Source organism: Rhipicephalus microplus, chromosome 7, assembly GCF_043290135.1.
Source record: "Rhipicephalus microplus isolate Deutch F79 chromosome 7, USDA_Rmic, whole genome shotgun sequence".
Lineage (NCBI taxonomy): Eukaryota > Metazoa > Arthropoda > Arachnida > Ixodida > Ixodidae > Rhipicephalus > Rhipicephalus microplus.
Genome location: NC_134706.1, coordinates 166511738 through 166583826, shown reverse-complemented (window position 1 = coordinate 166583826; position 72089 = coordinate 166511738). Strand labels below are relative to the sequence as shown.

Sequence of the window (72089 nt, the reverse complement as noted above, 5' to 3'; positions counted from 1 at the left end):
ACAAATGATCGTGCTGGGGCATCCAAAACAAAACACTTCAAAGAAACATCAATTAGGTGCCCATGAAAAATCATTCCTTGGGAAAGAAGCTGTTGCAGGTCACTGACAAGTTTGTTGAGAAACTCATTGGCTGAAGCAGGCTTTCCTGGGCCTGCGAAAATTCCAACTACAAAGGGTGGTATTCTTCGATCTTCACGGATCATGCACTGTATGGGCCACAACTGCATGGTGGAGCGTTTGGAAATTGGCAGCCCGTCAATGTTAAAGGCAAGAGAAACATGACTGCCTTCATAACGTGCTTTTGACAAAGCATTCTCGAGGCTTTTCTGTAGCTCAAAGTGGCAGTAATGTCCCGGTACCATTGAACTGACAACAGGTGCACGCTGTGTATCTCTAGGCATGGCGAGAAGAGTATGAGCGTCGCTAGGCAGAGATGAAGAATCGAAAGTACTGACCTTGAGAATTTTTGGAAGAGCGGACAAAGCTGTATGAGTAACATTTTCTTTGATGACCCAACTGCGCTGTGACACAACAAAATCTTTGTGCTTTGACAATGCATCAGTGGAAGATGAACAAACAGGTACCTCCGGGACTCCGCTTACAGGAGAAGGCACATCGCTGAGTTGCATTGGCGAGCCTTCGGGTTCAGTGTGCGATGCTCCGGTGGACGAACAGGGTGAACATTTTGTAGGCGATGTGTCCGTTGAGTCACTTTCGGTGACGCAAGGCGAACTGCCCTCAGGGGGCGCCGAGCTGCAGCAATCCGCCTGAGTAGCTGCTGATGTAGCCGCAGTGTTTTCGTCAGCCCCAGGCACGCAAATGCTCGCACACTCACTGGCACAGCATGTGTTACTGCATGCGCGTAGTGTACCACACGCAATACTGCATTGTTCGAAGTTCCCGATTCCTTCAGACGTTGACGGCTGGCTGCCGGCTTGAAATCCGAAATATTGCCTTTGTTTGCATTGACGCTTTCTTGCGCTTGTAAGACTTTTCCTTCGCTTTAGGCATGCTGGCACCTGCGACGGAAACACATTGTAGTACTCATACGAAGTTCTGAAGTCTTTGACTGTAATCTTAATAAATAAATAAATGTAGCTGTCTTACCTCCGTAGCTGGGGAAGAAAATACAATCGTATCTGCACTGGCCACGGAGGAAGGAAAAGGTAAGGAGAGGCCCTGACGTCACTCGTGAAGCCGCGATGAAGCCGGAAGTCGGCCATATTGAGTAGGCAAGTACTCCTCTCTTGTTTACATATGAATGCGAAGCAGAAGGCGCGACTCCCTCTCCGGCTCGGAAAGCACGTGGGCTGCGCAGCGCGTGTGTCGTGACGATCCGAAACTAATGGAACTGGGCTCATCACTCAGAGCCAGCGGGACACCTTTAGCGAAATCGCTTCGTCCGAGTAATAACAAAGAGTAACAGCTCGCTGACAACGAAGAAACTGCGAAAGAACGCGCGCTAGATGCACTGACAACGGCGAGTGCTTTCTCGTCATTAATTCAGCAACTGTACAGACAACACGATCGGTCGTGCGCCTTCTACGGTTGCATTCCGCCACGCGACTGACGCAGCGTCCTGCCACTGTGTCCGTGTTCCGCGTGAAACTCACCTGCGTCAGCATTCTGCGACCGTGGTGACTTTGAGCACGGTGCTAGTGACAGTTGAACGTGGTTGCTGTTACGTTGAGATTACATGCAATGCTGGTGGAGAGTGTACCAAGCGGAACAGAAAATGTGTTTTAATACGCACATGCAAGTTGTTACTGTACACACACAACACGAAACTTCGTATGTGCACATGGTCCTCACGGCGTCTTGCTGGGCTCAACAGCGTCGTCCGTTGTCACAAGCAGGAGCACTGCTCAACCGCCACTGACCTGCAAGGCGTTCGTCGTCATTCAGCTTCGTCATGGTGCCCAACGCCATTTCGCTGAACACTAACTGCTTCATCCGCGTCATCCGCCGCATGACACATGGATATGCACTTGTTCTACGCACTGTTGAAACCCCGTGATGGACAAAGAGATTTGTAAACGTTGCTAAGAGTAATGTAACAGCCAGACGAACACTGCGTAACCAATAACACGGCGCAGAGCACAGATATTGTCCGTCACGGCTTAGGGAGGCACACATTCCGCCGCCAGCCGCGGCCGCTCACTGCTAGACCAGCTTCTCTGCGCAACACGTAACCATAACAACGCCGCCATTGTGCCTATTGAATATGGCCGCCATGATGTCATTTCCGCCACATTTTTTACGCCCTGCGCCGGCTGGGCATGCCCTCTCCTTACCTTTTTCCTTCCTCCGTGGCACTGGCACTACAAGCACGCCGCCATTATTTACAGGACTAACAGAACAAATCCAGTGGCTTGGCTTGACTGGGCGATGGCTCGCCAAACGAAACTTTTTTTTTCTCCGCTGTTTGGATAGATCACCGTCAATATAAACAACGTCGTTAAAGTAGCTTTATAATATTTAACAATTAGGCGGTGTATTACAACCGTTTTTGATGATAATTATTATCAAATAACCTAAATTGGAAACGCCATTTTTGTGACATGTTTCAGTTTTCGAGAGAGACATTTGCGACGCAGCAGCAGTGTCATCGCTAGCACCGTGTGTATCACCTTCCTCCGTGGTGTACCGCATGTAACTATTACATTTGTCGGGTTGCGCTCGCTCCATGGCATTTATTTACCTAAAGTATTCTTACACGTGATTTGTAATAAACGTTCAGCAGTGAAAAGTTAGTCTATTCAGTGATAGATTGAGTGTATGGTTTCATTGTATATCTTTTGCTATAGTGGTCAACGGGATAAAAAAATTTAATTGATTTCATGGAACAATTATTTTTAAAACTGTTGGTCACTTTCGACTGACAAAAACTAGTAAGATAAGTGCACGATATACTACAAGTAATGCACAGTATACAACATAAATTATACGAGCACATATATTTTTAACCCTGACAAAAAGTGCACATGCCTTAAAAAACCCTGAACTAGATGCTATATTTTTTTACGTTTCAAAATAGGATTGATATGTGGGGTTAACGTCCCAAAACCACCATATGATTATGAGAGACGCCTACGTAGTGGTGGGTTCCGGAAATTTCTACCACCTGGGGTTCTTTAACGTGACTCAAATCTGACCACACGGGCCGACATTTCTGCCTCCATCGGAAATGCAGTCGCCGCCGCCGGGATTTGATCCCGCGACCTTTACGTTTCAACTAACCGTCGCATTCAGTTCAGAATGCCGTGAAAATTAAAAAAACAATACCTCATCCTTGAAGGGCTTTCTGGTTTCCCCAGCGTGTGTGTTGGCCTGGGAATCGGCATGCTAGTCAGCTCACGCCATCCACGGAAACTGTCTGCTCACAGATACACACATTCGCCACTACTCCGGCCGCTATACAAAGAGATATGAGCTCTAGATCTGAAAGCAGATCGCTTGTGGATCACCATACGCAATTAAGGCCCCACTATTATCACAAGATTTAGAAAATTTCTGATGACTGCGAGCATAGGATATGCTCATGCACTGCAGTACTCCAAAACTAATTTCAATTCTCATGTGTTCTTTGGGGCCCTTTGATGGATAGCCAGTGGACATTCGCAACTGGCTGTCCGACTGAAATCCTGTTCGGATATCCACCAGAAAGCCACCTAGTACATCCCGTCAATGGACCTTCCTTGTACGTGCAGCGAATGTCCGTGCTGTGTCCGCTCTGGATATCCGAATTTTTCGACCTTTGGATTCATAGCGGACAGCCGACGGATATCCGTGGTTACTTGGGCTGCTGACCAAGGGCACTGTTGTAGTTTCCAGCGTGGACACACAACCTATCTCTGTAGTTGCTTCGGATACCAGTCTGGTGGAATCACGTTCGATACCAATAGATGCTCCACCCATGACGGCTCTCGTCAATACCATCAGCACGGATCTCACTCCCCCGCAAGCAGACGAACTACTGGCGTGTTGTCTAAGCATAAATTTTCTTTCGACGTACATTCCACTGCTCTAAGTCAGACTTCTGCGGTGGCTCATCGCATACACACCGACGGAACTTCTATTGTCCGTCGTCGACCATAGTGTTTCTTCCAGCGAACGCGAGATCATCGACAAGCACGTCGCTGATATGCTCAGGCAAAAGATCATCCGCCCCTCCTCAAGCCCTTGGTTGTCACCTGTCGTTCTCGTAAGAAAAAAAGACGGTTCAGTGCAATTCTGCGTTGACTACCACGCTATAAACAAAGTAACCAGAAAAGACGTATATCCCTTGCATCGCATTGATGATGCCTTAGATTCCTTACAAGGAGCGGAATATTTTTCGAGCCTTGACCTGCGCTCCGGTTATTGGCAAATTGTAATGCACGAGGATGACAAGGAAAAAACTGCCTTTGCCACACCCGATGGGCTTTACGAATTTAACGTCATGCCTTTCGGTCTCTGCAATGCGCCGGCAACAATTGAACGACTCATAGACACTGTATTGCGGGGCCTTAAGTGGAAAACATGCTTATGCTACCTTGACGACATCGTCATATTTTCTTCAATATTCGAACAGCACTTGCAGCACCTGGATGAAGTTATGACGTGTCTCGCAGCTGCTGGCCTTCAGCTCAACACCAAGAAGTGCCACTTTGCTAGCAAAAGTATTAAAGTACTCGGACATCTCGTCAGCAAAGATGGAAACCGGCCTGATCCCGACAAGATTACCGCCGTTCTTCACTTCCCGGTGCCTCAACGCGTCAAAGAGCTCCGAAGCTTTTTTGGCCTTGCGTCGTACTTCTGGCGCTTTCTACGAGACTTCGCCACCATTGCTGGGCCACTTCACCAACTCCTTTCTTCGGGAGCGTCATACGTACGGTCGGACGAATGCCAAATGGCTTTTGACACCTTGAAACGTGCCCTCACGTCTGAGCCAGTGCTTTGTCATTTCGATAACGCCGCACCCACTCTCCTCCGTACTGATGCCAGCGGACACGGACTCGGCGCTGTACTTCTGCAACGAACAGAGCGTTATGACGAATGTGTGATCGCATACGCAAGTCGCACCCTCACAGCAGCAGAGAAAAACTACACCATCACCGAGCAGGAGTGTCTCACTGTTGTCTGGGCCATCCAGAAGTCTCGACCATATTTTCACGGTCGCCACTTTACCGTCGTCACTGACAACCACGCTTTGTGCTGGCTGTCGTCGTTGAAGAATTTGTCTGGACGTCTCGATTGCTGGATACTTCGTCTCCAAGAATACGAGTTTGACGTTATCTACAAATAAGGCAAGAAACACAACGATGCCGATGCCCTTAGCCGATGTCCTTTACAATCTTCATCAGGCACTCCTGGCCTGTCGCCAACTGTGAGTGAACCCATCAAAGTGTCTCCGTCAGTTCATTCACTCGCCGCTGTCGATTATCTTTCTACCTTCAACAACGACACGTTTGCATCCCACTAACGCAGCAACACTTACTGTCGCTCTATAATGCAGCGCCTTCAAGGCTCCTCTCGTCCTCCCAACGCTCGCGCCCATCGACAGCTGCGGAACTTCAAGACTGAAAACTCAATCCTTTACCACTTTGTCTTCCACCCCGAAGGACAGCACTGGGTTCCTGTTGCTCTTCGTTCTCTAAGGGCGCAGATTTTGGAGGCGTTTCAGGATGACCCTAAGGCTGGTCATCTCGGTTTTCAAAAAACCTATGAACGCATCTGCAGTCGTTTTGCCTGGCCTGGCCTTTCCAACTGCGTAGCGCGATATGTTGCGTCATGCTCGCTATGCCAACGCCGCAAGCGACCCACTTCCTCCCCGGCCAGTCTTCTACAACCTCTTCCGTGCCCTGACGCTCCCTTCGATGTCATTGGTATTGGCCTCTACGGACCGCTACCAATATCAGCTAGCGGCAAGCGCTGGATTGTCACAGCAGTTGACCACTTAACAAGGTACGCCGAAACAGCTGCACTTCCTTCAGGATCAGCAGAGGACATTGCCACATTTTTCTGGAGGCAATCCTCTTAAGACATGGTGCACCACGCATCTTATTGAGCGATCACGGCAAGGCGTTTCTCTCGAAACTACTCGAACAAGTCCTCCACGCACGTAATACGATTCATGAGACGACATCCAGGTACCATCCCCAGACTAACGGCTTCATAGAGCGCTTCCATCGAACTTCGACCGACATGATATCTATGTATATCAACGCCGACCACACCAACTGGGATGCCATTCGTGACTTTTGCGTACAATACCGCTACGCAGCGCACCACGGGCTTTTCCTCATTCTTTCTCGTCTATGGCCGTCAACCAACATCTCCGTTCGACATCTCCTTTTTTGACGTCCCTGTGAACTCGTCATCGTCATCGAGGGAGCACTTAATCTCTCGCCTGTCCGATTGTCGCCAACGCGCCCACCTCAATACACAGGCAAGCCAACAAGAGCGGAAGACTCGCTACGATGGCGTCCCCCGCGTAGTTCACTTCAATACTGGAGACGAAGTACTGCTGTGGACCCCAACGCGGGTTCCCGGCCTGTGTGATAAGTTTCACTCACGTTTCATCGGCCCCTACGCTATAGTCAAGCAGACGTCCCCTGTTAACTATCGAGTAACCCCTGTTTTCATGCCTTGCGACAGCCGTTTTCGTGGTACGGAGGTTGTTCACATGTCACGCTTAAAACCATTCGTGCGCCGTACACCACCGTCATAAACAGCGGCCTAATAGGCCGCTTCCGCGCGAGGGGGAAATAAATTAGTGTAAGCGCAATGTTGACAACGTTTGACCTTCATCTTCTTCATCTGTATATAATCATCATCACGAAAAACGTCGTCTTCGTTCGAAGGGTTGATCGGGCGATTCGGCCTAATAAACGCCGCCGAGACTCCAACGCTGCTACTGTCTTACAATATATGTATACATATAAAAGCAAACTGAGAACGTAAAGAAGACCAACCCGCGTAATAACAGATTTTTTAGTTGCTTGAAAAGGACCTCGTTGGTGTCACTGCCGCTGAGCGTGTGCTGATCCTTCGTCGGTACAGCAGTCTTTTATATCTTCTTGTCTGTGGCGTAGAAACCGTGCCGGCTTGATGGCCAGTGATTATCCACCTTTGCGCTGAGCCGTAATGGTGGCAGTTTGCAGTGTTGACGAAAGGTTCCAAGGTTTCCAAGTTTCCTGCGTAATAACAGATTTCTTAGTTGCTTGTAAAAGACCCCGTTGTTGCCACTGCCACAGAGCGTGTGCTCAGCAGCAGTGGCACCAATCGTATAGTTGAGTGTGCCGAGCCGTCGAACTACCCTGTACGGTCCGAAGTAACGTCGCAGCAAGTCTTTCACTCAGTCCTCGTCGGCGTATCGGCGTCCATACCCAAACGCGGTCGCCGGGCTGGTGCTCTACGTAGCTTCGTCGAAGATTGTAACGGCGCCTTTCCGACGTCTGCTGATTTTTTATTCGCAGGTGGGTGATTTGTCGAGCTTCTGCGGCGCGCTGGAGTAAGGCAATCAGGTGGTGGTGAAAACATTTAATAACCATTAAATGGTTACAGAGAGGTGATTAGGCTGGGGCCTTATTGGCCTCCTACTCTCACAGCACTAGGTGGAAACCCTATTCCGGGGCTCCATTGGCAAGCAGCGCCGCCCGCGCCCGTTGAACCAGACCCTCTTGCGCCTTCAGGTCTTGACAGCCGAGCAGGACCGCCTCCCAGTCCTCTCTCGTGGGATTGGGGTTGGGGGGGATAGATTGATTAGACTGGCACGCCCAGACGATGTGAAAGGTGTCAGCCACCTCACCACAGAACTGGCACGTGCCATCAAAGGATGAATTGAAATGTTTTAGCACCGCCGGGCACAGTACAGTATTGGTAAACAGTTTTAAAAGGAGGCGCTCGTCAGCGCGATGCAGTCCCTTACAAGGGTATGGATAGCTCTGGTGCTCATCCTTGTAGTAATTGGTAATATATTTGAATGAAAGGGCCAAATTGTCTGATTGCGAGTAGGCTTCCAAAGACAGGGAGATAGCCCGGGAAGAGAGTGCGCGGGCGACCTTATCGGTCTGTTCGTTACCCCTGAGTCCTTGGTGACCGGGTGCCCAAACCAGATTTCGCGGAGTTGGATTAACGTATCGGCAGCTAGGTTCCAGTGTGCGCTGAGCAAGCGGTGAAGCCCACCCTAGCAGATAGTTCCGACAGGCCCCTCGTGAATCGGTGATGATATGTTTAGAAGAGGGATAGGTGAGAGCCAGAGAGATGGCAATCTCCTCCGCGTGTGTTGTGCTGTGGGCTTTGAAAGTGAGCCCGTTTACGGTGTTTGCGTTGTGTATGACTGCGGCAGTATACCACCCCCCATGGTGCGGGCTGGCAACGTCCACGTAGCACACGTGTTTCTCTTGACCAAAGTGTCGCTGCAACGCTTCCGCGCGTGCCTGGCGGCGACCACAGTGGTTTTCTTTGGACACGTTGCGGGGAAGGGGTCGGACCCGGAGGGCGCGTCTCCAAGGTTCTGGCACTCTCACCCTTTCCTCAATATAGTAATCGTGTTTGATGTGTATTCGGTCTAAGAGGCGGCGACCGGAATGGGTCTGTGCAAGGCGCGTGTATTGGTTAACGAGGTGGGCTTCTCGAAGTTCCCGGTAGGTATTCACCACGCCTAGGGCCAGAAGTCTCTGGTTGGACGTGGTGATAGGGAAGTCGGGAGCCCGCTTGATAACTTTACGGTGGATGACCTCGAGTTGATCAGCCTCGTGTTTGCGTAGGTGCAAGTAGGGAGTCGAGTACAGTATTCTAATCGTTACGAAAGCATGGGCAAGCCGCATTGCATCCCTGCTTCGTAATCCGCCCCGCTTGTTGGAGACCCGGCGGACCATACGGCCCACCTGGTCTCCCACCGTGCGAAGCTTGGCTATTGTGGTGTCGGCCTTGTGTTGGTGGTGTATGAAGAGGCCAATGACGCGGATCTCCTTGGCCTCACGGATCGGTCCCGAAGGAAGACTGATATGGAGCTGAGTTGTGTCCTGAGAGGAGGGACGTACGTGCACAAATTCTGACTTAGCCGGGGCACACTGAGTCCGAAGTAGGTTGCGTAGTCGTCGACTACAGTCGCTGCTGCTTGCAGGCATGACTCCATGTGACCCAGGTTACCTTGCGTGGCCCAGATCGTGATATCATCCGCGTAAAGAGCGTGTTGTATCCCTGGTAGAAAAGCCAATTTGGGGGGAAGATGAAGCATGGCTATATTAAATAAGAGGGGAGAGAGGACCGCGCCTTGAGGAGTTCCCCTCGAGCCGATGACGTAAGGCCCATGTTCCTCATCTTGTATGCGTATGTAGGCTTGACGGTCTGTAAGAAACTGTCTAACATAATTGAATGTTTTATAACCACAGTTGGTCTGACTGAGGTGGTCAAGGATTACCTCATGCTTCACGTTGTCGAATGCCCCTTTAAGATCCAAGGCCAGGACTACCTTGTCATTGTGGGGGCATTCAATAGGATCTAATATGTCATGGTGGAGCTGTAGAAGTATATCCTGGGCTGACTTCTGAGGGCGGAATCCAAACATGGTGTCCGCAAAAGTGTGCTGTGTTTCTAGAAACTCGGAGAGTCTGTCGCGCACCATCGTTTCCATCAACTTGCCGACACAAGACGTGAGGGAGATGGGGCGAAGGTTCTCCACGTTAATAGGTTTACCTGCCTTCGGGATGAAGGTCACGAGAGCTGATTTCCATTCAAGAGGGAGAGGAGTTTCTCCGTCTTAAATGCTATTGATGTATTTGAGGAGCGTGGCGTAGGCTGCGTCGGGAAGATTGGCCAACAGTTTGACCGTAACCTGGTCACGCCCTGGTGCAGTGCCACGCTTCATCTTGCGTAAGGCCGCCTGGAGGCCATGGAGCTGGAACGGGGTGTCCAACTGCGTGCTCTTTTTTGCCTGCGTAGGAGTATGCGGCCGTCCGGGGGTCCTTGGTGGTGCACAGGTATCGGTCCCTGAGCCTGTTTGCCAGCTGTGTTGTCGTTCCTGTAAAGTTGTGCATGACCTTATGCAAGTGACGTTGAGTTTCCGTGCGTGTTTGTGTTGGATCGATGAGAGCGCGAAACAGGCGCCACGTGTGGCGACCAGACATCTGGCGTGCAGCCGTGTTGCACCTGTCCACCCAGTTAGTATCGGCTAGCTGAGCAGCATATTCCGCAGCTTGCTCCGTGAGTTCTAGGATGCGTTTCTTGAGGCGTCTGTTATGTTTCTGTTTTTCCATCGTTTGGTGAGGCTGCGGCGGGCCTGCCAAAGATGGAGGAGGTGGTTGTCCACGTCCGTTTGAGTTTCCGTGAGCTGTATCAGCCGTTCGTGTTGTTTCAGTGTAAACGTCAGTGATTTAGACCAGGTGTCGTATCCCGACTGGAGAAGGTCTACAATAGGTAGAGTGGTGCGGGAAGTTGTCCAGTCTGGGATATGAGCTTGTGTAAGTGGGCGCTTTAAGGAACGCATGTACACGGTTGTGTTTAATACACAATGATCACTACCGAGAGTGTCCTGTGTGTTCAGCCAGTCGGCATGGCGTATGTTGCGTGTAGTTGTGAGGTCCGGGCAAGTATCTCGTTGAACAGAGTTGCCTACACGTGTTGGGCTGGCGGGATCAGTGTGGAGGGTGAGTCCAAGTGTAGAAAGAAGTTCCGCAAGCTTCCTTCCACGCGTGTCCTCTCGTGGGTAACCCCATAACCTGCTTGGGGCATTGAAGTCGCCGACGATCAGGAGGGGGTCACTTCCTGCCACCTGCATAGCTTGTGTGAAAGTTGCGCTGAACGTGACGTTCTTAAGCTTTGGGGGGCAGTAAATGTTTAAAATATGAACAGGGGGGTCGGATCGCCTTATAGGCAGCAGCGACACCATCGTGTATGGGAAAGGCGGTGTTGTGGGGAGTGTGACTTCCTGGGCGGTAAATTGCTTGTGAACAAGTATACATATCTCCAGGTTGTGTTGAAATGTAGTGTAATTTGTGAGTTTGACGTCCGTGCCGGGTTCCTGGAGGGCAACCACGGCAAAGAGGAACTCAAAGGTCTCAAGATAGAGGCGGAAATGAGCCCGCTTCTTGTGGTTCTTGAGATCTCTGCAGTTCCACTGTGTTAGTAACAACGGCTGAGTTGCTCTGGCTCGCGACCTTGGGTTGGAGGCCATGTTCCGAGATGGAGGGTGGGCTTGTGTTGTTAAGATTACTCAGTTCACTAGCACCCTGTGCTGACGTGCTGGAGTCTTTAGAAAAGTCAGACTCATCTGGAGTCACTCTGTTAAATTTTGAGGGGCGATTAACGTCCCTAATGGGCCCTACGCGCTTAAGGACGCGTGGATTGTCTTGTATCCACTTTTGGATAATGTGAGTTACTGTTTGTGTCACCTGTACGATGACAGTCTCCATATGACGCGCGATGGTGTCGTGGATAATTTCGGGGAGGTCGGCCAATTGTGTTTCTATTGCATTCACCTGGGTCTCCAGGGCCGCGACGCGACTCTCTACAGTAGTAGGAATCTCCCTGTCTGTTATATTTTCCTCTTCGTCGCTCAACGAGGGTTGAGTAGTGAGATTGGTTTTGAGCGAGTCAAGTTCGCTGGCCAGTTTTTCATTCTGAGATCGCAAAAGGGCGAGCTCATGCCTGAGTTTTTGTGTTTTGGTAGTGCTTGTGGCAGAAGAACGTGGAGAGGAGAGAGAGTAGGGAGAGGAGGCGACCTCCACCCAACTGCCTACCTTGGTTTGGTTGCGGGCAGCGTTGCCAGATGGAGCGCTGAAAGCTGGAGATTCCGCCGCGCCAGGTGGTAGCGTTGCCGTTGCTGCTTTGCCAGGAATCGGCGCTTTGCCAGTTGACCGGCCCTTTGGTTTTGTTGGGGTCCCCGATGTCCTGGACCATGGTTGCTGAAGCTTGATGAATTTTTCAGTGCATTCGCGGGAGCTGGTGAGGTGCGGACCCCTGCAAACTATGCACGTTGGGTTGCATTCGTGGGGGGCCATCCCCTCAGGACCAGCGCCCACGTTTTGGCCACAAAGGCTGCATCTTTCGATGACCGGGTTGGGACGGATATCCGCCCGGTGCCCCAGTGCACCACAGCGGTAGCACGCTGGCACTGTCTTCTTGTACTCCCTGACGGGAGTCAGTTCTGCGTTATAGTGGACGAAACGCGGAACGTTCCTTCCTGCGAAAGTCAACACAGCTATGTTGGAGTTCCCCAGCTTGCGCGCATAGACTAGTTCACCGCCACGCCACTGCACACTATGTTTCAGGGACGCACTGGTTTCGAGGTTATGCACAGAAATCACGCCGCGACACACATCACCGGTGAGCTTGAGGTGACCGCGAAGCGGCAGCGGTCCATTGCTGGTGTTGATTTGAAAGTCCGACAGCAGTTTCTGAACCACCTCGTTATTCTGCGTGCCACATATGATGATGTTTTGCTCCCAATTGGGAGAAATGGTGATGTCATTCATTTGCTGCCTGCCGATGAGTTGGGAAATGGGAGCGCCGAGCTCACCTTGTTGAAACGCTGCCTTAAGGGCTACTGTGATGCGTGGCTCGAGCACGATCACGTAGTCGCCAGGATTCATCCTTACCGTTGGTTTCGGCGTCCACTTGGAGACTGGTGAAGTCTTTTGTGGAGCTTTAGGAGATGGAGCGCGAGAGTCTCCAGTGGCTGGATTGTTGAGAGGAGTTTCCAGTGCAGACGCTCCTTCCGCGTTTCTTCGGCGGCGACGTCGACCCTCGACGAGTTGAAAAATGTCAGCTTTCTCCGCCGAAATGGTGGATGGGCCGTCGTCTGATGGATTTGTCAGGATATACGGCCACGACAGAGTCGTAGGGTCGTAGCCACGTTGTTCAGGCAGCGCCATGTTGAGGAGTTGACCGAGCGGCGTCTCCGCATCCAGCAGCGGCGGAGCCGCAGCCGTGAGGCTTAGCTCGTTCGCTACGTTGTGATGCAAAGTTGCTCGAAGTGGCCGAAAATTGGACGTACCTGGGTAATATCGGTGTCTCGCAGGCGACATCGCAGGCGCCAAGCAAAGACCAAAGGGCATGACCTTGAACTCAAAGAGGCCGCCTGGTGTTATGAACGCAGCATTTTTTCCGTCTCTCATCTACTTCGATCTGCCAATAGCTTGTCTTGAGGCCCATTGACGAAAAGTACTTCGTGTTGTGGAGTCGGTACAAAGTGGCGTCTATCCGCGAGAAAGGATAAATATCTTTTTTTGTTATTTTGTTGAGGCGGCGATAATCAACACAGAAACGTAGGCTTCCATTCTTCTTTACCAACACCATGGGTGACGCCCACGAACTCTTAGACGGTTGTCAGATGTCGTCGCATAGCAATTCATCGACTTGTCATTTTTACGGCCTCACGTTCCCTCGTTGAAACTCTGTAGGGGCTGTGCCGTAGCGGTCTAGCCTTTTCCTCTGTTAATATTTGATCTTTCGCGACTGGGGTCTGGCGAATTTTCGGCGATGACGAAGAGCAGTCTTTGTATTGCAGGAACAGGGCCGTTAGCTGTTCTTGCGTATGCATCAAAAGGCTTAGATTGATATCGAAAGCTGGCCGGTGAAGAGGTCTGTTCCCCGGAGTAGGTTCTGCTGAATCAGCGAGGGCGAAAGCATTGGTGGCTTTCATCATTTCGTCGATGTAGGCAACCGTTGTACCTTTGTTCACGTATTTGTACTCATTGCTGAAATTAGTGAGCATAGCTGTTGCTTTTCCTTCGCGCAGCTGAGTGATTCCTCTTGCAACACAAATATCGCGGTTGACCAATAGGTGTTGATTGCGCTCAACGATGCCTTCGAACTGTTCTGGTTTTGGAGTGCCGACGGAAATAAATGACGACACTTGAGCGTGGAGGGATAGTGACTTTTTCTTCCAGCACATTCAGGGCACGGTGTCTCAATAGCGTGCGTGGTGATAATGCTTTTTCTATGGATAGTGTTATTGACTGTTGATGACCGCACCATGGAGACTCAAGAAGTTCATTCCAAGAATGACATATTTCGAGCAATTCTGTAGTATGACGAAAGTTGCGGGATACATATGGCTGTTAAATGGTCACTCTGGCTACGCAGATTCCCGCTGGTGTCACTAAGGGATCTCCAGCTGTACGTAGTTCCGGGCCTTCACAAGCAGTTCTAACTTTCTTCATGCTTGCGGCGAATGTCCCGCTGATGACGGAATAGTCGGCTCTGGTGTTGACGACAGCTGTGACGCTGTGGCCGTCAATGGAAATGTCGAGGTTGCTAGTTCGTTGACTGTCGTTGCGGTTGGGTCGCCGCATCGGACTCGGCTATGACGATTTGCACCACTGTATCGACGTTGCGTACTCAGGTCTTCTGGCCGCAAAGTTTCGACACCAGGACTATGTTCAGGTTGCGGCGATTTCTTGAGACGTAGTGACATCGTCTTTGTCAGCGGCTGCGGAGAATATTCGGGAGTTCGTCGCACAGCAACCGCACCTCCATTGGTTGCGTATCGGTCAGGTGACCGTGAACGGTAAGGGCATCGGTGGGGCCGCTAGGATCATACGACGTAAGTCAGCGACGTCGTGTGGTTGTTCACCTTGTTGTAAACACGTCGCATTCACGTCAAAACCTCGTAGACCCATCTGTCAATACTGGCAACGGCGGTAGGTGTGGCTGGCTTCCCCGCAGTGATAGCAGAGCGGGCGGTCGTCAGGGGCACGCCAAACGTCGGTTTTGGCACGTAGCCGTGGCTTACGAGATGCCGATAGGACGTCGATGATGGCGGTGGCGGCGGCGTCTGACGGCGGAATTGCGGTGGGGCAGCGTACTCACGTAGGCGGGGAGGAGCGTTGCGGCGCACTTCAGCGGCGTAGCTCATAGCTTCCGGCTCAGGCAGTGGTGCTTGGGGAGCTCGAAGCGATTGCCGAACTTCTTCTCGCAAAATGTCGGCGATCGAATCCACTTGAGGCTGCGCCAAAGGTAACAGCTTGCGTAGATCTTCCCACACGATCGCTCAGACGGGGTCGCGGAGGTCGTCGGAAAAGAGGGGCTCAACTTCGGCATACTCTGGCGTCGAGCGGTGATTGAATTTTCAGGTGCGCATCTACACCATCTTATCAATCATCGTCCCTTTGGAGATGAACTTATGGACGGTGCTTGGTGAGTTCCGCGTCAGACCCACGAACTGCTCCGGGTTTACTTCTCGCATGAGGAAACGAACTTTTTTTTTATCTTCAGGTATTTCGGGGTCGATGTGGCGGAATAGTACAGTCATCTCTTCCGCGAAAAGCGTGACGTTCTCGTTTGAAAGCTGTGAATGGGTTTCGAGCAGCGCTTCGGCTCTCCCTTTTCGATTGACGCTCGTGAATGTAGCCAGGAACCTGGTGCGGAATGTTTCCTAGGTTGCCAGCGTTCGCTTCTGGTTGTCGAACCATGTATGAACGGCATCACGTGAAGCGAAATAAACAAGTTCAAGCTTGTCGTCACTGGACCAGGTGTTGAAAGCAGCGACTATATCGAATGCTTCTAGCCAGCTTTCTGGGTCCTCTATAGGCGATCCGTGAAAGGTTGGTGCCTCCTTGGGCTGTCGAAGAACGATTGGTGTAGGCTGCGCGGCGTTTGTCATTGTGGATGGATGGATGCTATGAGCGTCCTCTTTATAACGGGGTGGTGACAAGTATGCCACCAGGCTCGACAAAAAAAAAAAACTTTTTTCTTTTTTTTATGTTGGCCTAATGCCTCTACTTCGATAAATTCTATCCTAATGGAAAAAAAGGTAAATTTTCAGCTTAAGGTCTCTGCCATTTACGGCACACTGTCCATATTTTATTTTTCCAATATTTATTTTTGTCCTTTCTCTCTAACTTTCTGCCACCAATACTCTAACCGTCTCTTACTTATTTCAATCGCGGGTGTGTTCAGCTTTCCATTGTTGTCCCTAAAACCCAAGGCTTCCTGTAGGCTCGTGCCCAAACGTACACCTGGGTGGATATCTCCACATTCAATCAGAACATGCTCCGCCGTTTCCTTATCTTTCCCGCAGCATGTGCATTGTTCTTCTTCTTTACTGAATCTTGCTTTATAACTACGCGTTCTAAGGCAGCCCGATCTCGCTTCAAACAGTAAAGCGCTTCCCCTTGAATTATCGTAAAATGCCTCCCTCCTTATTTCATTTTTGCCCTTTCGGTAGTTACTCAAAGCCGGTTTTTTCTCCATAGCTGCCATCCAGTAAATCCTCTCCGCCTCCCTGACTTTTCCCTTAACGCTCTTTGTTGACATATGGCTCACAATACCAGCCGTATATTTACTAGTGAGTCTTCTAGTTCTTTTTCTCCACTGTGTGTCCACGCTCTTCCTATACAAATAACGGAACACCTTCTCTGCCCATCTACTCTCCTTCATATTTCTTAGCCTTTCTTCGAACCTTATTTTGCTCTGCGCTTCCCTCGCCTCAAAACCTGCCCACCCCATATCGCCCTTTACAGCCTCGTTTGTCGTCTTCCCGTGAGCACCCAACGCGAGGCGTCCCACAGTCCTTTGATTTACATCCATTCCCGATTGCACCTCTGCCCTCATGCACACCACTGAGTTCCCAAAAGTAAGCCCTGGAACCATTACACCCTTCCACAGACCTCGAAGCACCTCATACCTATTGTATCCCCACAACGCTCTGTGCTTCATTATTGCCGCATTCCTCTTTCCTTTTGCTGCCGAGGCTTTTTCCTGTACCTCCATGTATCTATCACTCTCATTTACCCATACTCCAAGGTACTTGTATTCACTTACCCTCGGTATTTCTTGGCCTTGTATGGACACCGTCTGATCACAGGGATCATTGAATACCATCAATCCACACTTCGTTACACTGAATCCTAGTCCAAGAGCTTCACCTTCCCTTCCGCATATATTCGCCAGCTGCTGTATATCATCTCGACTGTCCGCAAATAAGACGATATCGTCCGCATAAAATAAACCTGGAAGCTTCTGCTCAATCATCATGCCGCCCTGTTTGTGTGACAGATTAAAACCAATGTTGCTACCTTCTAGCGCTTTTTCCATACTCACCATGTACAGCATGAATAACAGCGGGGACAAAGGACATCCCTGTCTCAGACCCCTGCTAACCTCAATGTTCTCTTTGCTACGCATTCCTTCCCACTCTATGCAAACTGTATTTTCTCGGTATATCTCCCTCACAAGCTGTATACAGTCGTCGCCCATGCCCATTCCTTTCAATATATCCCACAAAATTTCCTGATTAACGTTGTCGTATGCCCCAGTGATGTCTAGAAAAGCCACGTACAAGGGCCTATTCTCTATTTTAGATATTTCTATACACTGAGTGAGAACAAACAGGTTATCGTCTAACCGCCTGTCGACTCGAAATCCGTTCTGAAGTTCTCCCAAAATATCGTTATGTTCGGCCCATGTTTCTATTTTCATTTTTACTGCTTGCATCGCCAACCTGTATAGTACCGATGTAATGGTTAGTGGTCTATACGAGCGAATCTTGTCCTTTTCTCCCTTGCCTTTATAGATTAAGTTCATTCTACTTTGTCGCCAACTGTCCGGTATTTGTCCGTCTTTTAAGCTTTTTTCTACTGCTTTTAACAATGCTTCTTTAGTGTTATGTCCTAGTTCGTTAATGAGGCTAACGGGAATCCCATCTAAACCCGCGGCAGTGCGCTTTGGAATTTTTCCTTCGGCCTTTTTCCAGTTGAAATTATCAAGTACTAGCTCTTCCTCTGTTGCTTTCTCCGCCACACTTTTACTCACCGGGGAGATCCCCTGGACGCTCTTTTGAAACGAATCGGCTGTTACCTTTTGGATGTAACCTAGCGCTTCGTACCCTTCCAAATACGAGCTGCCAGACTTTGATTCCATGCTCATATTTTCAGTTTCGTATCCCATTTGTAATGTTATTCGTTTATGATCACTACCCAAGCTGTTAATGCCTTCCTCGTCTATCCTCATTTCTGTCAGTTTGTGGTAAATTCCTTCAGTCATGAGACAATAATCAATACTTGATTGCTTGTTTCCGACTTCCCATGTGATCTGGCCGTCACATTTAGGCCCCGTGTTAACTATCTCCAGACTATGTTGCTCGCAAAGATCTAGTAATAACTTCCCATTGGTGTCTGAATATCCGTCAAGGTCATGTATGTGGGCATTCATGTCCCCTAGAAGGATGATTTCGGCCCCATTACCAAATTCCTTAATATCCGCACTCATGCAATCCACTATCTCCTGATTCTTTTCTCTGCAGTTATTCCCCGTCCACAAGTAGGCTACCCCTAGCCACGTTTCCTTTCCACCTACTGTGCCCAGAACCCAGAGGTGCTCTGAACACGTCTGTTTCACTCTAACCCATTTGGCTCCGTGGTGAATTAGCATTCCTACACCCCCACCTTTCCTTTCCGATATGGTCCTGTTACACCCTTCCCAAACATAATTTTTAATATGTGGTGGCTCTTCCAAGTCTCTAAGGTGTGTTTCTGTAACCGCATACACGCCTATCTGTTCTTTGTTTAACTGCTCCTCAATCTCTAACCATTTTGCCTTCTTTCTGCCACCCTGCATGTTTATGTAACTAATTGCAACACGCGCCTTTTTCCTTTTTCTTTTACCTTTTTTCTGATTTTTCGCAATTCTACCTGTCAAAGCGTCCTCCTGGTTGTTTTCCCTGTTACGAGCTACCTCGGACTCCGAAGGGCCCGTGAGCCCCCCAAAAAAGCTACTGCGCGTCCTGCCAGTCGCCAGCCCACCTCGTGTCCAAGCCTCTTATCGAAATGAATCTTGTCTCTTTGGAAGCCACCCCACCTGTGCACTTCCCTGTTTAAATCCACTACCTCGAAACCCTTCTCTCGACTAATTCGCCATATCTCTTTGTTTGCGTCGACAACCGCTCTTTGCAGGTTGACGTTGCGTACTGGTACTTCCGGTACTGTGCATACTACAATTTGCACCTGGGGGGACACGGTGCGCATGTCATCCACCCCTTTCGCCAAGGTCGTCGCTAGTCCTGACGATTCTTTTTTCAGGACGTCATTTAACCCTCCCGCAATTACAACGAGGTTACGATTGTTAGCTTTAGCTGCGAGTTGTTCACCCGCTTGACTCATTACTGTCCCCAGCGTTTGTCCTGGGAACGTCCCTATCGCAACTCTCTTGTCGCCTTTCACCCTTTCTTTGATTGCCGCTGCGCATCGGACTAAATTTGAGTCACCGGCGATGATGACCTGTTCAGACATTCCTTCTGAAACCTGCACCTGGCTGCTGACTAGGTGACTAGCGTGAGTCACGGCTGCTGGTTTGCTCCCTCCCTCCCTCAAAACTACTTCCCGGTAGCTGGGCCCTGTGGCCAATGTATCTGCCTTTGTCATGCCTGTTTCCCTCATCTCTCCCGCACGGGGGGTCGTCGCCATAATGCTTCCGCCGTCACCTGCGTCTTCGTTCCCTTTCGCGACCTTCGATAGGCCCTTCTCGGCTGCCCGGAGCCTTTCCTCCATGGCTGACGTTTTCTCTCGCTCCTTCGCCAATGCATTCTCCAGCTCTGCGATTTTCTCCATGAGCCCACTCTGGACCGCCATCATATTTTTCATTTTCTCCTCGAACTCGCACTGTCTACACTTGGCGTCATCTTCTGCTTTCCCTTCCGCACTAATTTCTACCTTCCACCCTACCCCGCACTCCGAACACTTTACGGTCTTTTTGACCATGGCTAGCTCAGTTTGCCGATGCCCACGTGTTAGAAAACTGTACTAAAATACAGTGGTCTAAGCCAAAAAGAACCACAATAATAAATAAATACGCTACACTTCACAGCACCTGCGCATGCACGTGGTCGGTCTACGCGCAGGCCTCAGCCACGTGGTGGCTGGAGAAAAAAGACACAGTACAAAATACTAAAAAAAAACGTACACCGTACTAGACCTAATCAAGCTTTACGCTAGCGCCTTACGTTCTCATAACGCTACATACAGAGGCAAGCTGGAAACATGCAAAAACACTTATCTGTAGCTGTCATTCCGGAGCTCTCCAAAAACACGTCCGACCTCTACCACCACTTCCGCGCGTAGCGCGGAAGTGGTGGTAGAGGTCGGACGTGTAGAGGTCGGAAGTGGTGGTAGAGGTCGGACGTGTTGCTACTATCGTAGGCGCCATCTGGAGCCACCTGGTGTTTCATGAAAGGGGCCCGTACTCTGGCTGCAGTCCGCTCTGCGTGGGAGTCAGTCACTGTTTGGTGCCAGCGTTTTCTTTGCCGCTTGGGCTGGGTTCACGGCTTGATGGGGGCGTCCGGTATGCGACATTACATTCCAGCAGCGTTCCAGACAGTAAAGTCCTCAATAAATTCAAAAGTATCGAAAAGCTATCATGAAGCCGACGGCGCTCGCGATAGGCTGATCTGTGACACGTGACCTTGCTACGCCATGAAGGTTCCCGCGGTCCGGGAGGAGAGCGCTCGCTTCGTCTGTTCTGCTATGCACGTTGTGCGGTGATTTCGTTCTGGAAGGTCCGATATGCCGTGTTGCTGTGCGTTTGGGTGCCGAAACCAGACGGAAGACGGCAAGAAGTTATTTTGCATCCCGCGGGGCAAGCAGAACCTAACCAGAAGAAAAGTGTGGTTGCACAGAATTGGACGGAAAGACTTCGAACCGTCGGCCACTGCACGACTATGCGAGGTAAGTAACGCGACACAAAGGCGCAAGAAAAAGCATACGCGTGCATGTGCCGAGCTGCAATAGCATTTCATTCGTGCGCGCTGGTTTTGATGGCCCACATTTGTCGAGATTATTCATTTTAGTGCTTTATGAACCCGCTGACGTAGGTCATGTACTACGAGCCTAGCATGCAAGTAAATAAAGTGAGCGAAGCGCATTAACTCGCTGACAGATATTCGCATTGTGTTGCACGCGACCTAAATTTGTCCGCCGTCGTGGTATGGCAGTCACTGCGGTTACGGTGCTTTGCTGCTGACCGGAAAGACGCGCTTCAATCCCGTCCTCGGCGGTCGCATTTTCGATGGAGGTGAAATGCTAGAGGCTCGTGTACGGCGCGTATTTAGTGCACGTAATAGAATCCCAAGTACAACACTGTCGAAATTTGGGCTTGTTGGTGCATTGTGACGACTGAAAATAGCGCTAAGAAACGGGGACACAAGAAGAGGACACATGGCACAGGCGCTAACTTCCAACATAATGTTTATTACCACAGCACGCTCGCCTATATCACCAAAAAAATATATCACATGACATGAATGATGCGCACATAAAATTAAAGTCTTAGAAAATACAATTCTTTATCACTAAGCGTAAGAGAGGTAGTGCTGACACACTTAGACCCCAGTGAAGCGATAGCCTCAGCCTCAATAATCTCTCTAGTAAGCTTATCAAACATTCTCTTGATAACTGTGCATGCATTGAATATCGGCGCGCAGCCGCAGGATTTACAATGTATGGCCAACCAACTCCCCTGGCCGTTTTGCACATTATCACAATGTTCTCTTAATCGATCATTAAGGCAACGGCCCGTCTGTCCAATATACTCTTTACCACAAGAAAGCGGGATACGATAAACAACGCATATGATGCAGGGAACATAAACAGTTCGATGCTTCTTACTACACTCTTTGGGTTTTCTGTCACGGTCATGAAGGCCACAAAGGCTGACCAACTTCTTGGGAGCCGAAAAGACAACCCTAACTTCAGAGCGCTTAGCTAATTTCTTTAGGTTGTGCGATATATGGTATGACGACTTGGTGCTTCGGTTTCTCGGCATCACGACTCGCTGTACATCCTGGGTTGCGAAGCGTACGAAGCAAGCCTTCTGCAACTGAAGTTTGGACATGCATGGGATAACCTGCTTTCAACAACCGGTCTGACTGATTATGAAAACTATTGGCGATTTCGTGCTCACAAGATTTGCTTAAAGCATGACAAAAACAATGACTGATGATGCCTCTTTTCACTAGTTTAGAGTGAGCTGATTGGTACGGAAGGACCGGTTTGTTCGTACGTGGTTGGTACGCCCAACATATGCGGTTAGGATGAAAGGTGAAAAGGACATCGAGGAATTTTATGGCATTGCTCTCAGGCAGTTCGTGTGTGAGAGTCAAGGGTTTAAAACACTCAGAAAAATGTGAAATTATTTTTGCCAAACCTGCCTCGTCCGCTACCGTGTCGTTAGTTAATAAAACAAGATAGTCATCGACATACCGGAACACTTTTTTTATCTTCAAATTATCAAGATGTAGGTAAATCGATCTGTCAATTCTACTTAAAAATATGTCGCTTAAAATGGGCGCAATGCAAGACCCGATACAGATTCCGTCATTTTGAATAAAAAGTTTGTCATCCCATGAAATGTAGGTCGTCTTGAGGTGAAATGATAAAAGTTCTAAAAACCAACTTACAGGAACACCACACTCGGTTTGAAATCTAACAGAGCCAAACACATCTATGCACTCTTCAACCGCAGGAAGCAACTGATCATGGGGAATAGAATAATACAAATCAGTCACGTACACTGAAAAACCATAAACATGCTCATCAACACAAGTTTCCACATAATCTATGACTTGATCAGAACTTTTTACAATGAAAGGATCATCAACGTCAAGCCGGTTCAACTGTTCTTGCAAAAAAGTAGCAATCGATTTTTGCCAAGTATCACATTCTGAAACAATTACCTTAAAAGGCATATTGCTCTTGTGAGTCTTTGCATTAAAAAACACTTTTAAAAAGTCACGCTTACTATTTGTGATGCCACCGACAATACGAGAGAGGTGAAGGTCTTTGCATAGCTTTTTTGCTTCCGATTTAACTTTTTCAATGCGGACGTCCTCGCGAGAGGAGAAAACAGAGCTTACTGCAGTGTGAGCCTTAGAACCAAACAGTACCAGAGTCAGTATGGCGAAGCCTCCTTCCTTATCAGCGGGAAGGACGGTAAGAGAATGCTCCTTGAGAAAAGCCTCAACTCTCCTGAGAGGAATTTTGGATCCAGCTGGTCTGTAGCGCGAAACGGTGTCGACGCCTTCTGAGACGGAGTGTGGTTGCTCTTGTTCGGGCACATGGCGCGAAACTTGTCGTACCATGGCTAGAAGTTCCGGTGGAGAGGTCTTAGGTTCCACCGCAAACTTGGGCCCGAGGCTTAAAGTCCGGAGGATGTCGGGAGGCACGGTGATCTGTTCAGGCACGTGAACTGTCGGCTTTTGGTCGGTTACTTTTTTGGCGACGCCTGTGCGTAGCACCGGCAATTGTCGAGCCCAGAGGAATTCGGTGCTTTGGTCGGCGAGGCGCTGAAATTGTCGAAGCTGCTGCATGGCCACAGTATCTTTACAAACAGTATGTTTTCGTCATGCAGTAACAGTAACAGTTTCTCCCGTCTGTGAGCTCCTACCTTTCCATCAGCTGGTAAATTGCGTGCTTATGCTCTTCATCCGTTCACATACTGACGATATATGCCGTGCAGACAGCACAGAGATATTCTATATTTTGTAATTTACAATCTTTTTTTATGTTGCAAAATATGGTTCAAACTTACCTTCACGTCTAATAAAGCTGTGTCTACAGCTGATCCAAGCAAACAGGCAGATTTGTGTGGCCCAAAGCATGTGTATTCTCCATGTGAGATACCAATGCCTCTCTACATTGCTGGTTGTCAACTTGTTTTGTGCTCTTCGCAGATGTTCCTGATATGCAACTAGACCTAGAGATCCCTGCTCCATTCCAGCCAGAAAGTACTCAGGCTGGTGAGTTAAACAGTTTTGTTCGAATTTTTTTGTGTGCCATCATTCAATGCCTCTTTTGCGCATAGCGACATACTTACGGAAGCTGGCACAACCTTTCTTTCAATGCAAGTCTCCATAGGAGGTCGAGGCCCTTTGTTTCGTAAATAGCAATACATTATACCCGTAACAGTACCGATTTGTGTGCAACTCATGCAGAGTGAAAGAAAATGAACTGCATGAAGGGAAGGTCGCGGGTTCATATCCCGGCTGCGGCGGCTGCATTTCCGATGGAGGCGGAAATGTTGTAGGCCCGTGTACTCAGATTTGGGTGCACGTTAAAGAACCCCAGGTGGTCGAAATTTCCGGAGCCCTCCACTACGGCGTCTCTCATAATCATATGGTGGTTTTGGGACGTTAAACCCCACATATCAGCATGAAGGGAACAAGGGAAAAGAAACATGCGGGAATGTTAGATATTCCTGCGCTTATCTGATGTTTTCGTGTTGCGCTTCCCTGCTCTCATGCAGGTCATTTGCTGTCAGCAACGCATTCTTAACAATGCTATTTAAAACTAGGGGAGATATCGCACTGATTAAGAATACACATACACAGAACAGCAAACAGGCTGTTCCGTGCATGCGCTTTCCGTATCAGCGTGACATCTTCAATATGAAGCACCACCTAGCCCCCGCTGTTGCCTGTTTAGCATTTACAACTGCTTTAGACCTAATTTCAGTGCACTATTTCAGGCCACTTGATACAAGCATCTCTACAGAAGAGGGTGGCCCAGCTTGAAACTGAACTTCAGGCGACGCGACAGAAGCTTCAACTTGCTCACAGGCAGCGTTTCCAGGCACTAACTGCAAATAAGCGCCTTGTCGCAGGACTAAACAAATACTTGAATGAAGACCAAGTTAAATGTCTAAAGATGGCAACAATGCAGGGGACTCGATGGACTTAGAAGACTGTTATAAAGACATTGAAAATGAGACTTTCCTGTGGAGCACGTGGCTATGACTCGGTCAGGGAGCTTGGACAACCTCTGCCAACAGAACGCACCCTACATCGTCACTTGGAAGGGTACAAGTTCACACCAGGTTTGCTGGAGGACATCATGGCGTCTCTCGCACTGAAGGTAAGTGCACAGACAGGTGCCCATGACCCTTGACCTGTCTTGTTACCATAGCACCGCTGTTTGCATGGCCTAACTAAATATTTTCACTTCATAGGTTAGCCTCATGTCACCAGAGGAGCGGCACGCCACTTTAATGCTCGATGAGATGCAGCTTGCACCAGTCTTAGTGTACAACCCAACCTCGGGAACAGTGCTTGGAGCCCCAACCATACCTCTTGGAGATGGAACACTGCCACCCGACTGTTTGGCCACTCATGGGCTGGTATTTATGCTCGGTGGGATAACAACCCGCTGGAAGCAAACAGTCGCTTACCATTTGACTGGAAATTCATTCAATGCCAAAACAGTTAAGGATATAATCATTGTAATCATAAAAGCATGTGAGGCAATTTCCCTGAAAGTAGATGTTGTGGTGACAGACATGAGAGGGGGGAACTAAGCCGTCTGGAAACTGTTCGGTATAATTGTAGGCAAGCACAGCAAGCCTAAAACCTCGTGTCCCCACCCATGTGATGCATCTAGGTAACTCTTTTTCATGGCTGACGTTCCTCATCTCCTTAAGAACTTGAGGAGCCACTTAACTAAGGGCCAGAAGATATACTTGCCGGAAGAAGTAGTGAAAAAAAAAACAATCTGCCAGGAAATGAAATATCCATCGAGCCTGTAAAGAAGCTTGTCGAGATAGACAGCAATGCAGAGCTAAAGCTAGCTCCGCACCTGAAGCCTTCTTGAGTTGACCCCAGCCATTATGATAAAATGAAGGTGGGGCCAGCATTCAGCCTTATCAACAGCGACACTGCTGCTGCAATACGCTTGCTTGTAGATAATGGAACATTAGATAAACCAGCCTTGGCAACTGCATGGTTTCTTGAGATGATGTTTCGATGGTTCAGACTCATGACTTCCAGAACAACAAAACTGGTTTTGAGCCATTTTGATGATGTTGAGTATGAAAAGGCCAATCAGTATCTTGAAGAAACAATTGTGCTTTTTGAAAAAAATATGTATTGGGGATGAAAAAAAAGCCACCTAGAAACCAGTACAGACTGGCGTTATCCTGGCGACAACATCAGTGTTGCTACTGCAGGCTCTGTTTCTTGAAAAGTACAACTTTAAGTTTCTGCTCCTCAGCAGGTTCGGCAAAGATGCCCTAGAGAATCTTTTCCCTACACTAAGGTGTAAGAACCCGGTGCCTCGTGTACTTGAATTCAAGTTTTCGCTTCGAGCTGCTACGATGGCCCAGTTTCTGAGGCCAAGTAAGGACGGCAGCTACACTGAAGAAGACTGCTTTCTTTTGACTGGCATGGCCGATGACAACAAACCAAATGAAAGCAAAATGTATGTTGCTCGTCCGTCTGACCTCCTTGATATTCAAGACTTAGAAGATGAATCCTTGGAGTACCTTGCTGGTTATGTCGTTGCACAAGTCAAGAAAACAAACTCCTGTCAAGCCTGTGTTGAAGAGATCACAATCTCAGCCGAGGGAAACAAGCTCACAACGCTGAAGTACTAAAAATAAGAGAAGCCGGCATTGACAGTCCCATCACCAGCTGTCTTGCAGTTAATAGAGGCTGCTGAAAATTATGTGCGCCTAAATGAAGATGCATTGATTGCAAACAGAGTTTCTGCATCTAAACTTCAGAGTACCATTCAAAGTTCCCTGTACTTGGGCAATTGCTTCCCTACATGCCACTGCATATCGGACAAACTCCTTGCCATGTTTTCAAGAACTAGAATCTCAATTCTCGTGAAAAAGAAAAACCATCTTCTTATGACAAAATTCAACGCTCACAGAAGTGTGGTAGCCGAAGCATTGGAATGCATGTTGCTGCAGGTAGCATTAGGTAGTACTGGTAGAAAAGTTTGTGTAAAATGTATGATGTCTGTTCTACTACTTTAAGCGTGGCTGTTCATTGTTTTTGCATTTTAATAGTTATTTAAGCTACCCTTACTGTTCAGTGCCAGCTTCATGTCATGTCCTTTTGTTCACTTGGAAGCACATCCTAAGCGTATTTCGTACATTGATTGTGTAATTAAATATACTAGTAAGTACCTGCGTTACTCTGTACTTTGCTTTGTGGGTGGCATGTGCCGCAGCTTTTGTCTGCAAGCATAACCTTACGTAGTTGTACAACTTAGTGTCATTATATTTTTGTGCTGCATGTGTATGTAGATGGATGGATGAAAAACTTCGTTCAGCTCCTGCAAGGCGGGAGGCGTATATGTCAAGCCGTTATGGTAAATAAGTGGTAGTTGCTGTTACTGTACTGCTCGTGTAGTGATAATTGTGTGGTATTATGAAACTTTGGGTTTGTGTATCATTCATGCTTTCGTTTTAAACAAATAATACTCTTGTTCCTACAATATGATCTGTTCCATATTTCCTATTGTTCTGTACTCATTGTCTATTTCTTGTATAGTGTTGTTTCCATTGTATTGCTGATCCTGCCTAAAGTATGGCACTCGGACTGGCTGTATGTTCTAAAATAAATAAAGAAAGACCACATAGCCATTGTTACTGGCCATCACTGTATTTCCTGAATTGTGTTGTTCCCACTGTATCGCTGACCCTTGCCTAAAGTATGGCATTCGGACTAGCTGTATGTTCTTAAATAAATAAATCAATACCATATAGCCACTGGCCATCACTGTATATTTACTATATGTATCGCTCACCGCTTCCTAAAGTATGGCATTCTGACACGCATTATCTTCTTAAATAAATAAATAAATAAATACCCCATATCCACAGCTACTGGCCACCAAATAATAAAACTATATCAAAGTACATTATTGTCTACTCTGTTACTCTAAGGTTACCCTCACATTCGGATACTAAACGAAATGTCTCGGTAACTAAAACAAGGTTCCTTTTGGCGCTGCATAAGTGATTGCCAGACTGGAAGGGTGGTTGTTGCCAGATTGCCGCTAAATTTGGCTGAAAAATTTTCTTCTGTAGTTGTGGCTTCTCCGTAAGAATTTGGTGCTATCCGCGGTGCATTTCGTGGCTGAAAATTTTTCTCTTGTAGTTGTGGCTTCTTCGTACGACTTGTGCTATCCGCGGTGCATTTCACGAGTGCATGAGCGACGCTGGCCGTCTTAATTAACGGAATGAACTGAGCCTAGCGGAAGTCGCGCGTGGTGCTGCCGTGCAATTAAGAGGCCGTTTTAATTTCGTTCTAATTAATGGAATGAACCGCGCATTACAGAATTCGTTTTATTTACGGAATGAAGCACGCCTAGCAGAAGTCGTGCGCGGCGCTGCTGCGCAATTAAGAGGCCGTTTTAATTAACAGAATGAACCGCGCCTAACAGAAGTCGAGCGCGGCGCTGCTGCGCAATTAGGAGGCCAATTCAAATAATGGAATGAACCGCGCCTAGCAGAAGTCGAGCGCGGCGCTGCTGCGCAATTAAGAGGCCGTTTTAATTAACGGAATGAACCGCACCTAGCAGAAGTCGAACGCGGCGCTGCTGCGCAATTAAGAGTCCGTTTTAGTTAATGAAATGAACCGCGCATTACGGAATTAGTTTTAATTAACGGAATGAAACGAGCCTAGCAGAAGTCTAGGCGCGTTCTCTTGCTTTGTGCGCAGCTGTGCGATTAAGATATCGCGTCTCAGTATTAGGGATGACGGGGAAAACTGAATAGAGTCGCAGGAGGTGATGCGTTACCCCCCTCCCACCTTACATTTCTTTTTTTTCTCTCTCACCTGATCGTGTCGCGTCGACCGCCCGCTACGACAGGGGACGCTACGCTTCCCCTAGCTGTGTCAGCACAAGACATATCGTTCGGACTCGTATATACATGTGATGAATAAGCGTTCCAAGGCTGGTTAATCGAGGTACATCGGATATGCTACAGCTATGTACGCCTTGAAGGCTGCTTTATCGAAGCAGATGGAGCGAATTAAACGCGACTTGCGCGTACCTGTAAATGGGACCCGGCCGACGAGCCGCCGTCGCTTACAGGGCCCCACCCACAATAAGCACAAATTGTCTCTCAGCTCAAGAGCGCAGTATAAAACAATAGGGTGGGTACATAAGAATAAAATGGCATAATATATCTCACTACACGCTAATCACTCACGATATGGCAGGAATCCCTAAACGGCATATCGGCGAGCGATGACCTCCATTAATCGAAGGAAAGGGTCTTTCACGCTGAGACGTGCAACGACCAAGTACTTCTTAAGAGGCAAAAAAAAGGAGCCTTGCCCCTGTTTACCCTGCATCGTGAGTGTCACGTGGAGCTGGGACAGCTAGTTGTTTCCTGCAACCATTGTACCTGAAGTGTGGGTCTGCTCGTTTTTTTTCCGGGGCGATTGTACGTGACGACTAACTGCATCCTGGGTCACCATAATTAAGCCGATGTCCTTGCGAATTCCCCATCACTCGGATGTCGGCGGCCACTTCTGTGCTGTTCCCGACTGTCTGCAGTTCGAACTGCCGCTCGAAGCGATGGCGTCTTCGACAGTCCAATAACGCGACGACTCCTGAAATGGTGACAATGTACTTTGCACAACTAACGTTACGGCATTTCATAAGGATCATGATCATAAAGCTTAGGGATTGCGACCGAGATAGGGAGCACCAAATAAGGAAATTTAAGAGGTTTACGTGAGCAAGTTTGGCCATGACTCGACGCCCAATGCACCGAGGTGGAGTACGTGCCCTGGATGGTGTACTGTTTACGTGATACGTGGGTTACATCACGTAGCATCACGTAACGTCGTTCGCACTCCCGCTCAAGTCACCATTGCTGTGGAGAAGGAGGGCACCGAAGTGGAGTACGTGACCTAGGTGTTGTACGATTCGAGGCGTCTTCGCCTATCCCGTATTTTACCACATATGCTCGCGTCGCGTTGGCGCCGTGACCCACCCCCTCTTTCTTCGCAGACACTCGCGTCGCGTCGGGTCGGCGCCATGTCAACCAACGTTGGAGGTACAAAAAGGTTTTTTATGTTTTTTTTTATTCGCGTCTTTGCCCACCCCCTCTTTCTCCGCAGACACTCGCGTCGCGTCGGCGCCATGTCAACCAACGTTAGAGGTCCAAAAAGGTTTTATTAAATGTTTTTTTTTATTCCAGGCGTCTTTGCCCATCCCGTCTTTCTCCGCAGGTGCTTGCGTGGCGTTAGGGCCGTGGCCCATCCACTCTTTCTCCGCAGATGCTCGCGCCACGTCGGCGCCGTGACCCACCCCCTTTTTCCCCGCTGATGCTGCATCACGTAGGCACCCTGTCAATGTTAGAGCGCTCTATTCCCCTTTCACCTCATGACCCTTATAAAATGCCGTAACGTTAGCCATGCAAGCTACACTGTTAACAGTTCAGGAAGCGTCTCGTCATGGCCACGCCACGGATAGACCCCAGCATTGTCGAAATCGCCGACATCATAAGGTACCCTGCCGCGGAAGAGGCCTTCCTTCGTGAAATCGGACTGTCACCTGCGCCATCACTTCGACCGGCAGCACATTCTTCCCGGGACGACGGTGTACAGCGACGAGTGGGCCGCGTACCAGTGCATACCCAGACTTGTGGATGCCAACGGAACACCGCTAAACTTGGACTGGCACACCGTGAACCACAGTGTCAACTTCGTTGATCCTACTACAGGCGCCAACACGCAAAGGATTGAAAGTGAATGGCAAAAGGCCAAGCGCCGTCTCGTTCGCAACAGCAAGAAGACCACTACCTCGCGTATGCCGTCTCACCTCGCCTGGCTTTGGTGGAGATCAATTAACGCACGTCCCAACGTGAAAGACCATTTTCTTCGATTAATGGAGGTAATTGCTCGCCGGTATCCAGTTTAATTGTGATGAGCGCGTAGTGAGACATATTGTCATTTTATTCTTATGTTTATGTTGTCATTATGTTGTATTATTATTATTGTCATTATTATGTCATTTTATTCTTATTGTTGTATACTAAGGTCTTGAGCTGAGAAACAATACACAATCATTATTTGGAATTTTGGTAGTTTGTGCTTATTTTGGGTGGGGCCCTGTAAGCGACGGTGGCTCGTCGGCCGGGTCCCACTTACAGGTACGTGCAAGTCGCGCTTAATTCGCTCCATCTGCTTCGATAAAGCAGCCTTCCAGGCGTACATAGCTGTAGCATATCCGACATACCCCGATTAAGTAGCCTTGGAACGCTTATTCATCACATGTATACACGAGTCCGAACGGTATGTCTTGTGCTGACACAGCTAGGGGAAGCGCAGCGTCCCCCGTCGTAGCGCGCGGTCGACGCGACACGATCAGCTGAGAGAGAAAAAAAATGTAAGGGGGGAGGGGGCAGCGCATCACCTCCTGCGACTCTATTCAGTTTTCCCCGTCATCCCTAATACTGAGACGCGATATCTTAATCGCACAGCTGCGCACACAGCAAGAGAACGCGCCTAGACTTCTGCTAGGCGCGGTTCATCCCATAAATAAAACGAAATCTGTAATGTGCGGTTCATTTCGTTAACTAAAACGGAATTAAAACGGCTTCATAAATGCACGGCAGCACCACGCTCGACTTCTGCTAGCCGCGGTTGATTGATTGATTTGTGGGGTTTAACGTCCCAAAACTACCATATCATTATGAGAGACGCCGTAGTGGAGGGCTCCGGAGATTTTGACCACCTGGGGTTCTTTAACGTGCACCCAAATCTGAGTACACGTGCCTACAACATTTCTGCCTCCATCGGAAATGCAGCTGCCACAGCCGGGATTCGAACCCGCGACCTGCGGGTCAGCAGCCGAATACCTTAGCCACTAGACCACCATGGCGGGGCTGCTAGGCGCGGTGCATTCCGTAAATTAAAACGGCCTCTTAATTGCACGGCAGCACCACGCTCGACTTCTGCTAGGTGCGGTTCATTCCGAAAATAAAATGAATTCTGTAATGCGCGGTTAATTCCGTTAATTAAAACGGCCTCTTAATTGCGCAGCAGCGCCGCGCTCGACTACTGCAAGGTTCGGTTCATTCCGTTAATTAAAACGGAATTAAAACGGCCTCTTAATTGCACGGCAGCACCACGCTCGACTTCTGCTAGGCTCAGTTCATTCCGTTAATTAAAACGGCCAGCGTCGCTCATGCACTCGCGAACTGCACCGCGGATAGCACCAAACTCTTACGAAAAAGCCACAACTACAGTAAAAAAATTTTCAGCCAAGAAATGCACCGCGGATAGCACCATACTCTTACGGAGAAGCCACAACTACAGTAAAAAAAATTTTCATCCAAGAAATGCACCGCGGATAGCACCAAATACTTACGGAAAAGCCACAACTACAGAAGAAAAATTTTCAGCCAAGAAATGCACTGCGAATAGCACCAAATATTTACGGATAAGCCACAACTATAGGAGAAAAATTTTCAGCCAAGAAATGCACCGCGGATAGCACCAAACTCTTACGGAGAAGCCACAACGACAGAAGAAAACTTTTCTGCCAAATTTAGCGGCAGTTCGGCAACAACCACACCAAAGTCTGGTAACAGACTTATGCAGCGGCAAAGGAACCTTGCCAACTAAACGTAGGAAAAACATCAGAAGCTATATAAAATCACCAGCAAAATAAAGTGCAACAATGTCTAGGCCGATTTGCGGGCGTTTCACTTAAGGATCTTTAATTCTTGAGAAGCTTGTGCGCTTCAAGGAGGCACAAAGGCAAATCGAAAAAGCATAAACACACTATCAAAAATCCACGCGGTGATTCAAGGTTACGTACCGACGTTGCTCATATCAGGAATACAACCGCATTCACACACGCGCACACAAGAAACCTTGTCAAAGAAATTTAACTACACCATGGTGTTCCGCGCGGTTAGGTCGCGTTTGCAACACGAACAAATTCGACGATCGGCGATGACACGCCGCTTTGGAATGTCGTGACGCTTGCGTTGTCTCGTAGCACAGAATAGCAAAAGACACTCAAGTGGTCGGGCAATCGCCGCACGCAGTGAGAAAAAGACTGTTAGCGCAAGCGTTTCCACTAAATTTTAGCTTCCACACACGTGCGCAGGATGTTTACTTTCAGCGAGGATCGCGTTTCAGCAACGTCATGTCGAAATTTTTTCGCTCCGGATGGCTGTCAGATGCATTGTTCGACCGAAGTGACCGCTATATGTACACAGCACACTTACGAGCAAGAAAGGCGGAGAGCAATTGGATTAAGCGCACGCACTCGCCAAGGTACGGCCAATACAGCGACCAAGGCAGGCCACAGAACACCTAGGCGCCATGGGCAGCCGTGGGTAAACTCGCCTCGGGTTTTGTTCGGTCCCGGCTCGTTGTTGTTTCCGTCAAGGGCTTCGACTATTTTGTGAAATGAAAGCGAATCAACGCGCCTTCGTTTTTTTTAATTATATGCAGCTAATTTAGGTTGAAAAACGCAATGTATTATGAACGCGAATAAACAAGGTGTAAACATGCCGAATCTAGGCGATCAAACATTTTTTTCGCTCTCTTTTTCAATGTTTATTTGAAATAAAGGCACAGCTTTAACATTTTGGGCCCCTATTTCGGCTTTTATCACAGTCAGGCATCAGTAGCTTTTATTTCCTGGCATGTGTAGATATTTTTCCAATAGCTGGATGCCGTACCTAAAGCTGACCGTCGTCTGCTACAGGAACTTTCTAGGTGGCGCGCGCGGCAGATGTCGCTACCTTAAAAATTATGGAGGGACCTTACCATAGATGGATGGATGGATATGGCTGTACCCTTTAGATCGGGCGGTGGCTAGCGCCTCCAAGCCGTAATACCTAATGAACCAAAAACTAGATTTATTTTTTCTTTAAAAAGTGAGTTTGAGCATTCGCACTTTGCGGTGAAGGGTTTAATTTTCACTCATCCCTTGACTTTAGCCACCAATCAGATAACCTCATTTTAGTTAAGTCTACCCGCCTAAAGTCTATTTTGCCCTCCCGGTCTCTAAACCCCAGTGCTTTGAAAAACTCAGCGCCATCATCCTCAACTATAGGGTGAAGCCCTTTCCAGAACATTATTAAGTGTTCGGCAGTTTCTTCTTCCTCTCCACACGCACTGCATACTGTGTCTACCCCTTCGTATTTGGCCCGATATGTCTTGGTTCGCAGTACTCCCGTCCTGGCCTCAAACAGTAGAGAACTCGCTTTTTGGTCCGCCACCCTGCTGCTGTGTTCTGCTGAGCCAAGGATCGTGCCTGACCCATCACCCTGGCCTGCGCTTGCGAACTTCACGGTCCCTCCGGAATCGCCTATTGACGACGTGCCCGGCAGACTGGTGATGCTTGATAGCCCTATCTTGGGCTGTCTGCCTCGCTCACCTTGCCGGAATGCCTGCAGCGACCCCTGGAAGACGACCAACGCCTGCCCAGTGACGTCACACTCGACCCGTTTAAAAGGACTTCATCCCAGCACCTTCTTCAGTGGGCTAGGCAGGAGCGGCGTAAGCACGATGCCTGATCGCCGCTTGCTTTTGCAGGTATGTTACCTCGCAGATGCTGCGTGCTTTAGAAGCGATGATCGTTTTCTGCTGCTCTGTGCCTACCCACAAAGTGTTGTTTCATGTTATTCACACATTGTGTTTTGCTTACATCGTCTTATCCTAAGCGGTGACGTTGAACTGAACCCGGGCCCTCTCAAGGAAACCCGTTCTAAGGTTACTAATAACACAAGTGATTCTGCCACAGGACCATCGAATCGCGCCAAATCAGCTTCTGATGTATCGGTAACCACTTCTTTTCCTGGCGTTCCTGATACATTCGCGGAAACTCTTTCGTAGATACTGGCTGGTCAAAAGCAAATCGCGCGCGATATCTCTGATATTAAGCAGTCCTTCAACGCCCGTCTTGAATCTCTTGAAGCGCGTGTGTGAGCACTCGAATCAATGCCGGCATCTTCCCATGTGAACAGTTTGTCTGAGCCAGAACGTTCCGAGATTTTGCATTTATTACAAAGAGTATCAAAACTTGTTTCTAAAAATGACGAACTAAAAAATCGCTCTCGAAGGAACAACATTATCGTCCATGGTTTGCCCGAGGAATCAAAAGAAACGAATGTTTCTTTACTCGCTATCGTTGCGAAATTTATGTCCGAGCATTTGGAAATGGCGTGCCCTCGTACTGAGCACTGTCACCGTATCGGTGCGGCGCACAAGGGCCTTCCACGTCCAGTCATTCTCAAACTTTTGAATTTCAGAGATAAAATGGATATGCTGAGCAATGCTCCAAAGCTAACAGGCACTGGTTTCCGCATTGCTGAAGATTATTCTACGCGAGTACGTTCGTTACGTAGGAAACTTTGGGAGGCCACCTCATCTCATCGTAGCAATGGTTCCATAGTTAAAATACATTTCGACCATGTTTACATTGACGGCACTCGTCATTACTGGGACACTAACCTTAACATGCTAGTAAAAAGTCGGGTTAATGTAAACCGCCCCCCTTCTGTGCCTGCATCCGTTCAGTCTAGTTCTTCGTCGCCTTCCTGAACTGCCCGTAAGCTACCAGATAACCTAACCCTCCTTAATCTAAATGCCAGGAGTATCACTAATAAATTTCCAGACCTTCTTTCTCTTGTCTCCTTGTATTCCCCCCATGTGATCGGGATCACCGAAACATGGTTACACGATGGCATACTTGATTCTGAATTTACCCCACCAGGATTCATCGCAGTTAGGTTTGATCGCTCTAGTACGAAAGGTGGTGGGGTTACTTTGCTACTGCGTTCTGACCTTAAGTTTTCGGTGTTATCTTCTCCAGCTGCTACTGAATCAGTATGGTGCAAGCTGCATCTTCCTAAAAAGTCAATTGTAATCAGTGTATTTTATCGCCCTCCCGGGTGTTCGGTTGAAAGCATTCACTCCCTCAGTCAATTCATTCTTGAACATAACTTTTCTGCGGCACATTTTGTTTGCATGGGTGATTTCAATGCACTTGGGGTTAACTGGTCGGCATTGACCCACAGCGGTCGAGATACCATTATTAACAAAGCACTCCTAAATTTGTTAATCTCTGCTGGGCTTCTGCAGATCGTTTCTGGCACCACAAGGTCCAACGCCCTACTAGATTTAGTTTTTCTTAGTGCTCGTGCTGCGCAGAATGGCTTCACTCATGAGATAATCAAAGGAATATCTGACCACAGTGCAGTTGTTGTTAACATTCCTTCATTGCCGAAACCTGGTTCGCTTTTCACAACTTTCCCTGACTTCAATAACGCTGATGATAATTCTATTATCGAGGAATCGTTTGACAGCTTTGAAGCGTTCAACGAGTTAAGTCTCAGTGGTGACACTAACGCCCTTGTAGATTTCTTCGAGCGGCTTGTTAACTTTTGCATACGGCAGATTATTCCACGAAAAACGAAAAAGACTAATCCCAGTGTTCCATGGATGAATCGCGACATTCTCCACTTATCACGCCGTGTGAATCGCCTCAGGCGATCTAAACGTAACAATAACCGTGACACTATCACCAAGTTCAATCTCGCGAAAGAAGAACTTCGAAGGATGACAAACTCGGCTAAGGATTTTTATTATCGGGTGCAGCTTCAAACTCTGCTTAAAAGTAATCCCAAAAAGTTTTGGCGTTCTATTCTTCCTAAATCCACTTTACCGTCTTCATTCACCTCTGATGGCAAAACATTATGTGACGCAGCTGATATATCAAATGCCTTCACTGACTATTTTAGTTCCACTTCTTCTGTTGACAATAACAATATTCCTCCCTTCCGAAACCATCTCTCTAATATCTCCATTGGGAATATTACAATTACCGCAGAGGGCATTCTGAACCTTATATTGAATCTGGACGTAAAAAAATGCAGTGGTCCTGATTGCATTCCCAATGCATTTCTACTCCGGTATTCCCAATGGTGTGCTCGGTACCTTGAAATTATTTTTAGCACATCTATGCGCACCGGTACCGTTCCCTCGTCCTGGAAAATAGGTAAAGTGTTTCCTCTTTTCAAATCTGGCGATAAGCACTCCTTTTCCAATTATAGACCAATTTCGTTATTCTCATACTCTTGTAAAGTGCTTGAACACGTAATCTTTAAACATATCATGAACTTTCTCGAGTCTAATAACCTTCTGTTCAATTTTCAACATGGGTTTCGACGCGGGTTCAGCACGGTGACGCAACTTATTGCCTTTTCACATGACATTTCCATCAACGTTGACGCAGGATATCAGATTGATGCCATCTTTATCGATTTTTCTAAAGCCTTTGGCACTGTTATTCATTCAAAACTCTTGCACAAAAATGAATAAGATCCTCAATAACCCACAATTAGTTCACTGGATTTCTTGCTTTTTTTCGAACCGTTCTCAATTTGTGTGCTTTGATTCCGTCGCTTCTTCCCCGGCCAAAATAACTTCTGGTGTTCCGCAGGGCTCAATCCTCGGGCCTTTGTTATTTTTGCTTTATGTTAATGACTTGACTGATATTGTTCATTGTAAGATTCGTTTGTACGCTGATGATTGTGTTTTATATCATGTAATCCACTCGCCCAATGATCACATCCTTCTCAACGATTCATTTGCATCTTTCTGTAATTGGGGCCGTTCCTGGCAAATGAACATTAACTACAAAAAAAACTGTGTTCATCGCCTTTACTGATAAATTAGTTCTTTCAGATTTCAACTACTCATTTATTGGACTGTCTTTGCTGAGAGTTTACCAGTTTTACCAAGTTACCTATTGACCAATTTACCAATTACCAAGTTACCTTGGCGTGCTTTTGACTCCTAACCTGTCCCGGTCTCACCATATTGATTACATCACTTCTAAAGCGCTAAAAAAACTTTGTTACCTCCGGCGTACACTATCTGCGGCCCCTAGCTATACAAAAACAACTGTGTACAAGACCCTTATCCGCCCCGTGCTCGAATACGCGTCCCCTGTATGGAACCCCTACAACCAGTGCGAAATAAAACAAATAGAATCGGTACAGAAAAAGGCCATTAGATTCATCTTCAGGCGTTATGACTCTGCTTTTTCACCTACGTCAGCATTACCACATTTGAACCTATCTCTACTTTCATCGTGAAGGAACATTCAGTCTCTCAAGTTATTACATTCTATAATCTCTTCGACGTGCAAACTTTCAAAAGATCTCTCCTTAACATGTTCCAGACTTTCTTCAACACGCCAATACCATCCTTTGAATATGACACCATTCTACGCCCGTACTAACACGTTTAAATTTAGCTTCTTTCCACGAACTGTTGAATTTTGGAATAACTTATCCGGTCATATATGTTCTTTGCCCTTAAATGAATTCTTGTTATCAATAAATACTCTTTGACAGTTTGTCTTTTTCCGTTTCACTGTTTACTGTGTTTACTGTGTTCTCTTCCTTGCCACCATGTCTTCATTATGCCACCATGTGATGCCATGCCTTGCCACTTTGTATTTTGCTTTCCTTCGCAAAGTATGACACCATGTTTTGTACCGGCCTGTTACCCACTCCTGCCATAGCCCTTATGGGTTGCAGTATGTAAAAATAAAATAAAATAAATAAATAAATACTACCCCAAGTATTATCATAGATCCTTTCCTTGGCAATTTCCTGCTTAAAGGTTCGATAGATCTCTAGTGCGGACTTAAAAATCATGCCCATTCTCCACATGTCAGTCTACGTTGCCTTCACTTTCTTCTTAACCGATAGTTCTTTTTGGTTTGGCCACCTGCTGTTTTTGAAGTATTTACCAGTAAATTTCCTGGTTCGCTTCCTCCACTTCGTATCGACATTCTTCATGTACAAGTAGGTGAAAACCCTCCTAGCCCAACGCACCTCCCGCATTTGTCTCAATCGCTTCTCAAGTTTTATCTTGCTGCTAGCTTCCCTGCCCTCAAATGACGTCCATCCCATATCACCTTGTACTTCCTGATTTGGTGTATTCCCGTGAGCTCCTAAAGCAAACCTACCCATTCCACGTTGCTTAATTTCTAATCTTGCTTGAACTTCTGATCTCATGCACAAGACCGCATTGCCGAACGTCAGCCCAGGAACCATGACCCCTTTCCATATTCCTCTCTCAACATCATACCTATTGTCATTCCACAGTGCCCTATTTTTCATCACTGCTGCATCCCTGTTACCTTTAGTCGTCACGTATATTTCGTGTTCCCTCAGGTACTCGGTCCCATTGCTTATCCGTACGCCCAGACATTTGTATTTATCTGTTATCTCTAGCGTGACTTCCTGTATTCTAAGCTCACTACCTTCGTTATCATTGAAAATCATGACTGCTGATTTTTCCTTACTGAATCTGAAATCTAACCTATCTCCCTCATTACCGCAGATATCCATCAATCTCTGCAAATTTTCCTTGTTGTTGGCCATTAGCACTATATCATCTGCGTACATTAATGGTGGTAGTGCCTGATCAATGAGTTTTTCTTGTTTGACTGAAGAGAGGTTGAAGCCCAGTCCACTTCCCTCTAATTTGGCCTCTAATACTTGTAGGTACATCATGAATAATAAGGGTGACAGGCGACACCCCTGCCGAAGCCCCCGTTTTACCTCTGCAGGCTTGCATACCTGTTCTTCCCACTTTATAACTACCTTGTTACCTTTATAGATATCCTTTAAAAGATTAGTGACTACATGTTCCACGCCTAGTGCGTCCAGTATTCCCCACAATTCATCTTGAACCACGCTATCGTACGCTCCCTTGATATCCAAAAATGCTAGCCACAGGGGCCTGTGTTCCTTTTCTGCTATTTCTATGCACTGCGTCAGTGAGAACAGATTGTCTTCCAGCCTCCTGTGTTTCCGAAACCCATTCTGCATTTCTCCCAGCACCCCCTCATCATCTATCCATGCCTGCAGTCTTTCCTTTATAATCTGCATCGCCAGCCTGTAGACCACTGATGTAACTGTTATGGGACGGTAGTTGTTTATGTCAGCTTTGTCCCCCTTTCCTTTATAGATCATGCTCATCCTGCTAAGTTTCCATCCATCGGGAACTTCACCATCGATTATTAGTTTGCTCACTGCCTCTCTCAAAGCCTGCTTAGACTTCGGACCTAATGTCTTTATCACCATAATTGGAATGCCATCTGACCTGTTGATGTACTACTCGGAACACTTTTCTCAACCCTTTCCCACTCACGTTGTGAAAATGGAGCCACTGCACCACTTGGTTCGTCCTTGTCTATTGTGGTGCATAAAGCACTTCTTTGTTGAAATTTTTCTGTCACCCTTGTTCTTATATATTCAATAGTTTCGTCCCCTTCCAGCCTAGCACCTTGGGCTGTAGTTATAAACCTCTGCTCTAGGCTCGTCTCATTTCTTAGGGAGTTTAGATCGTTCCAAAATTTCGCAGCTGCCTTTCTATCTTTTTTATGTACTTTTGCCAGCCACTGAGCTCTTTTTCTTCTAATCTTTTCTTTGATCAGAAGGGATGCATCCCTTCTACAGCTTAGAAAGGTTTCCCATTTTCTTTCAACATCGTCTGTCGGTTCACCCCGCTGCTTAGCATGTCTGTGTTCTCTAGAGGCTTCCTGACGTTTTGCTATGGCTCTCTTAACTTCCTCATTCCACCAACTTTTGGGTTTGTGTCTTCTTTTCCGGGGTTACTTGTCACGCGTCTTAGCAAGCTCTAGCTCAAATGGTCTAATTAGATTTGTGTATGTCCGCACTGTCTTATTATCCTCCGTGATTACTTTCTCAATTTGTTTAGAAGCTATTTCAATTTGTCTTTGTGAATAAAAATTTTGCTGTAGTTGCTCATTTTGTCTCCTTCCCACTTTCACTGCTCTTCCAAAACTTACCTCGATATATTTGTGATCACTACCCAGACTTCTGGAGCCACCTTCAACTATGTGCGCTCCCCTGAGCTTATCATACATCCTATGTGACATCATTACCATGGATGGATGGATGGATATGGCGGTACCCTTTAGATCGGGCGGTGGCTAGCGCCACTAAGCTGTAATGCTTAATGAAACAAACACTAGATTTATTTTTTTCTTTAAAAAGTGAGTTTGAGGATTCGTAATTTGCAGTGAAGGGTTTAATTTTCACTCGTGCCTTGACTTTAGCCACCAATCAGATAACCTCCTTCTAGTTGAGTCTACCCGCCTAAAGTATATTTTGCCCACCCGGTTCCTAAACCCCAGTGCTTTGAAAAAGTCTGCGTCATCATCCTGAACAATAGGGTGAAGCCCTTTACAGAACATTATCAAGTATTCGGCAGTTTCTTCTTACTCTCCACATGCACTGCATACTGTGTCTACCCCTTCGTATTTGACCCGATATGTCTTAGTTCGCAGTACTCCCGTCCTGGCCTCAAACAGTAGAGAACTACCCCGAGTGTTATCATAGATCTTTTCCTTGGCAACTTCCTGCTTAAAAGTTCGATAGATCTCTAGTGCGGACTTCTTAATCATGCCCATTCTCCACATGTTAGTCTCCGTTTTCCTCACTTTCTTCTTAACCGATAGTTCTTTTTGGTTTGGCCACCTGCTGTTTTCGAAGTATTTACCAGTCAATTTCCTGGTTCGCTTCCTCCAATTTGTATCGACATTCTTCATGTACAAGTAGGTGAAAACCTTCCTAGCCCAACGCACCTCCCCCATTTGTCTCAATCGCTTCTCAAGTTTTATCTTGCTGCTAGCTTCCCTGCCCTCAAATGATGTCCATCCCATATCACCTTGTACTCCCTGATTTGGTGTATTCCCGTGAGCTCCTAAAGCAAGCCTACCTATTCCACGTTGCTTAATTTCTAATCTTGCTTTAACTTCTGATCTTATGCACAAGACCGCATTGCCGAACGTCAGCCCAGGAACCATGACCCCTTTCTATATTCCTCTCACAACATCATACCTATTGTAATTCCACAGTACCCTATTTTTCATCACTGCTGCATTCCTTTTACCTTTAGTCGTTACGTATATTTCGTGTTCCCTCAGGTACTCGGTCCCATTGCTTATCCATACGCCCAGATATTTGTATTTATTTGTTATCTCTAGCGCGACCTCTTGTTTTCCAAGCTCACTACCGTCGTTGTCATTGAAAATTTTGACTGCTGATTTTTCCATGCTTAATCTAAAATTGAACCTATCTCCTTCATTCCCGCAGATGTCCATCAATCTCTGCAAATCTTCCTGGTTGTTGGCCATTAGCACTATATCATCTGCGTACATTATTGCTGGCACTGCCTGATCAATGAGTTTTCCTTGTTTGATTAAAGAGAGGTTGAAGCCCAGTCCCGTCCCTTCTAATTTGGCTTCTAATACTTGTAGGTACATCATGAATAGTAAGGGTGACAGGAGACACCCCTGCCTAAGCCCCCGTTTTACTCCTGCAGGCTTGCATACCTGTTTTTTCCACTTTATAACTACCTTGTTACCTTTGTAGATATCCTTTAAAAGAGTCACCAGACAGTGACTGCAGCGCCACGACGAGCCATGGCGTGAACTAATAAGAGCAGCCTCCCGCTAGGTGCTTTTTTGACGACCGCACACAGCCTAAGTGCCAAATTGCGTGAACATCCCTAGGCACTTTAGTCCTTAGCGGGGCGCCCGCGCTGGCTGGAGCGGTGCGGGTATGTAGAGGCACCACTGGCTGTGTTATGTGTGTGTCAGCATTTCCTCTATTTCGGTGTTGTGCGGCGGTTTATATTATTGCGATATTATTTCATGCGAATATGGTGATGCTTGAGTGCCGACTGTTCTGTGTGGACGTTAGTTCTGAATGCGTGGTGCGCTCTGACGCGCTTTAGTGAACGCTGTCACACGGGTACTTGCTGCATGTGGTCGCGCTGCAGTGCATTTGATCCGGACCGTGCAGTGGTGACTAATACCGGTTTTCCTCGAGAATTGATCGCGCGCAACAACTTTGTCACTGCTGCGCTGTACAGCATCGAGTTTGGCGCAGATGCCCCAACAGCGATCACAAGTGTCTGTGTGACACCGGTGGTATGAATATCACATTACTTCCACTACTCGCACAGGTAGTCCAAGTAGCAATGAGAGAGAGAGAGAAAAAAGCTGTGACTGCGATATCCTCTGTCGGTGATCACACGTGAATGCTTATACCAAGTTAAACCGTTCAGTTCTGCGCACTTTTGTGGCCTCTACTTCTTTGGCTGCTGTTTACATGACAATGCAAGAAAAAAGGCAATCTACTAATTACATCAAAATTATGCAGAAACGGTGCATCATACTTAGGTACGTCTCTAGAAAATATAAAACGTCTGCAAAGAAGCCCATGTACATGTTCGGTCTTGCAAATAAGCTTATTGCTCACGCTTTTGGCAAATTTTGTTGGTAGGATTCTGCTGACATGAGCCACAGTGGACCACCGCATTGTACATATATTGTATGATTGGTGTGTCAAGTGGTCACCTGTAAATTGCGATTTGCATAAAAAGCGAGTGCTTTGGCTTCAGCGCAACTTTGGCATGCTCACTTTTGCTTAACACCTCAAACTAAACCTCGTCGTACATTGAAGGTGTCATCATCATCAGCCTGACTACGCCCACTGCAGGGCGAAGGCATCTCCCATGATCTGCCAATCAACCTGGTCTTGTGCTTTTCATTGCCATCTTATACCTGCAAACTTCTTAATTTCATGGACCCACCTAAATTTCTGCCTCCCCTTTGTGCGTTTGCCTTCTCTGGGAATCCAGTCAGTTCCCCTAATGACCAGTAATTATCCTGCCTACGTGCAATATGCCCGGCCCATGTCCATTTCTTATTCTTGATTACAACTATGGTATCCAGAACCCTGGTTTGTTCGCTGACCAACTCTGCTTTCTTCTTGTCTTTTAAAGTTACACTTATCATTTTGCTTTCCTTTGCTCACTGGGTCATCCTCAATTTAAGCTCAACCCTCTTTGTAAGCCTCCAGGTTTCTGCTCCATAGGTAAATACTGGCAAGATGCAGTTGTTATATACCTTCCTCTTGAGGGTTAGTGGCAGATTACCATTCATGATTAGAGAATGCTTGGTGAATGTGATCAACCCCATCTTTATTCTTCTAGTTACTTTACTCTCATGGTTCGGCTTCGCGGGTCCTACCTGTTCTAAGTAGACATATTCCTTTACAACTTCCAGCGTCTCTCCACCTATCGCAGAGTGCTTTTTTCTGCTGAGACTGTAGCACATTAGTTTAGCTTTGTGGGCATTTATTTTCAGACCTACTTTTCTGCTTTCCATGTTCAGTTCTGTAATCGCGAGCTGTAATTCATCTCCTAAGTTACTCATCGAGGCAATGTTATCAGCGTATCGCAGGTTACTAAGATACTTTCCATTAACTCTTATTTCTAACTCTTTCCATGCTAGGGTCCTGAAAACCTCCTGTAAACGCGAGATGAATAGCACTGGAGAGATGGTATCTCTCAGCATTACACCCTTTTTTATTGGAATTCTGCCTCTTTCCTTACGGTGGCTGTGGATCCGCTGTAGATTTCTTCCAGTATGTTTATGTAGCGTTCTTCTATGCCCTGATTCGATAGTGCCTGCTTTACTGCTGATGTCTTGACTGAGTCAAACACCTTCTCGTACTCTATGAAGGCTATGTATAGGTGTTGATTGTATGTGAAGGTGTTGTTTGATATGTTTATGGCACACGATAACGTTAACATTACGGTACATTCCACAGTGCAGTTAATTGCGGCATATTTCGGTCGGTTCATCTTCTTTTCATGATCTAGCAGTAATTTATTTTCGGAAAAAAATATCAGTTATGGTCTTGTTGCTTTTTCCCACTTTATAATGCAAACTTTTTAACAAAAGATCACATCTTATACATTAAAAAAAGGACCAGCGCAGTGGAGGTTCTTGACACTTTGATCATGCACTACCATATTGTAATTTTCAACTGCAACTCAAAGACCACTGCTTGGCCTATTTAATGCATAATAAATTCTATTGTTGCAACATTTGTCTGTGTAAACTTTTAGTTGTGAAAACATGCTCGGACGATCGACAACAGCTGGTTCACTAGTTTTTAAAAAGCACTCAAATGGTACTCCATGCCTACTGAATGTAGTACAGCGTAATAATATTTGTCTAACATGTGTGGTCAATAGGTACGAAACAACACCTGCGGCACTTTAAGCAAGTTATTTGGTGTTAAATAAAAGCTGGGAGCACTTGATCATAGCACTATTGGGAGTCTGTCACCATAAACAGAGCTTTTGTACTTGCATAAGTTTCTGTGCTTGCAGGTTCATGCACAGAAGAGCAGAAGGAACCTACGTTGCTCTCCATTAAAAAATAATCGAAAAATTCGATTTACCTCTTGCAGCCATACATTTCAACTAGGAAGTTTGTCTGGTTAGAGTTATCTGAGAAGGTAAAAGTACATATGATCTTTAGATGCTATTACACCCCCTGAGGAGGCTTTGGTGGCAAAAAAAAATTCTTTCTTAGCAGAAAAACCAAGGTAAGGCTCCTGTTGATTGTAATTACAAAAAGCCTTTGCTAGTCTTTGGCAATAGAGCTTTAACGCCCGTCGCTAACACCAAAAAAAAAGTCAACTGTTTTTCTAGGTCTTAAGCTCTTTTGCTGTCGTCCGAACAATGTTATACTAAGCTCTATTTTTGCTTTTTATATAGGTTCTTTCCTATCTTTTTCTGACAAACTACTAATACCTGAACATTAAATGTCTAGAAATTCGAATACTTCTGAAGCGAAGATTGTCACAAATTATTCGGATTTTCTTCAGCATGTCAGGATGGTGTCAAAACATATTGAACTTCACTGTAATGAATAGAGTATTTTTGCTCTGATTTAACAGGTGCTGTTTCAATTGCTATACATTTGCACAGATTGCACAAAACACATCAGAATAGATCTATTAACAAATGCCTCAACTTAGTAAACAGAAAGCTTGTATAATTCAAATGTGGTGTTTTATTGTATCTCGTGAAGAGGGTAACATCATTCAGTAAAAGCATTGCTGGTGATATCCATAGTCACAGAACTAATTGAATTTAAGTAATTAGTATTGACGTTCTACTTTGTTGCATGTACATGTAGTAGCACCATATTTATCCTATTATTTCTGCCTCTGCATTTCATTATAGACATTTGAACAAACCGGAAGTGTCGTAATATTATTGCCTGTATTTGTCATATTTCACTCTGACTTAGCATAGTATTTGATGCTAGATGCCAAAACAGAGATTAATATGCCACATCTCCCATTCACCACGAAGAGGCTTCTTTTTAAGCTATTGTTCAAGGCAGTGACGTTATTCAGCATTTTGCAGTAGAGCATATGGGCAATACTGTTTGTTCGTACAGGATGCTGTACCATCGGTCGCATATACATGCTTTTTCGGTCTACACATGTAGCTTTAAAAATCATCAGTGTAAATGCGGCTGTATTTATTTAAATATAAAATAGTACATTAAAAAAAAGAAAGTCTGTATCTTAATTCTGACCCTGAGGTAGAGGGAAATGGTACCGTACAGTCAGGGGTGGATCCAGCCAATCATTTTAGGGGGAGGGGGGTTGCTTAAAGTAACACCGAAGAGAGGGGCATAATCATTACTTTTTGTTTTTTTACTAGCTTAAAAACTCTATTATAGCATAAATACTATTAATGTTTGCCTAAAGGAATCCCAGTCATTTGTCCTAATTGGTGATAACAGGTGGACGGCAAGCACTGAAGACAAGGGGAGGGGATACTGACAGGCTTTCGGGGGGGGGGGCGATCACCTCTAGCACCCCCCCCCCCCGTCTGGGTCCGCCACTGCATGCAGTTCTGCACAAGATCACAGAATTGATTCCGAACTACAGGAGTCTCGTTATAATAGTTGTAATATGTACTAGTGCCCTAGTTCCATGCAATCGGGGAGACTATGAGGTCAAAATAATTAAGCTTTAACTTGAAACAGTGCATCTCATAACCAGATTTTAGTTTTTCGACATGAAACCATCGAACTTAATTTTATTAGTTCTTCTCTAAATCAGCATAGATCTACAGTGCTTGCGAAATTCTGCTCACAGTTTTTTTCATGTGAATGTGTGGTTCATCATAGAATTTATAGTATTATTTAGCAGTGTGATTTTTCAAGGCCTTCTCTATTGCCATGACCTTTTTTTCACATTTGTTCAAACCAGAAGACAAGTTCACCAGGGATTATTTACTGCATGGGAGGATGTTTCAAACAGTTGGTTATGTGTTCAAGTTGGCCCATACACACACCTTTTGCAAATCATTAAAATTCCTCGATCTTCATTAGGCAAACTAATTTTATATAATTGTGCAGCAGTCATGCAGCTATACTGTGAAAGAAATATTGTTTCAGGATAAATAGAAATGTTTAATAAAAGTTAGACATCTGTTATAATCATATGGTGGTTTTGGGATATTAAACCCCACATATCAACGAAAGTGATAAGGTAACCTTGCCTGAAAAAGTTGCTTGTTATTTACTACACACCTCAAGGATCAATATGAATTCTCTGCAATTAGAGACAAGTGCAAATCTAGAAAAAAGTGCATCTTAAAACTAAACGAGGGAGCAGATAAACATAAATGACACTGGGCACTTTTATTAAGTATCCTATCCAAGATTGCAGCAAAATAAACACCTGCAAACATATGTGCTAGTAATAACAACAGAATGCTCAGCTTGAGGTTTTTGATGCAGGAAAAATAAAGAAATTATGAAAACGACCACAGCTTGGATGATGAAGCCAAGACAAGGCTTTATTAGAAGTTTTAAAATGCTTATCTTAAGGTTCGTTTCAATAATGTTCCTGACTTAGCTTGTTGTGCACTTGGCTGGAGTGCAGATTCATTTCCACCACTGTCACTTATCCTTCTTTGAGGTTCTTGGCAGAAAGTACACCTACCTGTAACAGACATGGCAAATTACCCTACCTCCTCCTTTATTTTCCTGTTCAATTCAAGCAACAGCCTATCTTTACACTCCTAAATAAAGGTGGCGGTGAGTAAGCTGTGCATGCGTGAACTTCACTGCATGACTAGGGCTGCAATTCAAAGCATAAACTCTCATAAGAAACTGTAATAAGTGTCCACTTTGTTCGGACTGCAGATATTTAAGCAAAATTGATTGAAACACAATGTGAAAATAGGTGTGAATTTTTGTTGCAAAGTATCGCACTGTTAAAATAGTGTGAAGAGAACACTCGCTGATAGAGCAGCTGAATTGGTGGCAAGCATTCCTTGGTTGTACGGGTAGTCACATTCGATGGGCCTCCTGTGCAGCCCTGGCAATGCCATGAAAAAAGCACATGCTAGTGCCTCCATTCCATCTTCAATCGCGAGTGGGCACTGTAAAACACAGAGCAAGCGCCCCCTCCCACAATCATTTTTCAACCTGTTCTCCACTACGAAATTGTACAGCAGCAGTTCTTTGGAAGCAAAGTTCTGAGAGTCCTTATATATGCGCAAGATTTTTTCAACACTTTTACAATGTGATGCCTTGGGGCTGCATTCTGAGCTGTCACAAATTGTCTGAACATTTGTAGAACACCTTCCCCGCCTTGTCATCACACCTGAAATTTCACACAAGGATTCTCCTCGGGTCTGTAAAACAGTATATGCGTGTGTATTCAATACAGCATTTCATCAAAAACACAGGTGTGCATTTTTCTTAAAAGCACTCTTATATTGAATAAGTGTCCGAGACCAAGCAAGGGCCCCCTTCCTGATCATTTTTCAGCGTCGAAGAGGTGATTTTTCGGGATTTTACTAGTATGAACTTGGAGGTAGTGCTTGGGCCAGTGTGCATCTCTCACTTTAAAGTACTAAATACCTGGAAGCTTGTGCCTCTACGCAAAGAGAAGAAACACAGCATACCAAATACGTTTGCCCTGTTTCAAGCTTTAGTTCACCACAGTGAACTAAAGTTCACTGTTTGATGTGCATCAAACAAGTTGTGTAAATGAGGGCAATTTTCAGCCATGTGTAGCCTTTGAGCTTGTCAAGACACACTTCCCACATTACCAGTGATGGTCAGCATGGCTATACACTGTTGTTCTTTATGAAAGGAAAAACGTGAACACAAGGACTGCGCTCAGCGGCGACTGGCTACAGTACCATCAACCTACAGCTGAAGAAAGCGTGCCTGCTTCTGTTTTACGGCCATAATTAATTCTTTTGTTTGCCAATAGATGCCTTCAAAAGGCGATGTGCTTTGTTTAGTGGTTGTTTCAATTCAGTTAGTAAATAATGGTAAGACAGTACCGACACAAAAACTGGACACGTAATTTATTTTGTTGTAATGAGTGGCTAATGACCCAGTTATCTTGACTGCAAACCTTTTTTAACAGAGCGCACAATAATTAAAATGTTTAAAGACATTTTCATAGTGCTCTGCTCGGGCGTGTGAACGTCGCCTCACAAGGTACCACAGTGCTGAAGACTTGTGAGACTGGATATTTTTTTTGCTTGTTTGAGAAAAGCAGTGCACGGGCTCGTTTAAATGTACATGTAATGTGTGTCTGTTGCAATAAATTGTCCTCTGTGTCACGCTTCCTATCCTCCATCCTCCTATGATTATATGTATTGAGATGTGATACACCTAACAATATAACTACACTGACTTTCCTTTCTCTTTGGGCCAGGTGAATGAGCTGGTCAGCTACTCTACATCAATCTTAGTTTTTTCTTTAGGTGCTGAAAGGACACTAAAGAGCGAAATAATGTTTCGCATACTATTGAAGTATGATTTCAGATCACCACTTTTACCACGACACGACGCTTGGCAAGTGCAAAGCCGTGCAAAGAAAATGTCTCACCAAACACCATGGCATCATTAATTTTGATGGCATTTACTGGGTTCTACATAGCTTATAATCGATAAAGATGAAGGATTTTGTCATCTGTGGGTGTCATAGATGAAGCATACGAAGTTTCAGAAAATATTACAGAGGCAATTGGAAAACTATAAAAAATACATTTAAAAACTTTTGACGTCCCGCATAGACATTTCCGCACAACTTTCAATAGTGAAACTTCAACCTTAATTTTCTCCGCTAATAATGAACTTGGGATAGTGAAACATATGGCATTGGCATTAGAGTTCTCAGAGTGCAGCTTGTCAATCTATACAAAGTCACTGTTTCTCTTCAGTATCCTTGTAATGCTTTTGTAAAATACACACAAGAAGCTTGTGATTCAAGTGCAAAGCTGCACAGCAAAGTGGTGTTGGGAGTACGGAGTTTGTACAATGTGATTTCACCCACGTCGCATTGCTGCAGTGAAGGGAATCAAACTGCTCGAGACTACAGCAGCAGAGGCCTATAAATCCCTTCAGAGTTTCCTTCCACAGTTTCAACCACATGGGTTCAATAGTGGCAAAACATGACAATTATTCCACTTGTTCTTTAGAACTCTATGATAAACACAGACTAACACATGCATTTTTCTTGGTTTAAATGTTTTTTTTATCTTTCAGTGAATAAGTTCTCTTGAGGTAACACTGATAATATTGAATATAGAATGATTTCGAAGAATAGATTCAATATCTCTGTTGCTAGCCTCCTTTCTGACATGCATTCGTGACAATTGCATTAATTGGAAATTGTAAGAAGTTTCACCCTAGCAGTAAATTTACCATGCACCACCCTTTCAGCAAAATTAACTTTCTAGATATGATGGTATCTACTGAAACATTCTTTATTGTGAGGTATGAAAAAATACAAATCCTTTGCCCACACCATAAACATATAGCAGGCAATGCCAATCAGAAAAGAAAAATGAACAGAGCAGAGCCAAGTGAAATTTTGAGGAAGAAATATGTGCAGGAAAAGAAGACTCCACCCCCAGTCGAACCGGACAAAAAGAAGAAAAAAAATCTTTGGTTTACAATATTGTTCTTGCTGCTAACATGTCTGGCCCAATTTAATCTTCAGTGGTGAATTCTTGTGATGTGCATCTTAATGGGGCTGTCTTGGAGTTCTTTCTTTTACAAAGAAATCAAAGGTTACTGTCTCTACATAATGCAAACTAATAGCCAACTATAATACATAGACTACGCAAGCCATCATCTATGACACGGCAAAGAAGAAATGTTCATCAGACAGGCAAAGCGTTTAAAAATTGCTGTAGAGACAACGATCACTATGCTAACCAATTAAGCAAGCCAAATGAGACATTTGGCGAAATGACCTACACAACACTCTGAACAAAATTCAAAATGAAGCTTGAAAATGAGGAAATCATCATTAGCTTAATATGTCCCATAGCACAGCCTAACCAGCCGCTAGCCTTTGCAATCAAATACCGAAATGCATTTCCAAACTGAAATAATATCTTTCGCAAGTATTACGCAACGTTAACTAGCAACGAGCCGCTGCGGAAAATGTTCCTCGAAATGTTAGTGCATGCTAAAGTAAACCCGCATTTTTTCGATACACATAATACCTAGTTGTTATCTAAGATTTAAGACCTGCAAACACTTTCAAGATTATGTTAGAATTAAAAGCACTAAAAGTGATTTATGCATAGTTTAGAATCTAGTTGTACTTGCACTAGTTCAAACATTATCCACATGAATAAATGTACATATTGTCACAAACAGGACAACATTTTAACATGGTGTAGTAGCAAAACTTCGACAGGGACACAGAGTATAAGAAAACATGACACTCGCTTTTCTTGTTCTCTGTGTCCCCGTCGAAGTTGCCCTACTACCCCACATGTTAAAATGGTATTTCACCAACTAGTCCAGCTCTCAACCCTACAAAACAAACAGGACAACCTGTTAACGTTTCATTAAATAGGCATCAAGAAAGCATGACGAATGACTGGAAGCAATGGTGCAGCAATTTGTAGTAGCAGGACATATCATCAACAATCTTAAATCTTAAATACAGTAACCAGCTTTTCGAGAAAGAAAAATTGCCGCACCTTATTCACAAGTTTAGTACATTCCAGCCAACAAGTATAAATGTTTCAAAGGGGGCACTTGAACCAATTTGACATGGCACATACACAACGAAAACCTATAAAAAATAAGCCATTCTTCAAGGAATTTCTAAGGCTAATTATCCCCATTGTCAGGTGTTGCTTCCTCGAGGCAAAGATAATTCAGCAAAATGTATTCTCCTTTTCTACCCATCCATGGAAAACACTTGCTCCCTCCTGCCCCTCATTTCTTTCTGTTTCATGGGCTTGTGATTGATTGCCCCTTTTACCCTGGCGCAACCCATTACGGGGGATTGGCTTTTAACTCACCCAATTCAGCATGCCGACTTCTCGTTTTCATCTCCCCGTTTTCGCATGTGACCTACCCTGCTTTGTTTAAGTTCGAGGAGAGGGTGTGAAGAATATACAAAGGCACTAAGGTAGGCAAGGGATGAATTTTGGCCTTATTCGTACAACATATGTGAAATGTTTTGTGGTCATTTGCTGATTGTTAGCACCAGTGTATCCCACATTGCCTTCCTCTTGATAAATATGCCCTACACATTTCAGATAGGTCGGCAGTTGCAGCCTTGAAGAAGTATGCATGTTGAGACAACAGCTCTAGCGACAACCCGTGTTCACAAATGTTTCATCTCTTTAAGCTTGTCTTCCTCACAACTTCTGTGTTTTTTGGTTTCATAACATCACACTTCAGATTTAAAAAAAAATAATAAAAATGGTACTGGCTTGTATAATCCATGTTAATAATAGCTCATTTTTGTCAGTATTTGGTAGATTTTCAATGCACCCAATGTCTTGGTTTCTTAAAAGCAATCATTTGACTGAATTAGTGAAACAACGATTGCTCTTCGTTTATTTCCTGCCATCTTTTGTTTATTTCATGCCATCTTGCGTCTTCAGACTAGTACGTATTATACTAAGACTGAAAATACGAAAGAAACAAAAAGAATGATGTTCTTACGCTGCAGCGCCGAAATTAGGATATTTAGTAATTGCGTCTTTTTATTTTATTATCAGCATGTCAAGTGCCGGAGGCATGAGTGCTGGCTAACTAATGAAGAGTTCATTCCTGGGCAAAGGTGAAAAACATTACCTTCCCCCCCTCCCCCCGCCGATGCTAATCTGCCATTTTTTCCAGTGGTTCATTAATTCAAATAGCATAACAATAAGAAAAGTGGGCCAAATGTGACGTATCACCCTAATTCATTACGCAGCACTGAGCAGCTGACTCACCCGTCACTCAATGTCAGCGCAGCCGATTTTACCTGGTTGAAATGCTCCCGCTGTAGATCGGGCACAGCAGAAGAGCGACACATGATCCTAAAACCAGCAACGTGTTTGAAATACACACACAATAAATGCACATCATGATTACATGTACTGCAACAAGAGAAATACGCAACACGTACGGCGGAAGTACGGTAAACAATGAAAGTGTTATTTTTATTGTCAAGATCTGTATTAGCCTTTAGAGAGTCTAGTAGAACAGAAAGAGCTCAAACAGGAAATTAAAGACCTTGGAGCCTTAAGAGAAGTGATCCACGGCGTTTTAACAGAAAAAAAGGAACTTAAAGTACAAAATGCTAAGTTGGCACGAAAACTTGAGGAGCTAGAAACGTACCAACGCTCCAATAACTTAATAAATCAAGGGTGTTCCTGTTGATGAAGAGCCGATAGCTATCATTAAAAAGATTGGCGAACTAGTTGCAGAGGAAGTACAAGAGTCTGACATTGATATGTGCCACAAAGTGCTAACAGCTAAGCATAATGAACATAACATATTTGTTCGATTTGTGCGCCGCATCAAGAGGAACGGTTTCCTTGCTAAAACACGGAAGAAAAAAAAATGATACCAGAATGCTTGGTTCAGTGTTCATCAATGAGCACTTGACAAGGCAAGGCAAACAGTCACTGAGTGCTGCGAAACAAAAGAGAAATGAGGTTGGTTGGAAATACGTGTGGACCACTGAAGGGAAAGTAATGGCCAGACAAAATGAAACATCCCCTGTTCTGCATATTTTTAGCATTGATGACATCAGCAAAATGATTGCCTAATCTTATTCACTCAAAGCATGTTTTTACTTTTTCAGTATAGTCATGGCTTCAATCAATAAATGCCTTTACATGATTACATTTCCTTTAGAAATATATCTGCCGCGCTTGAAAAACCTATTTCAGTCCTTCATTTAAACGCCCAAAGTTTCAAAAATAAGGAAGATAAAGAGTTAGATAAAGATAAAGATAATAATCGAGATAAAGAGCAAGTTGAAGAGTTGCTTCAACAGACCAATACCAATCTCGACGTGCTTCTTTTTACTGAAACGTGGCTTTCTGATAAGGATTATGCCTTCCGGCTCGATAACTACATATATCACGGACTAAACCGCACCTACACTCGGGGTGGCGGCTTGGCTGTCTATGTACGAAATGATCTGAATTCGGAGATAATTTAGGATTTCTCGCTGAATAATCAAAACATTGAATGTCTCACTATTGGTCTTAAAACAGTAACACTTTCAGTACTCTACAGGCCACCTTGCGGAAACAAAAAGGATTTCTTTTCCTATATGGATAAACTTCTATCTTACCTCAGCGAAACAGGCAAAATGTTCGCCGTACTAGGTGGTACGAACATAGATATGATGGCCGAAAATGCAACAACTAGAGAATATAAGCAGTTGATGTACTCTTACTCATGCTCGAATATGATAACCCTGCCAACACAAGTGACCGCTTCTAGTGCCACCCTGTTGGATGTTTGTATCACCAATGTACATGCTCCTACTGTGACTGCTGGTGTCATGTCCGTCAACACAAATGATCATCTTCCCAGTTTCTGTTCTCTACCCTGCTCCAAGAAATTCAAGTGTAGCACCTTTTCCTATCGTCTCATTGATGAAACGACGATAGCCCTATTTCGCTCACTTATTAGCGAAATATGCTGAGAATCTGAACTGCTTGAAAGTGACCCAAATAAGGCATGCAATTCATTTTTCGATAAAATGATTGCTGGTTACAATAAAGCCTTTCCGCAACATTGTGTTACAAAACGACCTCAGAAATTAGGAAACTAATTAGGTTAATGCTGTGCTTCTCACAAAAATTAAAAGAAAAATCAAATGTACCACACATTTATTAAAACAAGCAATATTGATCAATTAGCCGAATTTAAGACACCGTAACCAAGTAAACTCAGAGCTAAGAAAAGCGAAGGAAAATATTACGAAAGGGTTTTCTCACGTATATATACGAATCTAAAAAAAATTTGGCAAGAAATGAAGTTGTTTGGACCGAATGCTACTTGTGAAAACGTACGAATATCTTCGGTAAATGGTACTCTTACAGACGGTGAAGCTTCCAGTGCCCTAAATACTCACTTTGTTCAATGCTGTAACACCAATTTCTTTGAAAATCCTGAGTATGTAGGACTCGCTGTAACGAAACAATCTGTGCCAAATTCTTTTGTATTATTTCCTACGACTGCAGGTGAAGTTGAAAAGGTAATCAGTAGTTTTAATTGCAATGCAGCTGCAGGATATGACGGTATACTGGCATCTCCCATAAAATATGTATCGAATATCATATCTACAGTCCTAGCCCATATTATCACTATAATGTTAGAATGCGGAATTTTTCAAGCAAACTTAAGGTAGCCCGTGTCTCTCCAATTCATTAAGGGGTTGCAGACGATTCTGTAAACAATTTCCGACGTATTTCAATACTACCACTCTCCTCAAAATATTTTGAGGCTGTTATTAATTCATGGCTGGAAGGTTTTTTAAATAAGTATGCTATAATTAGTACATCTCAGTATGGATTTCGGAAAAATAAATCATGTGAGGATGCACTCCTTAAAATAAAACATAAAATACTACAAAACATTAAAAATCGTTTATACACGGTCGGTTTATTCCTTGACCTCCGTAAAGCATTCGACAGTGTGAATCATGAAATACTGTTATCTAAACTTCAGAGCTATGGGATGCGCGGTACAACGTTAGATCTCATGCGAAGCTACTTAACGGATCGTTTTCAGTATGTTTCACTTAATCAGGTGACCTCTCCATATCTTAGAGTACAGACTGGCGTACCGCAGGGATCCATACTTGGCCCGGTATTATTCAACATATACATCAAAGACCTCCCAAGCATTTCACCTACACCAAACATAGTCATGTATGCGGAAGACACTAATATTTTCTTTTTAAATTTATCCCTACAACAGATTGAAAAAGAAATAAATGAATATTTAGATTTATTATCTGTCTGACGGAAGTGAAACAAACTCCGATTAAATATCAGCAAAACTAAGTATATAATATTTAAACCAATAAATAAGCCAATGCCTGTCAAGATTACTGTTTTATTTAAAGGAGAGTAGATAGAACAGGTAACAACGCAAAAGTTTTGGGGGGGTATGGTTTCAAGAAAACCTCTCTTGGGACAATCATACCAATAAACTCAGCAGCGACCTCAGTAAAGTAGTAGGCTCTATGTATAAAATTAGTAGTCTTATACCACTATCACTAAAGAAGGCAATGTACTACGCCCTATTTCACTCAAAAATTAGCTATTGTGCATTAATAAGGGGAACAATAACTGCAAAAAATTACAGCAAATTAATAAAACTGCAAAAAACGGCAATGCGAATTTTCGAAAACTATCACGGTAGACCACGAGATTTACCTACACACAATCTTTTTGAGAAACACTCGTTAATCAGAGCAAATCAAATCTACAAATATAGATTACTTTTGCACATAAGAAAGCACAGGCTCCATGTTAGTAGCCTACCCCTTTCTCCCCCTTGATATCAATTAAGCCACCAAACGAGAATGCCACCACTTATGCGAACTAACTACGGGCGTCAGGACCTTGAGTATCAAGTACCCCGGCCATTGAACATTGTTGAACATCATATAGATTTTCATGCACCCTGCTTGAAAAAATTTATAAAGAACTTTCTGTTACATTTCACGATAACTTATCACTAAAATATATCTGTCTAATTTTCTACGTGTACCGCATATACAGTTTGTGCTACAATCTGAAAGTTCACAATTTAATGCGTGTAGGTATATATTCTTGGAGTGGCTGTATAGTATGTTTCTTTTCATGAAGAGTTTTCATGTATGATGACTACCTGTAATGCTTTATTTCAAGTGACAGTTATGTACATGCATGTTTTGATTTTTTCTGGTTGCTCTATTGTTTATATACTCGCATCGCATGCAAACATGTACACGCATGCCGAATACGCATGGGAGTAGGAGCCTCTGTCAGGCAGTACGGCCTTTAGCTTTTACTCCTCTTTCTGTATCAGAAAGAAATAAAATTAACTTCAAACTTCAAACCTCAAAAATCTCATCAGGCTTCTGTACAAACCAAGCAACTTGCGCAGCGAGAACATTTTGAAATTGTGGTACATTAACACAGAGTGGTATCACCACCACTGCCACGAAATTAATGGTGCAAAAGCGCGTTCACCCGGAGATTAGTTAGAGGTTGACAGCTAACCCGTCCTTGACACAAGGTGCACTATAAACCTGTGAACATTTGTGTTCATCACTGTCGTCACAGAAAAGTGCTTGCCGCAAATAAACACGTAGCTTGAACTTCGCGCAGGTTCAACGACAAAATTGGAAGCCGCCATGACACTTTTCTCCACGAAAAACCGACGCAGTGCCAACGAGCCAACGAAAGCCTAAGTTGTTGCAAGCGAACAACGCAGCTACTACCTCAGACATAGCAGGGATGACCGGCGATTCGTGCTTAATACGTTTTAGTTTTTAATCTGTCATTTTAAATTTTTGATGAAAACAATCTCTTCACATGCTTCAATACCAAAGTCATCATCACCAGTAAGCCCGCGAATATTGAATGCGGAACTTCAAGGCACCCAAAGATGCCATTTTTATTGTTATTATTATTATTATTATTATTATTATTATTATTATAACTTACAGAGAAATTGCAAGGCTCCTCTGAAATCGGAGCAGAGCCACAGTCACACGCATTATCAGCACTGCCCTAGAACACTCGTATGGAGGCCTTAGAACAAGAAAAAAATTATGGCTTAGAGGAAATGAACAAAACCATAACTACATTGATTCCTAAAACGCAACTGCAGTTAGGTTAGAGCACTAGGGCAAGAAGTAAGCAAACTCTCTCAAATCACAAAAAATAAAAAAATAAACAACAACTTACAAAGGCTACCCACTCAAGATCTAAAGTTGAATTAATTCAGCTAAAAGGGCTGAATAACAAAAAGAAAATTGCCGACATGGTGCTTTATAGCACCAAAGAATAAATGAAGAATTCAAAGAAAGGACAGAGCATGGCAACAGAAAACTAATTACGAATGCGCACTCTATCCGATACAGTAACATAATCAGCAGTCTCAACATCTCTAGTAAGGTGGCAGAAAACATTTACTACAGCTTACAAATAAGCCGCCTAACAGAGAAAGAAGCCAAAGTTCAACAAAACACTTAAACTCCATGAGTGAATATAAACAAAGTTAGAAAGAAACATAAAATCAGAAGCCTAACCAGGAACGAATCTGCTTGGATACTCTACCCCGAGAGAACGGAATAGAGCCCTACAAAACATGACCAACGAAAAATCATGCAGCGAAATTGTTGACGCAATCAAAAATGGAGATCTCGTGTTTAAAAGCTTGTGACACTTTCTGCAGAATGCCTCATGTACTGGCGAATCAAATGTACAACCTAACTGTAATAATGCCAATACCGAACAAATACAGAAAAAAAAGAGATGAAAGATTTGAAGAATTATACACAGATCAACAGATGTCCCACTGTGGATCATAGTCATGCGCTGTCAAACTGAAAAAACTGCCAAACGGAATACATCCATTAACTTCTCTTGCAGAGACTAATAAAAGGCACTCGACTCGGTAGAGATACCAGCAGTCTTAGAGTAGCTAGTGCATAATGCATGCATTAATACCCTAGCCAACATCTACAGAGAGTCCACAGCAGACAGACAGACAATGAACTTTATTAAGGTCTTGAGGGACGACAACAAAAGTCTCTTTATGGGGGAGGAGTTGTCGCAGAGCAGAAAAATTTTATTCGCGAAGTGGATCTGGCAAAGAGACGAAATCTGAGCAATATTTACAGCTTGCTTAGCAGAAGTATTCGAGCCACCATGTTGATAAGAAACACGAATAAACATTTATAAGGAATATCTCGGTACTTGCGCTTTGCAAATGACATTTCGCTTTTCAGCAGTGGTGCCGTTGAACTACAATAAACTGAGGGTCTAAACCGAGAAAGTATTCAATTAGGGCTACAGATAAATAAGTGAAAAACAAAGATCTAATGTTAGGAGGCCAAACAAGAGAGCGAGAGTTCGCAACGGCACACTAGAATCCTTACAATATATATGTATTTAGGTCAGATATTCACAGGACACGCTACTCATGAAAAGGAAATTCATCCAACAACAGGAATAGGCTAAAGCTTTTAATGGCAGACATTCCCAAATATTAAAAGGCAATTTGTAACTGTCTTTAAAACAGAAATAGGTGAACTATTGTATGCTGCGAGTACTAACATAAGGTGCAGAAACTTGATTGATAGTAAAAAAAAGAAAAAAAAAGTCCAGAACAGGCCAAGAACTATGCAAAATAGTAACAAAAAATATTTAGCGTACCATAGAGATATTAAAAAAGCAGAGCTCGATAGAGAACAAACAGGGCTAAATGACATTCTACCTGACATTAGAAAAAAAAAGGTGGACCTGGGCAGGTCAAGCAATGTGAGGGAGAGAAAAGTGACCAGTTAGAGAGATTGTGTGGCTAAGAAAAGGTGGGAAAAATAGCTGAGAAAGGCAGAAGGCTAGATGGGATTTTCATGCATAGGATCGATTAAGCTTGCACAGGGTTGGGAAAATTATAGGTAACTGCAAGAAGCCTTTGTATAGCATTGGACACAATAAAAGGCTGATATATAAAAAGAGCATGTGTTATCGAGCTGCTGCACATTGCAGGTTGGTTTCAATACCAACAGGCTTCAACACCGAACATAGTCATGTATGCGGAAGACACTAATAGTTCCTTTTTAAATTCATCCCTACAACACATTGAAAAAGAAATTAATGATTAAGGTTATTCAACTCACATCGCAGTGCTACTGCTTACGTGTTGTAGTTGTACTACCAACTGCTTTTCGACATTTTCTAGCAATGTTGAAACATATTGAAACATAACCGGAACATTTAGCAGAACCATGTACAGCCATTTCCCCGGCTTTGTATAGTGCATCTGCAGCCAGGCTTAAACCGTGGTACCGTGCGGAAGTTGTGGGCTCCGACGTGGTGTTCGCGGGAGCACTCGTGACCTAATAGACAGTCAAGGCTGCTTTACACAAGTGTGACCGTGTTGAAAAGTTTGAGTGTTTATACGTAGATGCATGGTTCCTCAGGGCGCTTTCAGCCCGTGAATTCTGAAAGACGACAAGTTTCGACTGATAACACATGCCTGACTAGGCACTTGTTATTGTGCCTGGTCAAGTATGATACGGTTGGCATTGCAAAACTTCTTTAGCACCAATCACTCCATTTCCAAATTAAAGCACATTGCACGAAGGAGGTTTTTTTTTTATTTAACAATACTGTTAATCCCGTCAAGGATTTTTACAGAGTGGATTGAAAAGTGTCAACAAACATTCTATATTCACATACTTATACCATCGTACGGGTACAAAAAAAATAAAAAAAAGATAACAATTATGGACCTACATTATTAACGAGGCACATGTCTCAGCCACATGTGCACATTCTAAAAAAAAGACGAAAAAAAAGAAAAAGGTAAGCACGCAACATACAAAGTTGGTACCGACTTCCACCTTTTTAGACCACAAATGTACTGGCAGGGAGGATCAGTACAATCCTGATAGCGTCGCTATCATGTAGCTGATAGAACGGCTTGGCCAGCAAGTTCGTAAAATTTGTTGACAGTGGGCTGCACAACCACCGTCTCAGGTAGAGCATTCCACTCTCGCACTTCCCGCGGAAAAAACGAAGAACTAAAAGTATTGTTGGTGCATAAATATTCTTGCAGTGTAAGGTGATGCTTGTGACGGGTTTCTCTGGAAGTGTTGAAAGAAATGTAGGTGCTCGAATCTACTTTAAGTTTGTTGTGTAGGAGAAGGTACATAAATTTGAGTCGGGATAGCATGGCACGACTGGCTAGCGTGTGAAGGCCAATATCTGTCAGCATTTGCGTAAATAATAGGTAAATAAGTAAGCGCGCCTGCCACCACAATTCGGATTTTAAAATTTTACATAATTGCCAACACAACCAAATGAAGGCATGACTTCCCTGAAAGGCCATGTTCTTGTAGAAGTGAGTGATCTTTTTGGGGAAGTCACACCTTTATTTGGTGATGTTACAAAAGTATGTGAAATCATAATTTGTGGCAGCAGATGGCTTTCTTTACCTGCTTCGTTCACTTTGCCACTCGAGGTCCAGTTTGAGTGGCTGGCACTGAAGAAGTTTCGCGATGCCAAGCGTTCAGCGGCCCACATAACTGAGGCAAACTGGAACCTGAAGATGAGGCATGCCTGCTGTTTCATAGTGAAGAAGCCTGCTCGCGCGACCCAGGAAGGCCTCACTGGGCTGAGAAATGCTCACATTGCAGAAAGTGTACGCTATATACTCAACAAAGGCCCAAAATTTAGCCACGTACCTCTGTTGCTGGCTCACTAATTACTGGCATTGCACCGACGAGTTGCGGCAAAAGTCGATGTCGCAGTTAGGGACTATTACTTAGAAAACAGCGTTTGAGCTCTGGCAAGAACAGGGCAAAAACGCTCTTTGTCAGGATGATACGTTGGTGGGTGTTGTCATTCTTCAAGTGCAACAATTTGTGCCCATTTCAAGCGGATAAAAGTAGTGGCTCCGTAGTACTGGATGTAGATTTGTGTAACTTCAAGGCAAGACAAGCAGTCTACATGAGCTTCGTCAAGTTAAAAGTCACCAAAACAAGTGTTTTGAAAAGCAAGGCAGTGACTCTGAGTAAGGACTTGGAACTTGCACGACTAGCAGAGTCTGTCGCATACGGCAGCTAGCAAAAAGAACACCCTTTCTGTGTTTTTTACGGCCAAGACGCATAAGACGGGTGTTTCATTCAGGAAAATTGTGAGCGATTGAGGGATCTGGCAGAACATAATTAGTCAGTTTTTATTGAAGCGGCTAGACTCCGTTGTCATGAGAGACCCACTTTAAACTTGGAATTTCCCATTCTTTCCCACTTTCTTGAAAGAATCCTTCGATGGGTACTTGTTCTTGGTAGAGGTTGAAGACTTATTTTATTCTGTCCCGCACAGTGAATTGTTTTTCTACATAAGAAGTTGCACAGACGAGAGTGGTGTGGTTGGCTTCAGGAATGCCGCGGGCATCGCAGTATAAGCTTTTATGGCCCTTCCCAAGTTTTATGTTAAATTTAGCTCGTATGTTGCTCCTGTGCTGTGGAATTTTTTATGTTTGACCGTAACCGCTTTTATTACCTTCCACTAACATTTTAATTAGTGGGAGGTTTTGGAAGTTCTTACGTATGACGATATTTTTTTCATTATTTTAAAGCAACTAACCACCGTCACATATTAGCGCATTGTTAACAATGTTCTAGCAGGCTTTCACAGGCTGAAAAAGGATTGGTGTTTACACATGAGTTGGAGGCTTGTGACTTCTTGCAGTTTTTGGCTTAGCGCATTACCCTGCAGAGTCAACACGGCTGTTGGCTTTTTTTGTCTAAGTGTGCTGAAAGATTGCTTACATACGAGTTGACGCATTCCAAAACTATGAAAAGGGCCATAGCTGAACAATGCCCAGAGTATGCATGTGCAGGGTCGTGCTCACACGTTATGCAGAAGACTATTCTAAACCAATTGGACAGGTTGTCTGTGGTTGGTTTCCTTCACATGCTCTTTAACGCGGTAGCTGAGTTGACTAGACTATCAAGAGAAAACACCACGGTACTGGCGTAGAGCAAGAGCGCAGCACAGCAAGAGCACTGTCTCCGTGGCGCAATTGGCAGCACAGCAAGACCTGAGGTTATACCGTCTATGCACCGAGCTGCACACGACCTACAAATGGTCGCAAACAGAGATGGCATGCCGATTCTCTTTTCTGCGCCACGAAAATCATCTCAGCTTTCTCATGTATACTATCTGATGGAAGCAACAAAGGTGAATACAGTAAGAGGCACACCAATCATACACAAAACGTGTCAACGTGGTCGTTTATGAATTTCCACTATCCTACGGCAGAAGATGAACGTTGGCCGGGCAAGAATATGCGTGAATGAGCATGCACCGAAACATGAGCTTTCATTAAAAGATAAAGATGGGGCACATTTGCTGACGCATTGTGATTCTCATAAGTATGAGCCGTACCTGGATAAGGTTTGGATTATTGGCAGAAGCAGGGACACAACTACTCGAGAATGCATGGATGCATTCTGTATAAAATAACGAGGGTCATTAGGTATCAGTGATACTTTAGCTTTCTGGTAGGTAGAGAACAAGTTCACAGATTGTGATTAGTTAGTATGCTCTCAATGTGCGCCTAGCTTACACCACACATGTGTGCCTATAATTTTTATGCAGGATGTGATGAAAAAACTGTCGAAACTTTGAGCTCCCCTAGACCCCTTTTCTAATTACCTTGTCATTAAAAACAGCCATATAATATATTTGTGGCTTTTACAAGAATATGTACCGATTAAAATAGCAAAGGGTACTTATATCGTGACCCTTGTGAAATACGTAGGGGCAAATTTGACATAGAAGAGGGACACTATGTCTAGGTGATGCAGACCAGGGAGTCATGTGGACATGACAAGTTACTGATATGCAATGACAAGGGGAATGAATGCAGTGATTGTAGTGATAAATGCAGTGATGTAGCATGTGAGGTTAGATTTGGTCGAGTATATATAACAGTAGTCAGCGTTTATCTCCAGCCTTCCACAAATATCTCGCTTTTTGAATTGACATCACTTTTCCAGACGTACACGAAAGCTGTGATATATTGCGGAGATTTCAATGCTCACAATGTCATGTGGGGAAGTGCGTACTGCGATCGTCGCGGAAAGAACCTACAAAAAGCAATTCAGAATAGTTCATTATGTTTGTTAAATGACGGTTCAGTGACGTTCCTACGGGATTTCAATTACTCGAGTTGCCTAGACCTCACGCTCTGGTCACATGCTATTGCATCTGGGGCTTCATGGCGAACAGACATAGAAACAAGGGGCAGTGATCATTTACCAATCCTAATATAGCATTCAAAACTACGCTTTTCTAAATATAGGCCCTCAGCAAAGATAACTAACTGGAAAGACTTTCGTTATCATATATCACATCAAGCTGATACTGTTACTGACACTGGCAGCTTAGTCTCACTCATAGAAAACAAATTAAATCAGTGTTCCAAGTTCGTTAAAATTCCTGAAGGTTACGCTGGAGTAGACGCTGAATACGAAAGACTTACGGCCATTCGCCGCAGGGCTGAAAGAAAATACAGACACACGGGTCTATTTGAACATTACCGCGACTGTCAAAGAACGCATGACTCCATGAGACGACAACTGTATAGACTAGGCACAAAGCGCTGGCGGGAATTCTCCACTTCGCTAATGCCACTTACACCCGAGTCAAAATATATGGAATGTTCTACACTCTTTTGGTGGGACGGTAACACATCAACCATTTAGAGCCTTAGCTTTAGTGAAGAATGTACCAGAAACAACCGTTGCGGACGAATTTTGTCAGCATATCACACGACCTAGTGCAGCCGGGCACACGCCTGAATACATTAAGCCTGTTGGGGATATTAAAGCATTGATTGCATTTTCTCTCAATAGACATCATGATGACCTGATCATCTGTTTTCACTGCAAGATATAAATAATGCTCTTGCAGTGTGCCGACAGAGGACAGCAGCTGGTCCTGATGGGATAACATATGCAACATTAAAAAACCTGGGTGCTGTGGCCACATATACTTTGTTGAAAATATTTGATGACGCATGGACAACAGAATGCCTTCCACCCTCCTGACAAGTTGCAAGAGTGGTCCCTGTTCTCAAACCCGAAAAAGATTGCCTCAAACCCGAAAAACGCATTTATCCATAGATTCTTTTCGTCCTGTCAGCCTAACTAGCTATCTTTGTAAACTTATGGAAAAGATGATAGACGCCAGACTTCAGTGGTGGGTGGAACGTACGAACGTACTTCCAGAAAATATGGCAGGCTTTCGTAAACGCCGCTGCACCATGGATGCCATTCTAGACATTGTAACTTATGTAGATCATGAGAGGATCTGTAGAAAAATCGGCGTTGCAGTATTTCTGGATATAAAGCGAGCATTTGTCACAACCAGCCACGCTCATGAACTATACGGTTTAATTTAGTTGGGAATAGTAGGCAAGACACTAAGATGAATTGCAGAAATCTTAAGAGACAGGAAAATCTTCATTGACACGACTGACTGTAAAAGTAAAGAGCATGAAGTTAGTCAAGGAGTCCCACAGGGTAGCGTACTAAGCCCATTTTTATTTAATAGCATTATGGCTGAAATATCCCATATGTTACGTACTAGATTGAAATATTCCATATATGCAGACGATCTGTGCATTTGGGCATCAGACACGAGCATTCAAGCAGTTCAGCAAAAACATCAAGATGGGCTGACAATAATCAATGACTTTTTAAAGAGCAGGGGCATGATTCTTTCCCATGAGAAAACATCTGTACTTCCAATCACAACGAAATGCCTTAAGAAATTCAAACTTCAGATAGACTCCCAGCGCTTACAACTTGTGCGACAGCACACATTTTTGGGGGTTATTTTCGACAGACGTCTGTCTAGGGAACCACAGATGAAATCATTAGAGGAGAAAGTCAACTCCCTAATCAATATATTACGTCGACTGACCGGAGTGAGATGGGGTAGTTCATGTTCTTCTTTATTGCGTGTACATTCAGCAATAGTTCGACAAAGGATAGCTTACTCGGCCCCGGTTTAATTTACATGGGATATCACGTAACTTAGAGGAGAAGATTCAAAGATTGTTGGTCAGAAGCCTTCGTATATGTCTTGGTGTACCGCGAGCGTCTGCCAGTGCTTTAGTAATTGCGGAGTCTCTTCAACAGACTTTCCATGCTATGAGATTTACGGAAACTTGCCGGCATTATCTTTGGTTGGCAACTCAACACGCTATTCATCCCCTATACCGAGCTATTCAGGAGATATCAGCTGCAAAAATACATAAAACTGTAGTAGAATTCAAAGAATTCAAGAGTTCACTGCCTTCGCACGAATACTGGCCTCCATGTGCATCCCACCCACCATGGCGACTCTCTATTCCAGATATTACAACTTCGATTCCGGGAATAAATTGTAAGAACGATCTGTCTATATTTGTAATAAAGCAATGAACTTTAACACACCTTTATACTAACTATGAAGACTATATTCACGTGTACACCGACGGATCATGTCTGAATCAAAGCTCTACGTCGCCATTCTTTGTACCTGCATAGCAAGCGAGAAAAGCTTTTAAACTCCGCCATTTCACAACATCCACAACGGCAGAACTCTATGCAGTACTCTGTGCTTTACGCTCCATATGTTTACAGCCAGGTCCACTTCGATGGGTAGTTATCAGTGACTCATTGTCCTCATTAGTTTCTTTAAAAGAAATCAGCTTGGGAAACAAACCTAGTGAGCTCGCATATGAAATATAGAGGACATACGCTATAGCAAAATATTTAAACCACACCATAATGTTCCAGTGGGTGTCAAGCCACTGTGGAATCACAGGAAACGACATAACTGATCACATTGCACATGCAGCACATCAAGAAAATAATATATCACTGCTACCTCTATCGATTAGCTATGCACGGTGTCTAATTAATAAGCTGAGCTGTCAACTGTCTAAGGAAACCTGGTTCGAAAATGGTGCGCGAAACTCTCCGTTGTAAACATTGATCCCGGTATAGAATTGAATATTCCGTTAAAGGTTAGCCGATTGGTAGAAACAGTCATCCATAGGCTTCGACTTGGTACAGCCCACACGAAGGCTTTCCTGTATAGATCAAAGAAAGCTGGTAGTGCTACCTGCTCACAGTAGGTGTTCCGTGCTGCTCATGTGGAGAAGCTCAAGAAGACGTAGAGCACATTCTTCTGCATTGTAAAAATCATGACGTACCTCGAAAGAACCTTTTTCAAAAACTCAATTCTTTGGATAAGCGACCTTGATCAATTGCAAAAATCTTGGATCCATGGCCAAAAGGAAAGCCACAAGCCACTGCAGCGCGTGCAGTCGTTCACTTTCTGGAGGAATCAGAAATAGCTCAAAAGTACTAAACAAAAAACAAATGTACTTCTCTGTTAACCACGATATGTTTCAAAACAGTATTTTCGTGTTTCATTGCGATGTTTTTGGGAAAACCTTTCTGAAAACATTTCAGTATTTAAGCGACAAAGTCACCTTAGTGTGATTTCACGAGAGATCGACATGGGTTCAAAAGTTGATATTTTAGATTTTTTTGAGTATCTTTTATTTCGTGCACCTCTCACCAGGTAGCCCGAAAGTCAACTTCGTTTTATGATTAACGGCATTGCTTACGAGAAAAAAAAATATCAAACTTCACCAACACGAAGGCACCAATTTCGTCACCTGTCATTTTCGAAAATTGCAGATGCTATAAAAAGAGAAATATTTTTGTTTCAAGAAAGATATTTTTACCTGAAATGCAAGTATAATGAAGAATCAATTGATATGGTTTCAAGTTTGTAGATCTCAAGAAACTCGCTTTTAAAAATGTCTAATTTTGCGACAGTTTAAAATAGGTTACGTATTCCCCATTTTTTTCTCCTAAAGTAATGCAAACAGCGTTTTTAAACTTGACGTGTTTTAAGGATATAGTGTGTTTATTAGGAACATAAATTATTGCTGCCGTAGGGCAAACCTAAATGTTTATATATTGCCTCAAAGTTCTCATATTAGCAAAAGTGTACTCCACTGAAATTTGAATAATAAAAAAAACCATCTTCGATTTTTGTTAAAATCTCGTAATTAGACAACCGAAGGCTTTCATACAGTAATATAGAAAAACATGTTGCATTATTTTGTTTCTAGCAACAATATTTGTGGTACAAATCAGGGATTTTCGAGAGGGCGCTGATAAGTTGAGAAATATAGAAATCGGAACCGAAAAGCGGCAATAAGCTTCAAACGCGAGGAAACGTGACCGCATTTGGTGAAAAAAGGCTGTTTTAGCAGATAGGAGTAACTATTTTGAACACGGTATTCTACAGTATCTGAATTGACTCTTATCGTAGAGCACTGAGACTTCTAATATGTGGTGCCTCTCCATTACTGACACACAGATGGAGCTGCTGTCACGGCTATGTGTTTGCAACTCGTTGGGTAAGAGAATTGAATGTTGAATAAGCTCATAATCGATTCATAACAAATTTTTATCATTTTGGGCACGAAGACTACCGCATTAGACTGAAGAACACGCTTTAGGGCAAGTTGTCATCCGTCGTCTGCTCTACTGATGAATTGCTGTGCGCCGCATTTTGGAGGCAATGCTTTGGATCATATGGTTTAAAGTAGGGACAAAGATTACGCCTCCCGTAATTTTATAGACAAAAAGATTGTGAAATTCATTTTAACGTACTATACTTCAGTTTTGCATTCGCACTGTGCATACTTGTGCGCAAGTATGGAGGAGCAGCCACAGATTGTCAGCTGTTGCTGCCGATAGTCTTTTTTCCTTTGATAGTCGTTTCTAGCACTTGCTACTGGTCAACAAGTGCAGATGATTTACATGTCTTGTTTGGTAGATATCCACGCACACGAGTGAATATTAAGTAGTTTTCTTTCGCGCAAGCGACGATGTAGCAGTACACATCTGACGTACCAGATTACATATTGGCAGTTATATCAATACCTGCAAATAAGTAGCTAGCTATTCCAAAATTACTTGCTAATACCCTCCATAAAAGAGCTCAAAAAGCCAAGGAATAGTTCTATGATGTGATGTGACATTGAGCTCCCAAACGCCTTTTCCTGGGATAACAAACATTTAGGATACGCGCTCTCTGGATTCTGCGCTCACGTTCAATGATGACATTAGAGCATGTGTCAATGTGGTGAAGGCGAAATAAATGCATATAGAGCCCTGCAACGTCCACTGCCTACGCGCACTTGTCTTGAGTAACTCGCGCCTCGCTAATAGCACCGCACACAGATGGCAACAACGAGACTCGCCAGGCAAGACGTCTCGTTTCAAAAAAAAAAGTGATAGTTTGATTGAGTATCTCGCTGGTTCCCACTGAAAAGCTGCTCAATTTGCCGTTGCTTCATTGTACTTTTGTAGTAACGCAAATTTTCACTTTTTAGGGAACTCCAACTTTTTTTAGCGTAGTCAGAAAACACTGCCGATTGGTAGTAGAGGCACCCGAGATGACGCGAGCTAAATATTATAAGGTAGCACACGGCTTGCGATTAACAATAAATTATCAAATCCAGCTAAAAAATTCTGTCATCTCCAAAAAGTAGATGTTGGTAAGGTAGCCTAAGCCAGCGATGCTATGCCGGATCGGGCAAGTTTCGCCCGAATTTCGCGAAACTCGGAGTTTTTCTGAGCTCTGGCGACGCCTTCTTTTGAATAAGTAAAGGGCAAAAAAAAATAACATCTGCCTCTCATTGCCCTGCGTTTCAGTGGTTATGATGGAACTTGTCATCAAGTCAAGGATGGTCGACTGAGTAGGGTGGTGCTTTCAAACCCGTTCGCATCTTCTTTCATTTGTTTTTCGTTCCACTGAGAACAGAAGTGTATCCATGCCACGAAGTGTCAGAAACTTTTCGTAATGATAATTTTTAGAGGCACGGGGTGTTAAAATTTTTTTGAAGCTTTTAATGCCTGTACTAGGTCTGTTTAGCTAATGATCATGGAGCCTCTGAGATTAGTGCTGGCCGAACGTCTTATACCGCGCCCGCAGCTAAACCCGAGGCCTGTACATTCTTGCGCGCCATTCGGCCAGTGCCCGTCGTCTTTGTTGTCGTCGTCTGCTAGCACCAGACCATGTGCGGCCGGCTTATTAGCTGATTGTTGAAAGACTGATTGATTGACATGTGGAGTTTATTGTCCCAAAACCACCATATGATTATGAGAGACGCCATAGTGGAGGGCTCCGGAAATTTCGACCACTTGGGGTTCTTTAACGTGTACCCAAAGCTGAGCATTTCCACCTCCATCGCAAATGCAGCTGCCGTAGCCGGGCTTCGATCCCACGACCTGCGGGTCAGCAGCCGAGTACCTTAGCCACTAGACCACCGTGGCGGGGCATGATTGTTGAAAGCAGTGCTCTTTTCGGTCCTTGTTTATTGGGTCCATAGTTACGCTGAAACTACTTCTAGGTGTCACTGTTCGCATATTCCGTTATGTCCTACCAGCTTGCCCAAGTTTCTACAATTCATATCTAATCGGCTATTTGGCTGGACGGCGGTATACTTGGCTAGTTAGGCCAGGACTTGCTATGACCAAACTGATTAGATCAAGGCATGGTAAGGGCGAGGCAGAGGCGTCGCTAGGGGATGGCACACTGGGTATGTGACCCCCCCTCCTCCCGCCGAAGGTTTTTTGGCCTTGGCATAGAGAACGAAAATGGCCATTTTATGGGGGCTTCGAATAATCCAAAAGGTGCTCCCCCCCCCCCCCCCTAAATTTTTTCCTACGGGCCTGTGCCGAGGTAATTACGCAACATTTTGAAAACGCAATGCTAATAATGTCATGTAATGCTAGAACCGGGTTAATGAAGCATAGTAGTCCATGAGCTAACTAAACCTTGCTAAATAACGAAACGCTATTCATGTGTACCATAAGTAAAGACATGCTAAATAACCCTTACTAATATGAACACCATTAGTAATAGGCTGATCAGGATTAGAATTGTTGGCTACATACTGCTTATTTCCTCGGCGTTTGCACCCGAGATAATGACCCTTTAATTGAAACCTTCTAAAAGAAGACAAAACAAACAACTCAGTGTAATAGTCGTTAGTGAATTAGTACAATCAAAATCAAGTCAGAGCGGATGCGGTCTTCACTTCGAGGCCGACCAAGAACACGAGTAAGCGACCAACAGGAGGAGCTGCGAGAAGCTAGGTTATGCTAAGGTCCCTTATGGCACCAGCCTTGAACAAATCGTGCAAGCTCACCTATTTATTTTATATGCAAATAACCGGCCACATAGCATTTACCGCATCTAACCGTTGGAACTCATACGAGCACCATCGCAATCATGTGTGGAACTGGGGCATTTTCAGAATCAGCAAATTTTTATCCGAGTTTTCGCGTCAATCAGCTTGATTGACAGACGCCCGCATTGAAAATGGGGTGGGCCTACCACGTTTGTTCTTGCCGAGAAGCAGTACTTACGTTGAGCGGCACGATCAATCTATCTGCCTCATCGCGCAGACAATGCACACACGTTCGCACAAGTAAAAGCGATATCACGTGACTAGAACTTCTCCTATTCAATTTCAATGCGCTAACGACGTATCCAATCAGGGCCTCGTTTCCACCATGATGCGAGCTACCCTGGTGACCACTAGTCCCTACATTATTCTGCAATATTTGATAGGAACAAAACACGCAGCACGAGAGTGCGGCGTGTGAAACGTTTATGTACTTTCTTCTTCAGAATTGCAGGAGCTACGCTGCATAAATTGAAGAGTAGGTGGAGAGTCTATTCTGTTCCGGTAAAAAGGTTTCGCGTACACGCCACACTGCGCCTTAATTGAGCCCTTGCGATGTTACCCATGCCAGTGAATAAGCCACTGTCAAAATGAGGGCATCGCAATAGATTTTGCTTGATTGGTGACGCCAAGTCAGCAGAAATTTTTATGCTGCAGTTGGAACAAAAGAACCTGTCCGAAAGAGAACAAATGGCCACAAACACGCTTGTGGGAGGTGCGTGTTGAGTTGGCAAAATAAAAAGTGCGACAATCACGCTGTCGTCGCTGTACTGTTAAATTTTTGACTGAGTGGCTGTGCTAATGTGTTTAGACGCGGTATTTCTTTGATAACCACCGCAAGTGTCCCACATTCGCTTCCAACACCGCGCGCGCGCTGTTGTGACCATGTTTATCAGCGCTGATTTCGCGCGTGCCGCCGCGTGTTCATGCCATGGGTGCCCCACAGTGAGTTCAGAGGAAACTAGTCTACCCGAGAAGCTCGGATCATTCTGCATAGCACCCAGGACGTTCTGGGGTGATACCTTGAATCTTCTGGAACCTCGCCCCACAAGACTCCGACAACCTCGCCGCTTCCCGCTCTCGCATTCTGGGGTCCGCTTCTCATTGCGCACACTG

At 44.7% G+C, this 72089-nt stretch overlaps 1 long non-coding RNA gene across 1 annotated transcript; it reads left to right on the top strand.

Annotated features, from left to right (window-relative positions):
* The first annotated feature begins 33990 nt into the window (after positions 1 to 33990).
* On the top strand, positions 33991 to 58829 carry LOC142767126 (uncharacterized). The gene is made up of 2 exons (XR_012884768.1): positions 33991 to 34276; positions 57287 to 58829. It is a non-coding gene; the product is annotated as an uncharacterized LOC142767126 (long non-coding RNA).
* Positions 58830 to 72089: the final 13260 nt, after the last annotated feature.